Source organism: Panicum virgatum, chromosome 5K (genome assembly GCF_016808335.1).
Source record: "Panicum virgatum strain AP13 chromosome 5K, P.virgatum_v5, whole genome shotgun sequence".
Lineage (NCBI taxonomy): Eukaryota > Viridiplantae > Streptophyta > Magnoliopsida > Poales > Poaceae > Panicum > Panicum virgatum.
In genome coordinates this window covers 36,251,804-36,322,015 of record NC_053140.1, presented here as the reverse complement: position 1 = coordinate 36,322,015, position 70,212 = coordinate 36,251,804, and the positions used below count along the sequence as shown (strand labels likewise).

Sequence of the window (70,212 nt, the reverse complement as noted above, 5' to 3'; positions counted from 1 at the left end):
GGCTCACGAGTGATCAGCAGCTTGCTGCACCCAAGATGGTTTCTAATTCCTTTTCAGTCTTATAAACTTGTCATTTCTAGATCTGTTTGGTTTGTTTTATGATATAAAAGGGGTGTAAGGGTGGAGGATCTCCCAACATGTTTCTTGGATTTGTTAACAAATTCGTTAGCCACACTTATAGTAGCTCTTGAATTTCTAAGATTTTGGCTATGCTTATGCGCTGTAGTAACTAAACTGTTCTACATGGATTCCGGAGTTATCATTGTGAAATTGTCCAATCAAGAATGTTGCAAACTGCTCACGTAAAAGAGAGAGAGAATGTTGCAAACTCCTCACGAAAAAAAGAGAGAATGTTGCAAACTAATTTAATTGTAGAATTCGATAAAGATATGCTGAATAAACATTTACAGTAACAACCTTTTCAAATAAATTACATTGTCGTATTATTCAACCACAATTTCAGCTCCTAGCTCCTATAGCGATCTGGCACTTAATAAGGTGCCAAATGCATCATAGATCTGGTCCGGCATAGCAGCAAAGTGACACCCAGGCTTGTGTTTGCAGATATTTGTCTACAGTAATGATCTCAGATGGCTTCCCCCTTCTGTGTAGCATGAGTCTAAAAAGTGAAACCAGGGCCTCTGCTGTGTACAGAAGTTCAGTGCATCATTGCTGATCTGATGCTGTTCCTTAGCCTGAACTAGCGTAAACATGCTAACAATTAATTGACTAGCCTTTCATTCTTTATTGACAAAGTAAGCATATTACTTTATTTACAAACAAGAACTCAGAATCGGATGTTAGGAAAATGGCCAAATGTATTAATGTCGCTGAAATCTTTGTTGTTTTGCGAACTTCTGAAAAGCCTTACTTTAGATTTCTAGTACAAAGTTATCTACTTTGTTTATTTATTGTTACTTGTTCATATTTTTTCTCTAGATCAAGGAAATTGTAACTACTAGAAAAGGAAACTTTACGGTTGAGTTGATTCGATATTTGTAAGCTTTGGACTTATCTACAATATTTTCACGACTCCATTGAAAGGTATGAATTTTCATACCTATATGTTACTGGAATCTTGTATTACCATCTCATGCAAGATTGAGTGATCGAAAAATATGTATTTTTTGTCTTGCCGCCTTGTTATTTCCCTTCTCGTTCCATTTTGCTTGGCCTTAACTGAAATTGCATTTGTGTCGTGGCTATCGAGTCTGTATGCTGTCCTTAGAAGATTCAGCAAATTCACCTATAAGGCATATTCTGATATAGGTTGCATTACTGCATTTGTGAGGTATATCAGTATAGTTCTTCTATGTGCATTGTTGCCTGTGTTATCTTTTGTTGCTATGGAATAAGATAGTAGTGGTTATGAATCTATGAGCACTTGAGGTTTTGATTATAGGCTTGGCATTTTGCGATGAACAAGTAACCCCTCTATGATTTTTGCATATCTTATCTTGTAAATGGCATGAATTGCTTGTTGGGTGGTATGATATGCCATGAAGCTTTGCTATCTATTGTTACTGTTGTTTCCTGATACATAACTAGAAATTTGACGTGATGTTTTGGAGCATAACCGATTAGTTGAAGTGGATCTGCTTCTGAAGTACCATTTCCTGTTTTTTGTTGCAGCTTACTTTGTAGGTTTTCTACTATATTTTTTAGTGGTTCTGCCTTTCTTGACACAATGGTGAAGCTGACCATGATAGCGCGTGTCACTGATGGGCTTCCACTGGCAGAAGGGTTGGATGCTGGGCGAGATCAGAAGGATGCTGATTTCTACAAGCAGCAAGCTAAACTTATTTTTAAGAACTTGTCAAAAGGGCATCACGAAGCTTCCCGGATGTCAATTGAGACAGGGGCCTACTTTTTCCAGTATCCTTGTGCCATTTATAGTCCTCTTTGTATCTGGATCTAGGCTTGCTTCTGCATGCCCATGCAAGCCATATGATTTATATGATGCACATCAAGCCATTGCATATTACATTTATATAGCTTTGATGAGTTATGACCTATTTACCAGAGAATAGAACTGGAAATTTTGCTGCCTTTAAACATTAAAAAAAACTTATGTCAAAGGGATCTATGTGATTTCCCGGCAACTGCTCCAGAAATGGCTATAATAACAAGGCTACTTGCCTAAACCAATTTCCTCTTTAGTGACTTGTTGGAGCTTCTACTTTCATTTTTTATTGTTTGTGAAGCTTAATAGGAAGACACCTATCAATACCCTGGTAATCATGTTTATCAAGTTCTAGTGTTTTGTGAAAGTCTTGGTGCCCCTTAATTCAAATGTACAGCTACATCATTGAAGGCCGAGTATGTTATCTGACTATGTGTGACCGGTCTTATCCAAAGAAACTTGCATTCCAGTACCTAGAAGATCTGAAAAATGAATTTGAGAGGGTCAATGGCAATCAAATAGAAACTGCTGCAAGGCCATATGCGTTTATCAAGTTTGGTATGGTTCTTGAGTTCACTTGCCAGCATTGTTTTTTCATTCTTACTTCAGATTGCTTGATAGCATGTTTTTTGTCTGTGTAGATACATTCATCCAGAAGACTAAGAAACTATATTTGGATACAAGAACTCAAAGGAACCTTGCAAAACTGAATGATGAGCTCTATGAGGTGCATCAAATTATGACCCGCAATGTTCAAGAGGTTCTTGGTGTTGGTGAAAAGCTAGACCGTAAGAACCCTATCATTTCTTGCAAATGTTTCATTAGTTGCGTGTTAGACTGGTAGCTGTCTGTAACCTGAATCCAAAATTTACAAGTCTTACTAAGGTGTTTTTTTCTTTAAATTGACCTTTGCCTCCTTTTCTTTTTTGTAAAGTATGTTCCCTTTATTAGTCTTTCTAAAGGCATTAGCCTTCCTTTTTGTTTTCTTATTAGACTGAATGAATTATTGCATTTTGGACTGCTGTTTTCTGATGGTTCCTACTTGTTCCCACCTTTTCATTGCATTACATAAGGTTGGCTGTGTTATTAATAACAAATTTACATTATGTGCAGAGGTCAGTGAAATGTCAAGTAGATTGACATCTGACACAAGAATATACGCAGATAAGGCAAAGGACCTCAATCGACAGGTAATTGATATTTGCTGCGCACAATTCATGGCTTGTACACTTGCCTGTTGAGCTGAGTTGAGCATTCTCCATCTGATCAGTGTAGCGCTTGTTGAATTTTTATTGAACAGCACCTGACATAATTTTACATCATGAATCAGGTTGTTTGCATAGAAGTATTGCACTAATCTTATTTTACTCTTACTAAAATTGTTTGTGGCATACTGTTATTTAACATTGGATTAGTTTACTGGTTGCAGCCTATTGCTAGTAACATGGGGTCTGTTCAGTTTTTCACCAGTGTTGTTCATTATTAGTGGAGTAACAGAACTAGAAGTCTGTTTTGAAAGTTCCATTTCTTTGACGTGCAATGTTTCAAATACCAGGCCTTGATCCGGAAGTATGCTCCGGTTGCGATTGTGATTGGGGTAGTCTTCATTCTCTTTTGGCTGAAGAACAAGATATGGTGAATGTAACATACTACAAAGGAAGCCGTGCCCCATTTGACTGGAGAAGGACGGATGAAATTCTGGTTGGTCGATTCTGGATCAAGAGATGCTTCTGGTGACTTGTATCCCGTATCTGCCCATTCAAGCGAGTACTTTAGCTTCCTTTTGCTCCTACCTTACAAGCTATTCAGGTGAATTCGTTGTAGTACAGACCTTACTCATGAGGAACTCGAATTTTGTGGATCCGTGGAATTGGTAAATACAAGGGGTCTGTAGAGGTGATTTTACGGCATCGGCATCGGGATTGTAATTTTTTCTGGTAAAACTATTAGTAAGGATTCAGGCTGATGAACTGTACTCGTGCACACTTCGCTACTATATGGATTTACGCAATTTTAATCTGGCATTTGCTGCGGATTAAGTTGCTTCGTAATTTCTGATGACGTGCCTGTACGAATTGAGCAACTAAGCACTAGCCTTTTGTATTGTCGTCGGCATCTTGCCATGACGTTTGAAGCCAAAAAGGGCAGTGAGATTTGTAGGCGCGCGTGCATTATTACAACTGTACAGAAATGCAGCAGCGCAGCCCGTGCCCCGCCAACGTCTTGAGGCCGCGAACTGCAGCCTTCGCGCGGCGCTGGAGCCGAGCGCATCAGCGCCGAGATGCCGCTGCACCTGCACGGCCAACGCGAGTCGCTTGGACAGGTAGAATCGGAGCTTGGCGCGCTTGGGCGGCGTCTCGGTCTCGGGCTCTCGGCATCGGCAACGACGGGCAAGAGGCAGAGCGGCACAAGGCTTTTCAAGCTCGGGATTCCTCGAAAGGAACACCAGGATGCTGATCTCGGACTCGGGGAGCAGCCATGGGAGGTCAGCCCATCGTCTTCCCTCCGTAGGGGCCTTGCTTGTTCCTTTTAGGAATTCTAGAACACGCATCCCGAAAAAAAATTTACATGCATGGAGTACTAAATGAAGTCTAGTTGCAAAACTTCTTCAAGGATAGGTGTAATTTTTCGTGACAAATCTAATGACGGTAATTAATCGATGATTGGCTATAGTGATGCTACAATAACCATCCTCTAATCATGCAATTAAAGGCCTCATTAAATTCGTCAGGGTTTCTAGTGCGGAGTTCTGAAGTTAATTTTGTAAATTGCTTTTATTTAATATAGTAATTAACGGTCAAAGTGTTGATTTTCTAGAATTCTAGGAAACCAAACGGGGCAGGATGAGGAAGTTCGTCTGCAATTTCTTGTGGAGTTACTGCAGAGAATCACACTCTAGACAGGACGCATTTTTGGATTGTGTTGCGCGTGCCGCCCAATTTTTGGCAGGCGGACAACATCAGGTAGTGCGCTGAGCCAGTGAGACTGTCGTCACCTCGAAAATATAATTTAATGCACATAAGAGTAACTCCAAGAGACTATATCTTTCCTCATTGTTAGGAATGTAGTTATCCAACAGCTTCTTTAAGTCGCTATCCAAATATAGGCATCATTCATTCCACATTTCTTGTTAGCCAAAGACAGATAATGAAAATAGCTTTTAAAAGTGCACACAAGGTATAGAAAAGTTGTTGTAGAGTGAAAGTATATAGAAAACGAATTTTATGCACAAGACTCTTCGAATGATAATTTGGAGAGTGAAATTTAGAAAAACTGTCGGAGATCCTCTAAGAGATTGAGATAAAACCATCAGGTTTCAACCTTTAAAAAAAACCATCTGGTTTCTCCAGGTTTCAGTTTCCGTAATATATCCCTGCTTGTTCAAACCAGGTTGTGGAATGCAAGCGGATACCTGCCATCATTTGTTTTTGGTTGCTCAGCGAAAGAACCTACACAATTATAGAATGGGTTAGAAGCAACTGTTGTATCGGTATGAGTTACCCGCGACAGTGTGGAAACCGAAACGCGAAACCTGGACACGGTTTGCATTTTGAGGCTGCCCTGTGTTCACCAAATCAAACGACAAAGGCACCCTGTGGCAATCATATTTGAAGGCTTCCCCTAGACGGCTAGGCCGAATCTCAGCACAATTCAGATCCAGATATATCGGAGCAGCTGATGCAATCGACAGATTTCACAAATTAAATCAGGCAGGACACAGAACCCTTTATAACACTTGTTTCTTTTGCACCCTACAAGCTCAAATATACATTGCCAGATACATGGACGCCCAGCTTGACAAAAAGAATACAGGGCAACGAAGTAAGAAGAATGGAAAATAGGACCATCACCGCGACCAGGAAACATAAACCCTGATGGTCGCAATCTGTACCATATACGTGGGATACAGCCCTTGGCAGCCCAGATGGCTTTAAAAAGAACTGAGAAAAAAAAAGAACTGGGCTAAGTAATGTACTACTGATAGCGGACTAAAACTGACGAATTTGGATTCTCCAAATCTATAGGTTCCTAACAACTTGTCGCTGCAGTTGTTCATCGAGCCATCCTGGGTTAGGTTTTGCTCTTGAACTTACGATGTGCTTTCAGGTCAACCACAACAACGGTGATGTTGTCTTTGCTCCCCTTCTGAAGAGCAAGCTTCGACAAGCATTCAGCGGCCGCTTGAGCCGCTGGGTCTGCGGAATCACCGAGCCGTGGGGCTGATGATGAGCTTGTGCCATTCTTCTTGTGCCACAGAAGTATCCGCTTGCGGGCAACATCACATACCTCTTCATTTGACATTACGTCCCAGAGGCCATCGCTGGCAAGAACAAGACATTCATCATCCTTCGCCCGAGGTACTATTGTTACCTCTGGGACTGGAATTATCCATGGCTTCAGATATCTGTCACCTGCAACACATAAAGGCCATTGAAGTTCAGATTATATGACACATGTTTCTGTATCTTGGATTTTTTTAAAGTAAAAAAATTATAGTAATAAAACAACAAAAGTATTCATTTGTTCTACAAGCATATTTGAAAATACTTGACACAAGGCCCGAGAATAGTCCACTTAGTGCACATGCGGTCCATCGCTAATGAACAGAAGAAACCTAGCAACATGCATGCTCATTGTCATGAACTCATGATAAGCCAACGGTGAAGACCTATATACATCTTGTACAAGTTCATAAAAAACTAAAACAGCAAATAGTGACCAGGCCATATACTGACAAGCATCAAAACATTGGAAAACTACATTCCCAAGCAATGGATGTTCCCGAAAAATGCCCAGAAATCAATGTACTCGAGGATGTTCCCAAGCAACCCAATAACTTGCCCAAACTCCAATAGTATGAATGCATCATACTATCGATATGATGGCTTCATAAGGGAAAGCAGAAGTAATGTCAGTTCCAAATATGCCTGGGACATTAGGCATTGAACCATTCGTTTGAATTTGCTTCTCGATACAACAACAACAACATAGCCTTTTTTCCCAAGCAAGTTGGGTAGGCTAGAGATGAAACCCGAAAGAAAAAGTTCAAGGTTCAGGCACATTGATAACTAGTCTCCAAGCGCTCCTATCCAAAGCTATCTCTTTAGAGATATTCCAATCCTTAAGGTCTCTCTTAACCAACTCATCCCACGTCAGTTTAGGTCTACCTCTACCCCTCTTTACATTATCGACCCGCTCAAGAACCCCATTACACACAGGCGCCTCAGGAGGCCTTCGTTGGACATGTCCAAACCATCTCAGCCGATGCTGAGTAAGTTTCTCCTCAATTGGTGCCACCCCGACCCTATCCCGAATAACTTCGTTCCGGACTCTATCCCTCCTTGTGTGCCCGCAAAACCACCGCAACATCCGCATCTCTGCTACACTCAGTTGCTGCACATGTCGCCTTTTCGTAGGCCAACATTCAGCACCGTATAACATCGCCGGACGAATTGCTGTCCTATAGAATTTTCCTTTTAGCTTTTGTGGCACCCTCTTGTCACAAAGGATGCCAGAAGCTTGCCGCCATTTCAACCAGCCAGCTGAAATTCTATGCCTAACATCTTCATCAATGTCGCCATCCTTTTGTATCACCGATCCTAAATACCGAAAAGTATCCTTCTGGACCACCACTTGCCCATCTAGACTAACGTCTCCCCCCTCATGCCTAGTCGCGCTGAAATCGCACATCATGTACTCGGTCTTGGTCCTACTAAGTCTGAACCCTTTCGACTCTAACGTGCGTCTCCACAGCTCTAACTTCCTATTAACCCCTGCCCTACTCTCGTCAACTAGCACCACATCATCAGCAAAGAGCATACACCAAGGGATCTCATCTTGTATATCCCTTGTGACCTCATCCATCACTAAAGCAAATAAATAAGGGCTCAATGCTGACCCCTGGTGTAGGCCTATGTTGATAGGAAAGTCAGTGGTGTTGCCATCACATGTCCGGACAAACGTCGTCGCATCCTTGTACATATCCTTAATGAGGGTAATGTACTTAGATGGGACTTTGTGCTTCTCCAAAGCCCACCACATGACATTTCTCGGTACTTTGTCATATGCCTTCTCAAGGTCAATGAAGACCATGTGCAAGTCCTTCTTCTGCTCCCTATATCTCTCCATCAATTGTCGTATTAAGAAAATCGCCTCCATGGTTGACCTTCCAGGCATGAACCCAAATTGGTTTTGGGTCACACTTGTCACTCTTCTTAGGCGATGCTCGATAACTCTCTCCCAAAGCTTCATCGTATGGCTCATCAGCTTAATCCCACGGTAGTTAGTACAACTTTGAACATCGCCCTTGTTTTTGAAGATAGGTACTAATATACTTCTCCTCCATTCTTCCGGCATCTTGTTTGACCGAAAAATGAGATTAAAAAACTTAGTTAACCATACTATTGCTCTATCTCCTAGGCATCTCCACACATCAATGGGAATACCATCAGGGCCCAGTGCTTTACCTCTCTTCATTCTCTTCAAAGTCTCCCCGATCTCTACCTCCTGAATTCTCCTCACAAAACGTCTGTTGGTATCGTCAAAAGAGTCATCTAACTCAAGTGTAGGGCTCTCACTCTCCCCATTAAACAACTTGTCGAAGTATTCTCTCCATCTATCCATGATCTCCTCATCCTTCACTAGCAGTCGATCTGTCCCATCCTTAATGCATTTGATTTGGTTGATGTCCCTTGTCTTCCGCTCGCGGATCCTAGCCATCCTATAAATGTCCTTCTCCCCTTCTTTCGTGCCTAGCCGCTGATACAGGTCATCATACGCCTTACCCTTTGCTACACTCACAGCTCGCTTTGCAACCCTCTTCGCTAAATTATAGCCCTCGATGTTGGCTGCACTCTTGTCAAGGTGGAGGCGCTTGAAACACTCCTTCTCCTTAATAGCCCTCTGCACCTCGTCGTTCCACCACCAGGTGTCTTTCCCCTCCTGTTTGCCTCCCCTACTCACGCCAAACACCTCTGAGGCCACCTTCCGAACACATGCTGCCATCTTTAGCCACATGTCATCTGCGTCTTCTCCTTCTTCCCAAGGCCCCTCACCTAGCATCCTTTCCTTAAACGCTTGTGCCGCTTCCCCTCTAAGCTTCCACCACTTTGTTCTCGCAATCTTGGCACATTTTTCCCAGTGGACACGTACCCGAAGACGAAAGTCCGCCACCACAAGCTTGTGTTGAGGGACAACACACTCCCCAGGTATCACCTTACAATCTAAGCAATCACGTCTATCCTCCCTCCTAGTAAGGATAAAGTCGATTTGCTTCTCGATATTGACAAATTTAATGATCCATCAAAAAAATCATATATTGGATTTTGAGGATAAGGATACCAGACTCAAAATCCTAATTTTGCCCAAATTATTCATATATAGCTACCACTTGAATATATATTCACATGCAAAGGGACTGACTTTAGCAAGCAAAAAAACAAGAAACAATTGTATGTGCAACATCATATCTTGACTTTTCTGTCGTATATGAGCATAAAGCACTACTCAGGAACAACTGTATGATTGCTGCTTTACTGGAGCCTCATTAGGAGTTCGTTTACAATTCTAAATGAATGTGCGAACCAGTTAGAGCAGTTGAACTCAGGGAATTGTTGAAACTCCCAGCTCTGCCCAGGTTCGAAGCACGGCACACATGATCGAGTTCGAGTTTTTTAAAATTTTCAAATGAAAAGGAAAGAAAACACCCAATCAAGCATCCATTGGCATACCTATGAAAATTCCCCAACTCTAAATCGAGCATGTATGCTCAGTAGTACTGTTACATTTAACAACCTAAAAGGTATCAGTAAATTGTTCTTTCTCCCAATACAAACATTTCAGGCATGAGAAAGACTGTCCTTTTAGAATATAGAACATTCTAGTATTTCCATCACCCCTACTTCACCATTTAGTATAGAAAAGAGACTTATCTCGGAAAAGAAGTGGGGACCATTCATGGCCATGACCTAGCTGCCTAATTTCCCAGGTTCGCAAACCAAGCAATGGTTTGTGCATAGACTTTTTTTTGTAGGGGTTTTGTTGTTTGCGTTTTTTTTTTTGCGTGTAGACATGACTACATGAGAACAAGAGTATAAAACAGACATATCACCTATCTATTCAAAAGTTGAGCATACGAAAGGGCATGACCAAACTATACAACAATACCAGGCCTCGGTGACTTACACAATCATGCATGGAACAAACTGAGGATCACGAGAAATGGGTGCTATCACGATTTAGGATAGGTAGGGTTTTTTTTCTAGTGCTAGGACCCTGATCTTTATTGGCTAATAGAAACTAGAGACAGAATCAAATGAGTGGAGTCAGAATCAGAATTTTAAAGGCATAAGCTACTTTGCAGACAGGACTTCCATAACAAGATCCAATCTTTGGATGCTCAAGGCATGATGACTATTTCAACAGAATCTGAATTCAGCACCATGTCAAATGGCACAATCCACTTGCATGGCTTCCTTGGATTTAACAATTCTAGAGAGACAATCAGTGCATGGAACTGACAAAGACAAAGCACAACGCATAAGAGCATTGGAAGTATCGAGTACACAATTTTGAGTAACACTAACTAAAGTGAATAAAATTGTGCCTTGCTACTTAGAAAACACAGATGGTGGCACACTTGAAAACTGGAAATATTTGTCAACAAATAACTAAAATAAATCAGATCTCATATAACCTTCGTGTTTCGCCAGAAAACTTATGACTTTAGGCAGCTAGTTTGTCCAAATGGGTATTGTCAAGACAATAGAGTAGCATCTACAATTAGCATGGATACCTTTTAGGCAATGGTCCTTCAATACATTATCATGCATTTGTGGACCATGCACTACACAAGTGTTGTAAAATCACCAGGTAACAAAATTCATAATAAGCAGCACCTTCCCCTCTCACCAAAACTTGGGGTACAAATCCTTTGTTGATCTAGTAGTACTTCGTGAACAGAAATTTATTGAACTTTCCATATTAAAAATCTTCCAATGCATGGTAAACCAAGGTGACTTCTACTATATCAGGAAGGCAGTGTGCTGAACAGGCATACCAATTGATCGTGACATCGCAAGAACACCTAAAACTCGATAACCATTCCATTGGATGACCTTGCCACCCTCTGCCTCAATCCTTGCATACTCATCCTCCCTGTTAGGCTAAAGCATAAACAGAGAGCAAATCAGTCAACATCCAGTTAACATGTGAATAAAAGGTCATGAAAAAAAGAGACTAGCAGGAGATCTTACTTTATGATCTACTGAGAGGGGCACGGGTTGCTTGCCACGGCAAAGGACAGCCCTTGAATCACCGCAATTGCTGACAATGATATGTGAGGAGCAGATGACAGCGACCACTGCCGTCGAACCCACGGTCTCAGGTGCCACAGGTTCTGGCACAATTGCCGCAGCAGCATCACTTGTGCCTGTGCCATCACCTCCCCCCGTGGTCACCTTGCCCCCAACCTCATCATCCACTCTAGCGAAACAATCCACAAAGGCTTTTTCCCACTGTTTCTTGAACTCTACATCCCCAAAGTTAGCTGCACACACGGTCCCCTGTATCCTGCCCAGCTGCTCCACTAGCGCCACATGAAGGCGTTCCCGACAGTAATTTGCAACCTAGAATGAATTGGGAGGACAAAATGCACTCAATGAATGTGTACTGATAACAAACTGTTCGATTTGTACACACAGTTCCAAGTTGGGAAACCAAAATTAGGCACTTATAGAAAGTCATTTATGAAAGGTGAGCACACCTGTGCACCCCCGTGGCCGTCATACACACCGAAGAAATGTGCGGGTAGGCGGAACGTCATGGGGTCGAACCCATCGATGACGGCATTGCCCGTGAACATCCACAGCGGCACGTCGAAGAATCGCGGCGCCGTGGCGACGGCGTCCTCCATCTCCGGCCTGCGGCCGCATATGGACGTGTACCCCCACAGCGGGACGCAGTCGACGGCGAAGACGCTCCTACCGGCCGCCGCGACCCTGGCCTCGGCCTCGACCGTGGCTGCCGACGCGGCCGCGTCCTCGAGCACCACGGGGACGCCGGCCTCCACCGCGGCAAAGAAGCCCAGCCCGACCCCTTCGAAGTCGGCGCTCGCGACGCTGCTAGAGTCGCTGGCGACCGAGCACGGGCTCCCCGCCACCGACGCCTCCCCGCCCCCCTCCCCATCCGGCGCCAGCAGCACGTCGTCCTCCGCCGCCGACGCCGTCCGGACCGGGGGCACGGAGACCCCCTCCACGGCCGCCGCCGCCGCCGCCGCCGCGATCGGGTCCGCGGCCGCGGCGGCGATCAGCGTGACGGCGGAGCTAAACGCCGGCGCGGCGAGCGGGGCCGCGACCGCCACCGCCACGGCGGCGTCCTCCATCCCTCCTCCAGCCTCCCCCTCCGCCGCCACCTCCTCCTCCAGGATCACCTTCCCACGCCGGCTCAAGTCGCCCTCCTCCGCAGCAGCAGCACCGCATCGCTCCCGCTACCCCTCCGCCGCCGCCTCCTCATGCGCCTCCAGATCTGCGCCGCGCCGATCCGCCCCCCAAAATCCGTCCCCCGCGCGCAGCGCAGCTCTCGAGGAGAGGCAGCCACGCGCGGATCCCAGTCCAAGTCCTCCGAATCGCCAAGCCAAGCACACACAAGCACGCAGGTTGATGGGATGATGGAGGGCACTCGCGGAGGAGACTCTGGCGGCGGCGGCACCACCACCCCCGAGCGCGTCGTAGCTAGCAAGGCAGCTGGCGAGCACCACGCGCACCCGACCGACCTCGGGAGCGGGGGGAGATTTGGCAGCAGTTTTACCGGCAGAAAGGAGGGAGAGGCGAGGGGCGAGACGGGCGGGCGGGGAGGAGGGAAAGCTACGTGCACTTGGTTCCCGTGCGTGGGGGACTGGGGGCGACAGGTGTCGAGGCCGCCGGGCGGGGATGGCCCGCGCCGCGGGGATCGGGTGCGCCGCCGCGAACAGCCGGCAGCAGCGGGGCTCGGGGAGGGGGGCGCGTGTTGAGGCGCCGGGAGGGGCGGCGGACCCCGCCCCGCGGGTGGGAGGACCCACTAGAGCCTTGTTTGATTTGGTCTGTAGCACAAATTTTAATTAATAATTAAGAGTACTTAAATGAAAGTAGTTTGTAGAACTAACTCCACAATCTCTGTACTACTTCGCGAGACAAATCTAATAAGTTTTTTGACCGCACGATTAGAGGATGGTTACTTTAGTATTACTGTAGTTAATCGCGGATTTTTTTCTCATTAGATTCGTCGTAAAGGTGCATCTATTTTTGAAAAGATTTTTAAATAAACTTCGTTTAGGTCACTGTTCATAACACTGGCTGTAACTGGTGCGGCCGTGCTGAGCCGAGGGCGTACGGCCTGGGCCGCCTGGCTGTCACCGCCTTGCGTGTCAGGTTCGGCCTGCCGCTGCTGCTCAACGATGGTGCGTGCGTTGGCCACCTGTCCTGATCTCGTCGATGCTGTCGCCTCGCCGGCCCTCTCGACCGGCCAAAATGTTGCTGTCCGATCAATCTATCTATTATATAAATATTTGAGTGTTAGATGATTTTTGTGAGAGAAAAGTAATGCTAGTTGTCTGGTGCTGGTGGCTGGTGTTGGTTTTGTGTGAGAGATAAATACTGTTGGCTGGATACAGCGAAGATGAAGCGAACATAGTGTTAGAAGAAACCACCACATTCGTCGAGAGAGTATAGAAATTACTACATTAATCTAAAAAAGAGAAAAACTTGGACCGATTTTATGTAGACCTAATGGATTAGATTAATCAAAGAGTCCATGCCAAATACAATTAAAGATATTTAGTTATTGTAAAAAATAGTATGCATATATTAAATATAGAAAATTAAAAGAATATAACAGTAATAAGATCAATATATCTCTTTACTAATTTTTCATCCGTTCTTTCCAACAAAAAAAAGAGAAACAACAACCAGTCGTACTAATAAAAATAGAAAATTAGGGATTTATTTTTTTCTTTTTATAAAAAAATAGTAGAGAGACAAACGTCCCACCTTTAACTAATTCTATTGGCCGAATTGACCAGATCAAAACTACAACAAATTTATAGAGGGTGCAAATCATAAAAAGTAGAAGGGAAGGGACAGAGGTTAAAGCTATCTAATTTCATGCACTAGGTTTAATTTGAACATCAATCCAAAATCATGTTTCTTGGAGTGTGCAATCGATCTCACAAATATGACATAAATGACAACAAACTCTACTCGGCAGAATATTAGTTTTGAAAGAAAAAATGAGGACAATTATATATGCATGTGTGAATCAAGCCAACCATACAGCGCTCTAAAATTTGTTTTGGATCATCATCATCTCCCTTTGCCTCGCATGTTGATCTTCAGTCTGTTTGCTTGATTCTTAATTACAAAGCGTCCTTGGTGAGAATGGCTCAAGGAGCAAGAGTCGAACTAGACATGTGGATATCGATTATCACATATTTGAGATTTTTTAGTGAATCATCATCCCTATTCGGCTCGCGGTTTCCAATATATTTGCTTGATTCTTTATTGTGAAAGCGCCCTCGGTGAGATTGGCTCGAGGAGCCAAAGTTGAACTAGATAGATGGAGATCGATACATCATAAATCCAAGGCAATGAGATGCATGTCACCAATAGCATAACCATCAAGAGGGACAAAAAAAGTGTGGCACTCATCATGTTACCGCTGAAAGAACAAGCAAGGGAGCGTTAAAAGAAGCCACCACATTGACCAAGAGTATCTAGAAATTTCCACGTTAATTTTAAAAAGAGATACCGTATGTCATGAAGATCGAACGGTTTAAACTAGCCTAAAGAGTCCATGTTTAAAACTATTCCAAAGAGTCCATATTAAATACGTTCATCAAGAGGGACTATAAATTCACACATTAATCTAAAAAGAATATACACCATTGGATTTAATGAACATCTAACAGTTAAAATTAATCCAAAAAGTCTATATCAAATATAATTAATAAATATCTAATTTTAGAATAAAAAATAGGATATGACCGATCGAGATCGGCTGGATGTTACTCAGGTGCTCTAACAACTAGGCTAGATTCTCTTTCACTTAATATTATTCAAAATATTGCACAAATCAAAGTTCAATATCTAAGTTACAAATTGTTGGCTTCAACATCACTAACACATACATATAAATATATTAAGTACCTACATATAAAAACTTTGTAAAAAGATAAATATGTATCCAAGTTGATCCCATCTTGCGAATCATCAAACTTAAATATTATGTGCTACAATATGCGTCCATATTCAAGGTTACCTAATATTATTCTATCTTCATATTTAGATTTTGTAAGGTAAAATATAATAAATATAGAAATGTGATATATAATAAAGCAATTTAAAATCTGATGATTTAATATAAATCTATAGGAAGCTGCAAGTAGTATTCAACGAGAGAGAACGAGAGGTACAGTAAATAAAATACCAACTAGACTATTTTGTTAACATAAAAAATTTAAGAAAATAAATAAAAAAACTAGCTACCCGCGCTATTAGCACGGGCCACCATGAAAAAAAATATGATTTAACCATTAAAGTCAAAACTAAAGAAGTTTTAGGAGGAGATGAGGTCCAACCAAATAAATTGTTAATGTGGCCATGGAGAAGTATAATTTAATAGCATTGTTTAAAAAACTATGAGTAGAAAAAAGTGAATACGAGTGAGACTTTGAGAGGATGATGACGACCGTTGCCGGTTATAATAATAAATTTATAGAGCCCATAAACAACACGTAATAGAGAAAATATACTGTGACCATAAAACAAAATAAATGTATATATGTATAAATTTTAAGAAATTGCAGATGGAAGAATAAAAAAAACTAGCCATCCGCGCTATTTGCACGGTCACCTTGCTAGTTATTAGTACTGAAACGAATATTGCCGATTCTTTCTATTGTAAATGTATGTGCTTATGACGTTTATGAACCGTTAAAAAGATTTCAAACTTTTTCTTCCAAATAAAGATTCCAAAACTTGTGTCTTCTCGCAAAAAGAAAACACAGCACTGTACACGTAAAATATCAACGTCGTTCAATTAATCACTGTCAGGAACTCAGGATGTACTAACTCGATCGAATGGTAAAAACAGTGCTGCCCAATTTACACCTGAAATCTTGGGGCCCCGACGCGGAGCTTTGCCGCCTGCTTGCGTGAGCGACGCGAACATCTTTTCAGGGAAAGGGGGAGCGAAAAAGAAACCCCGAAAATGACACGCCAGCTATCGGCGGCGCCACGTGGTGCGCCCGAACCTGGCAAAGGGCTGCATTTGTGCTCCTAAGGGGTTGTTCAGATTTTTACTCGTAAACGGAAAAAAAACATCACATCGAATGTTGGGATAAATACATAGAGTACTAAATGAAGTCTATTTACAACTCATGATTTGCAACATTGATGTTACAGTAATCATCCGCTAAATTATTAATTAACCATGGATTAATTAGCATCATTAGATTCGTCTCGCGATTTACAACCCATCTGTGCAAAATATTTTGGAAATAGACTTCATTTAGTATTTCAAATTAGCAAAAATTCCATCGTATATTTTTTTTGCAAAACATCTAAACGAAACGGGCTGCATCTGTTTTAGCTGGGCGTTTTTTTTACTGGAGCCCACGCCCGACGCAGCATTGCGTCTCCAAGTTAGGCTATCCACAATGGCAAGAGCAAATTTGCTCCTCCTCCTCCTCGTTTCCCACGTCTCCTCACATATTTACTGTTTACAATACATCTACAGTGCCAAACAATATATTTACTCCTTCATTTGTTCTCTCCACCGTGGACGGTGGAGCCACCCACCGCATGGAGCACCCCCCAACTCCCCAGCGCAATAATGATTTGTTGTGAGGCTGTTCAGTACTGTAGTTGTGAGGCTGCTCAGTACTTTAATAGAAATATTATAATTTGTTTTTCATGTGTAATACTTAATTTCACATATTGTTCATAGGCCAATAGTAACAGAAACCAAACAAATTTTATACTATCTGTGCTACGTGTGCTAGCCCTATGCTAGCTGTGCTACCCCCCTGACGAGCGGGCAACAGTGCGACACGAGCCCGTGTTGGCCCCCCCGGACCCCGCGTCCCCGCGGCAGCTGCTGCAGTGCCAGTGAGGGCGACCATCCCATCCCTGCACAATTTTTTTTTACTGCGGTAACTGCGACAGGCAGGGCCGAACAGGAAACACCGCGCCGCGCGCCCATGTGCGCCACGTGCGCCCAGCGCCCCCCCCCCCCGCCCGCCGGGGGGACAGAGCTCGCGGTCACGACCGTCCATCGGGGCACGTGCTTTTCTCTGGTCCGTCAAATAATAAAATCGCAGGCGACGCGGGCGAGGACCCCGGATGCCGCGCGACGCGACGGGGTGGACGATCCAAGTCGCCTCCCGCCCGACGCGTGGACCGAAAAGCCATCGGGTCACCATCGAATGGATGCAAACGAACTGATGTACTGTTAGAAATATGTGTTTAAATCTACCAAATTTTAATTTAAAATAAATTACACAAAACAATGCTACTAATATGTATTTCCGATTTAGTACAAGACTGATTAAAAAATCCATCACTCTTACATATCAGCGCTAAGCCCAACGCAGTGCCGATCATAATTAAGGCCAGTTTTATTGGGAGTGACATCGACACAGTTACCTAAATTGAAATATGAGTAAAATGCACTGGGGGTTCTTAAACTAGTGAGGGTGTGTCAAGTAGGTCCACGAACTCCGAAAATACAGATTCGGCCCCCTAATCTATATAAGTGTGTCACTGGAGGTCCAAAACCCCTTTGACCGGGTCTGACTGCCTACGTGGACTGCCACGTCGGATCCAACGTGGCCGTTGGCCCACGCTGGCGCGGAGCGGAGGAGCTACACCTGTGAAACGTCGCCCCCCTCTCTTTCCTCCCTTTCCTCTGGTGCCCAAGCCCCGACCCACCTGGACGGCGGCGACGCTGCCCGTGAGCGCCGCCGTCCCTCCTCCCTCCTCGCCACGCCGAGCTCGCCCCTCCTCCCTCTCCTCGGCCGGCTACGGCGGATCCCCTGTCCCCTCCATGCGGCGTCAGCAGAGTCTGGACAAGTCAGTACACCGGTTAAACCGACGTGTTTGAATTTAACGTCGGTGCATTAGTCCAGAGTTGGTTTTTCCAGAGTATTTCAAGTTCTATACACTGGTTAAACCGACGCTGTTTGAAATGAGACGTCGGTGCAATTGACCAGTGAGATGGTTTTTCCAGGGATTTCAAAAGTTGTACTCACCGGTTAAACCGACGATAGGTTTGAGTTAACGTCGGTGCAGTTGTCCTGAGACTTGGTTTTTCAGTTGATCAGTGGACAACTACACTCACTGGTTAAACCGATGATACGTCGGTTAATCTGCCCAAGTTGTAACGGCTAGTTTTCAGAATGGGCAGTTTACATTCATCGGTTAAACCGACGCTGACTATTGGAGGTACGTCGGATTAACCGGCGCTACGCAGTTTTCTGGCAGCTTTTTCTCCAACGGCTCTATCCGTGTGAGCTGCCTATATATATACTCCTCCAATGGGTCATTTTGCTACTCTCGACACCAGGCAACATCCATACACTCATAATATAGTCAAGAGCCACCTTGAGCTTTATCTTCCATCAAAGTGATCATTCAATCATTCAAGAAGCAAGGCTAAGGACTTGAGTAGAGAGAAACTTGTGTGCATCTGTTCTTGGTGATCGGTTCTTGCTCAAGTGAAGGCCCTAGCTTGTTACTCTTGGTGATTGGCATCACCTAGGCGATCTTGATGATCGAGGTGTTTCTCGCGGAGCTTGCCAAGGATTGTGGGAGCCCGGAGAAGAAGATTGTACGTGGCTTGATCTCCACCACGCCGGGATGGTGAACGGAGACTCTTAGTGAGCGCCCTCGTCTCGGTGACTTGGGAGGTGACAAGACTCTTAGTGAGTGTCACAATGTGGATTAGGGGTGTGTGCCAACACATCGACACCACGGGAAAAAATCTGGTCGTCTCTTGTCCACTCTCTTTATTCAAGCATTTTCTTTCATGCAATTTATTCATGTGCTTGACTTAGAGATCATAACTTAGCTCTACCTTGCTAGGCTTTACTTCTCGTTTTATTTCTCATAGCTTGTGTAGGTAGCTTAGTTATCCGGTTGGTGAATTGGTGCCTTACTAGCTTTGCATAGGTTAAGGTTGGTTAATTGTGTTTTAGAATTTGAAAAAGGCCCAATTCACCCCCTCTTGGTCCATCGATCCTTTCAATTGGTATCAGAGCCTCGTTGCTCATTTGGATCATTAGGCTTCACCGCCTAGCGCTATGGCCATGATGAGTGGTTCGCCTCCTCACTTCGAGGGCAAGAACTTTGCTTATTGGAAAGTTCGCATGGCCGCATACCTTGATGCGATTGCCCCCGAAGTGTGGTTGGCAACAAAGACCGGGTTCACCGGAACTCCCACCTCGGAACAATTAAAATGGAATGCCAAGGCTAGAAATGCAATTTTCGAAGCCATTAGTGAGGAAGTCTTTGCTAGAGTTAATGGCATGGACTTAGCAAGTGATATTTGGAAGGAGCTCATTGAAATTCATGAAGGCTCCACTAAAGTTCGTGAGCAAAAATATCACTTGTTTAGAGCTAAGTATGATTCATTTAAAATGCTAGCTCATGAAAATTGCAATGATATGTATTCTCGCTTGAATGTCATTGTCAAGGACATTAATGCACTTGAAATATCCAAAATTGACAGTGGCTCCATCAATCGCAAGATTCTCATGCTCCTCCCGAAGCCCAAGTACAACATCATCAATGCAATGCTTCAAAAGGAGAATCTTGACTCAATGGAAGTGGAGAACTTGTGGGCGAAATTCGCGCTCATGAAATGGGTATCCTTGGTATGTCCGAAGAGCCAACTTCAAGCAAATCAATTGCTCTAAAGACCAAGGCAAACAAATCCCGCAAGCTCAAGATGATCAAGCAAGAATCAAGCTCAAGCAATGAATAAGATGATCATCATGAAAGCTCATCGGATGTTGAAGATGATGGAGAACTTGTTCTCATGATGAGAAAGTTCACACGCTTAAATGACAAGATCAATAAGAAGGTCTTCAACTTTGACTCTAAAAGAAGAATGTTCCGGCCAATGGATGTCAAGAATAAAATTTGCTACAATTATGGAGAAAAAGGTCACATTCGTCCAAATTGCCCCAAGCCGGACAAAAGAGACAAAGGATAACAAGAGCAAGCATCGCCATGATTCAAGCAATGAAGAAGAAGAAGAAAGGAAGAACAAAAATAAGAAACTTGGGAAGAAAAAGAGCCATGACAAGAAGACCAAGCTCTTCCCAAAGAAAAAGAGCAACACCAAGAGAAGTTTCTTGGTAGAAAAACAAGAATGGGTGACCGATGTCTCATCAAGCAAAGAGTCAAGCGATGAGGAAGAAGATATCGTCACCATCGCCCTCACAAATGAAGAACCATCGCTACCTCCACCTCCAATGTGCCTCATGGCCAAAGGTAACTCTAAGGTATGTGAGAGTGAAGATGATAGTGATGATGAGCTTGACCCTAATGAGTTTGCTAACCTCATTAATGAGTATACCTCCATTATCAAGTGGGAAAATGACAAAGTCAAGGTTCTTGAGAGCACTCGTGCCAAGTTAGAGCTTGCCCACTCCGATTTGCTTGGCAAGTACAATGACTTGCTCAAAAAGCACAATGAGTCACTTGTACTTGCTAAGCAAGTTGAAGAGAGCCACAAAAAACTTAAACAAGAGCATAGGGAGTTGGCTCATAAGTATCAAGAACTTGAATTTGCCTATGAAGCAATTGACCTAAGTCTTGAGAACTTTGCTCATGAAACTATTGAGAAGGTCAATGCTTTTACTTCATGTGATGACCTACTCATTAATGCAAATGCTACTAATGTTTTGCCCAAGCTTGTACCTTCTAGGGAAAAGGAATTGATGGATCAAGTGGCAAGCCTCAAGAGTAGTGTGGAGAAGCTCTCAAGAGGAGAATACCTCCACAAGGAGATTCTCTTCAACAATGCCCGTGACTATGGCAAGAGAGATCTTGGTTCATTTCCGGAGCCAAACATAGCTACTACTCCTTCTCCGGAGATCAAGACTAGCTTCATCAAGGAAGTTGGTTCATATTGTCAACATTGCCAAGTCACCGGGCACCACACTAGGGAGTGCACTTTACCATCACGTCCTCTTCCTAATTTACCCAAGAATTACTCATCAATGTTTCAAAATAACCATTTTCTCTTGAGTAAAGTGAAGGGCAAGGTGAAGGCTAAATTCATTGGCAAACTCACTAAGGAGTCAAAGAAGAAGCTCCCCAAGCAACTTTGGGTTCCCAAAAGTCTTGTCATACATGTGCAAGGCCCAAAGCTTGCTTGGGTTCCAAAAACTCAACAATGATTCTCCTGTGTGTAGGTGAACTACAAAGCCGGTGGAAAACATTGGGTACTTGATAGCGGTTGCTCTCAACACATGACCGGCAATGATAGCATGTTCACCACTCTTGAAGATCTCGGAGATCATGAACATGTCACCTATGGTGATAATTCAAGGGGAAAAGTTTTAGGTTTGGGTAGAATAGCAATTTCTAAAGATTTATCTATTTCTAATGTCTTGTTTGTAGAAGCACTTAGTTTTTAATCTAATTTTTATTGCTCAATTGTGTGATCTTGGATTAACGTGTACCTTTGACAAGAATGGTGTTGTAGTAACTCATGAAAAAGACAAGTCATTGGTATTCACGGGGTTTAGGCATGGCAACATTTACTTGGTGGATTTCTCTTCAAAGCAAACAAGCACCATGACATGCCTCTTCACCAAGTCGTCTCTTGGGTGGCTTTGGCATAGAAGAATTGCTCATATTGGCATGAACAACCTCAAGAAGGCCCACAAGAGAGGGATGATCACCGGCTTGAAGGACGTTACCTTTGACAAAAACAAGTTATGCAAAGCATGTCAAGCCGAGAAGCAAGTTGCAACACATCATCCCATCAAGGCGATGTTGTCTACCTCCAAGCCGCTCGAGCTACTTCATATGGATCGCTTTGGTCCAACTACATACAAGAGCATTGGTGGTAACCTCTATTGCCTAGTAATCGTTGATGATTTTTCACGTTACACTTGGGTCATGTTTCTAGGCGATTAAGGTGAAACTCCGGAAATCTTCAAGACTTTTGCAAGAAGAGCTCAAAGGGAGTACAACTCCCCAATTGTGAAGATCCGGAGTGACAACGGCACCGAGTTCAAGAATATGAAGATTGAAGAATGGTGCGATGAAGAGGGCATCAAGCATGAGTTCTCCACCACCTACACGCCTCAACAAAATGGAGTTGTGGAAAGAAAGAACAAGACACTCATCACCCTAGCAAGAGCAATGTTGGATGATTATGGCACGTCCGAGAAGTTTTGGGCAGAAGCAATCAACACGGTGTGTCATGCATCCAACCGAGAGTATCCTCACCGACTCCTCAAGAAAACTCCATATGAGCTCATCACCGGGAAGAAACCAAATATATCCTACTTTCGAGTCTTTGGTTGCAAATGCTTCATCTATAAGAAGAAAAGGATCGGTAAGTTTGAAAGTAGATGTGATGAGGGTTTCTTTCTTGGTTATGCATCAAACTCCAAAGCATATAGAGTATTCAATCAAACCTCCGGGTTAGTTGAAGAAACATGTGATGTGGAGTTTGATGAATCTAATGGCTCCCAAGAGGAGGTTGTTGGCTATGACAATGTAGGTGATGAGGAAATTGAAGAAGCTTTAAAGAATATGTCCATTGGGGATATCAAGCCGGAAGAGGTGCATGAAGGCAATGATCAAGGGGGAGGACCTTCCTCATCTACACCAAGCACCTCTACGGCACCCCAAGTGGATGAAGATCAAGAAAAAGATGATCCACAACCTCAAGAAAATGTGCCAACACCAACACCCCAAGTCCAAGAACAAGAAGAGCAAAGTGTTCCACCACAAGCACAAGTCATCCATGATCCACCCCAACAAGCATCCATGCAAGTACCGCTAGTGAAGCATGGTCACATCTCCAAGGATCATCCAATTGGTCAAATCATTGGTAGTCCTTCCAAAGGAGTAAGAACTCGCTCTAAGCATGCTTCGTTTTGCGAATATTACTCGTTTGTCTCTTGTTTTGAACCCACTAGCATAGAGGAAGCACTTGAGGACTCGGATTGGGTGATAGCCATGCAAGAAGAATTGAACAACTTCACCCGCAATGAAGTTTGGGTCCTCGAAGCTCCTCCGAAAGATAAGAATATCATCGGCACCAAGTGGGTCTTTGGAAACAAGCAAGATGAACATGGGGTGGTGATACACAACAAAGCAAGACTTGTGGCAAAAGGGTTTTCTCAAGTTGAAGGTTTGGATTTTGGTGAAACTTTTGCTACGGTCGCAAGACTTGAAGCTATCCGCATCCTTCTTGCTTACTCTTCACATCATAATATTAAGTTATATCAAATGGATGTGAAAAGTGCATTCTTAAATGGCGTAATTAACAAACTTGTTTATGTTGAGCAACCTCCCGGGTTTGAAGATCCGAGGAATCCTAATCACGTTTATAGGTTGCACAAGGCACTCTATGGACTCAAACAAGCTCCAAGGGCTTGGTATGAGAGGCTTCGTGACTTCCTAATCATGCAAGGCTTCAAGATCGGGAGGGTGGACACCACTTTGTTCACAAAAGACGTCAACGGGGATTTTTTCATTTGTCAAATTTATGTTGACGATATTATCTTTGGCTCAACTAACGATTCACTAAGCCATGACTTTGCTACCATGATGTCTAGGGAATTCGAGATGTCCATGATTGGAGAATTGACATTCTTCCTTGGTTTTCAAGTCAAAAAAATGAAGGAAGGGACATTCATCCATCAAGAAAAGTATACTAAAGATATCTTGAAAAAGTTAAAGATGGATGAGTGCAAGTCAATCAAGACACCCATGGCTACCAATGGGCATCTCGACTTGGATGTGGATGGTAAACCGGTTGATCAATCCCTCTATCGTTCTATGATAGGGTCTTTGCTTTACCTTACCGCATCTAGGCCCGATATAATGTTTAGTGTGTGCTTGTGTGCCCGCTTTCTAGCTAATCCAAAGGAATCACACCTTTCGGCTGTGAATAGGATGCTTCGGTATCTCAAGCACACCCCTATCATAGGCTTGTGGTACCCCAAAGGTGCTAGCTTAGATCTCTTGGGATACTCGGATTCGGATTTTGCCGGAAGCCATGTGGATCGCAAGAGTACCTCCGGGGGTTGCCACTTGCTTGGGCGTTCTCTAGTTTCTTGGTCGAATAAGAAGCAAAATTCCGTGGCTTTGTCCACCGCGGAAGCGGAATATATAGCGGCTGGTGCATGTTGTGCCCAAATCCTATATATGAAGCAAACCCTTTTGGACTTTGGCGTGAAACTAGATAGGATCCCACTCCTTTGTGACAATGAAAGTGCCGTAAAAATTGCCAAAAACCCGGTTCAACACTCTCGCACAAAGCACATTGATATTCTCCATCACTTCTTGCGTGATCACGAAGCCAAAGGAGACATATCTCTTCAAGGTGTGAGATCCGAGGAGCAATTGGCGGATATTTTCACAAAACCATTAGACGAGAGTACTTTTGTAAGGCTAAGGAATGAGCTTAATGTGTTAGATGCGGCAAACGTCATGTAAGTTGCTATGTCATATAGAAAAATGCATACATATAGGACACTTGTCTAACCATGGTAAGATAGTGATGAGCAAGGGTTTAGCTAGAGGTGGTGGTCCACTTGTTTTCCTCTAGGCTTGTAGAAAGGCTCATTATGAAGAAGCTTCCCGTGGGTTCAAACTTGACAAGTAGATCTTAATTTCTTGTTATGTATTTCTTGTCATATAGATGTGCACTTCATGTTTACTTTACTTTCGCATGTGGTTGTAGTTTGCATTATCATTGCATGCGTAAGGGTCACAAAGGAGATCACTTGATGAAAATAAGACTTGTTTCATATACAAGATCTTAATTCATGAAAAGTGAAAAGAGCAAAGTGTTAGGTGCGTTATTGCCTAGTGAGCAATGTCATGATGAGTTTGAAGCTTTCTATCTTCAATATTCCTATGACATGGCTCATACATTTTTTTTGGCGCTTTGTCTCGCTTTGCGGCTTTTCCTTGTATTCAAAAAGAAAATTATTTAAGCTAGTGTGCTATCCTAAGTATTTTGAGGGGTAAAGTCGCCTATGCAAGTCCATTAACTTGAGTTTAGTTGAATTTTATGAGTTTTGGACTCAGCATAGAAGTGTGAGCTGAGTGAAGGGTTTTTGGGTTCACCGGTTAAACCGACGTTCAATAGATCTATACCCATCGATTTAACCGGCGTTACTAAGTTGTGTCTCAGCTCAGTCAGTTTCAGGCGTTCAACCGGCGTATACAAAAGTGACATCATCGGATCAACCGGTGAACGTAACACAGTTTTGACCTGTCAATCAACCGGTGTTAGCAGCAATCAACCGGCGAGTTCAGTTTGCATATCGTCGGTTCAACCGGCGTTCAGATGGATTTCTGCAGGAGTCTCGGGTGAACTAAACCGACGCAATCAACCGGCGTTCAAACCCTATGCGTCGGATCGACCGGCATTAGGGAAAACGTGGGGCCCACCTGTCATATATACCTCTCGCCCGTGTTTTCTCGCTTTCTCTGTTCTCCTTTCACGCCGCTGCCCGACTCGATCCGCTACGCCGCTGCCGCTCGTCGACCTTGCAGCCGCCGCTTCGCACCCTCACTCCACGCGCCACACGCCATACTCGCCGCCGGCCAAGGGCGCCGCCGCCCGAGCGCCTCTGCGCCGCCACCATTGCTACTCCACGCCGTTGTCGCGTTCTGAGCCGCCGCTCCCGCACGCCGTGCCGCCCACGCAGCCGCGCCTCCACGCCATTCACGCCGCAGCCGCAGCCGATCAGTGCTCGCCAAGTGTTCGATAGTTTGTCTAATCGAGATGGGTCGCAAAAAGAGGAAGGGGAAGGAGGTAGTTGTGGAGAAGCCTTTCTGCAAGCGGACTCACGCAGAGAGAGAGGCCGAGAGGGCCGAGATGGTGGCCAAGGCCGCCGAGGAGCAGGCGTCAGGCCGTGCTCGCCCGTTCGCGATCAGGGATCCGCCAGCCAGGGGCAGGGGCAGAGGCCGAGGTATGGGCTGAGTCAGAGGTGCCAGGGCCACCAGAGCCACGACTGAGGCAGCAGTAGCAGAGTCAGATCGTTCAGATTCAGCTGCAGAGTCAGAGGCAGATTCAGAGGCAGAGCAGTCTGAGCAGTCGCAGGGGCAGGGCACACAGGAGTCATCGACTCTACGACGGTCTGGCCGCACTCGGCAGACGTCCCCAGCAGCAGAGACTTCGCCAGCGATCGAGCGTCGCACTGGACCGAGGACGCGAGGAGGTCACCAGCCACAGGAGCCTCGCAGGTCCGCAGCAGCAGCAGCAGCTCGTAGAGCCGAGGCCCTAGAGGCCGAGCGCGCAGTGTTCCGTATGGACACTGTTGTGCGTCTGGAGCCAGGTGTGCTACTCCAGAACTTGACCAAGGCCAATGCGGCGAAGGTCAAGAGGCTCAGGTGGAGTGTTCAGGAGGAGGACTGGTTCCCCGTGACCCATGACAGCAGGGTCGACCGTAGGTTCTGGACGCTTCTTCAGGTCAGTTTCTACGAGACCTACCAGAGGCGGGGCCACAGGATCTTCCCACACAGAGTGCTTGACTGGGTGTCACTGAGGACAGCCGCAGGGGGAGCAGACGTCAGAGAGCACTTCGCTCACTTCAGGGGCCTGCCCAGGTTACTCCAGATAGAGCAGAACAGATATATCGAGGACTGGGTCAGAGTTTTCTATGCCACTGCCTGGATAGCTCCCGAGCGTAGAGCCGTACACTTTGTTTTTGGAGGCCAGGTCTTTGGTCTGTCGAGGGCGACGATTGCAGGGATTCTCGGAGTTGACTTGGTTGACGTCTCCCTGCACGAGATGGTATATGGAGATGCAGATCCATCGCGCAGAGCTATGATTGGCGGGATTGCACCTTCACACGAGGCAATCTCTCAGTGCTTCCGCTAGCCGTTTCCAGCATCGTATGCCAGAGTTCCTAGCCTGTTGACCCCAGAGGCGTATGCAGTACACATGGCCCTCCGGAGGACTCTGTTACCGAGAAGTGGCTACCCAGAGGGGTTTACTGGTATGCAGCGGTTACTGCTTCTACACATCCTCACTCACGAGCCATTTGGCATAGTAGATTTTATTCGGCTGAGATAGAGGATGTGATCACTGATGGGATGGGTGTTGTGCGACAGTTTCCATATGCACACTAGATTAGCTATATATGTTCTATGATTGTGCCAGCAGAGTCACCCATCAGTGCTCCCTACCGTCACGACGAGGCTCCCCGGTAGTTTACCGTCCGACAGCACCACAGGACCGGAGGAGAGGCAAACAGGCAGAGAGAGCTGCCATGGGACAGCTATCACCAGAGGCACAGGCCCGAGTGGCACAGGAGGATGAGGCACTGCTAGCTGCCGAGGCCCAGCTTCCCGGAGGATATGATGAGATACACTGGTCTGAGCTTGAGTCAGACTCCTCCGAGGACGTCGAGTACTTCCCTACAGTAGCTCCAGCTAGTCACGACCACGAGGCAGGGGGGTCCAGAGAGCCAGCCCCAGAGTCAGCCGCTGCTGCTACAGTCTCTGAGTCCCAGGTGTCTCAGCCGTCCGAGCTCACCGCACCTCTACAGCAGCTCGTGACTCAGCAGAGAGAGGACCGGCTTGCACAGGAGGAGGCCAGGAGAGCCCATGAGGCTCAGCTTGCTGCTATACAGAGGGAGGCCGCCCGAGAGCGGGCTGCAACCGAGGAGCGTTTTGTCGGGCTTATTGATAGAGTCTCTCAGAGGACAGACGCTCAGTTCCAGCAGATGCAGCAGGGCATGATGGCGATGTTCGGGATGATCTCACAGCTTTACTCTCACACCGGACTCGCCCCGCAGCAGCCAGGACTTCAGGGTGTTGCAGCATCTCAGCTTGCAGTCACACCAGCTCCTCCTCCGGCTACTACTGCAGCTCCAGCCTTCTCGACGACACCGGAGACCACGTTCTCGATGTCCGCACTACTTGGGTCTGCCGGTCGTCCACTCTTCTCACCACTACCAGCGACTTCACTCTTCCAGGAGTCTCCTTCAGCAGTCCAGTCAGTCGCCCTCCCCGTCGTACCACAGACACTACCTTCAGGAGAAGGAGGAGCGGGTTCTTTGCTTCAGCAGTCGACACAGCCGGCAGCTTCAGCACTTACTACTTTAGATGTTGACACATCTTCTGCTGAGCCGGTTACCACGTCTACGGACCCTCTTCCAGGCTGTGCCAGCACGAGAGCCTCGACGACAGCTACACCCCCAGTCAGTTTAGATCCAGCAGGCAGTACTGAACAGCAGCTCCCGTCTGTCACCGAGGGTTCACCGTCTGACGACGACGATGACGACCCGTACCGCTTCCTTGCCGTGCCACGACAGCCGGATCAATAGCTCGCCTTTTTGGTACTTTGATGCCAAAGGGGGAGAGAGTCAGGGGGAGGGTAGAGTTAGAGAGAGCTCATAGTTATCAGGACCTTGATGTTTTGTATCACATTTGGTGTTAGTTCATGGATATGTACATTTGACGCTTGAGTTTGCTGTGGTTTGAGACATATCTATGGATTTCGTTTGAGCCGTTGATCTCTTTGGTCCTTTTTCGAGTTTGCTTGAGTCCGCAAAGCATTAGAGGACCGCCGAGGACGCGGGCTAGGGTAGCTCCCGGGCCCCCGGCCCTCGTGGGACCCCCGGAGTAGCCGCGCCGCCACCACCACCGCCGGGAGATGCCTCCCCCCGGCAGCAACAGCAGCAGCATTAGCCACGGGTTGCGCTTCCACCGCCGCCATGGGAGCAGCAACAGCAGCAGCAGCGAGGTGCGCCTTCGCCGCCGCCTCGGGAGCAGCAGCAGCCACAAGGTGCGGCTCCGCTGCCGCATTGGGAGCAACAGCAGCAGCAAGGTGCACCTCCGCCGCCGCCACGGGAGCAGCAGCAGCAGCAGAAGCAGTCGCCGAGCCTCCATGGACGCTGGGACCCGGCGCTCCAGGGTAAGTGTTCTTCCGTTCACTCCCCTTATTCTCGGTGCTTTGCTTTTTGTTGAAGGTTTCTTCTCTTTATTTGCCAGGGCCTCTTGCCCAGGCAGCTCTTCCACCACCGCTGGCTCGGCAGCGGGGGTCCAGGCGACCGGGGCCTCGGCGGCAACGGCGGGAGAAACGGCGGGTGCGGGGAGCTCGGGTGCGGCGGCTTCCGCTAAACCGATGGCGCCCAACGCGGCGGCGGCGGATCTGCCAGTGCAAGGCGCAGCAACGCCCGACGCGGCGGCGGCGGATGCGCCAGTGCCTGGCGCAGCTATACCCGACGCGGTGGCCCCCGAGGCCCCGGCTACGGCGGCAGTCGCGGCGACACCGGGCTTGGCGACGGCGAGCACAGCGGCAGCGGGCGCAGCCTCGGTGAGCACCTCGGTACCCGAGGTCCCGACGTCTGTGCCGGACGTCCCCACCCCCAGCTCCGAACTTGCAGCAGAGGAAGAGTTGGAGGTGGTCTCTGGTAGGCGGCTCCTGCAGGGTACCCCAGAGGAGGACGCGGTTCCCCTCCCCCAGGAGCTGGTCCGGGTCCGGCAGACGATAGAGGAGGCGACCTCTACCGCCGAGGCGGTGTAAACATCTAGGCCCTCAAGGTATGTTTCGGTGATTAATGACAACCATTATTGTGACTAATGAGTTTGTGCAGCTTAATAGATCATTATCGCTCATTTGGTCACATGTCAAAAGAGGCCCCTCAATTTCATTATTCAAAAAGGCGATCTCGGTTTTCAACTCAATTATATGTCAAGACTAAGGATCTTTCTAGTTCTAAGTGTCATAAGGTTGAGAAGGACACTTAGGTTAGTATAGGTTTTATAGTTTTGTAGTGATCGCACTATTAAGAGGGGTTAAGGCCAAGTAACTTGAGCATGGATATGGTCAATCAAAAATGGATGCACACTATAGTCACTCAGGTTCCTAGAAGTTCGAATAAGTGGCTTTCAACTTATATCTCAAGAATATTTGGATTTCATTCAAGACTCAAATCAGAAAAGACAAAATCAGAAATAGTCTTTAACACCGGTTTAACCGACGCTTACAAATTTCTATACGTCGGTTAAACGAAGTCAGCAGAGTCTGGACAAGTCAGTACACCGGTTAAACCGACGTGTTTGAATTTAACGTCGGTGCATTAGTCCAGAGTTGGTTTTTCCAGAGTATTTCAAGTTCTATACACTGGTTAAACCGACACTGTTTGAAATGAGACGTCGGTGCAATTGACCAGTGAGATGGTTTTTCCAGGGATTTCAAAAGTTGTACTCACCGGTTAAACCGACGATAGGTTTGAGTTAACGTCGGTGCAGTTGTCCAGAGACTTGGTTTTTCAGTTGATCAGTGGACAACTACACTCACCGGTTAAACCGATGATACGTCGGTTAATCTGCCCAAGTTGTAACGGCTAGTTTTCTGAATGGGCATTTTACATTCATCGGTTAAACCGATGCTGACTATTGGAGGTACGTCGGATTAACCGGCGCTACGCAGTTTTCTGGCAGCTTTTTCTCCAACGGCTCTATCCGTGTGAGTTGCCTATATATATACTCCTCCAATGGGTCATTTTGCTACTCTCGACACCAGGCAACATCCATACACTCATAATATAGTCAAGAGCCACCTTGAGCTTCATCTTCCATCAAAGTGATCATTCAACCATTCAAGAAGCAAGGCTAAGGACTTGAGTAGAGAGAAGCTTGTGTGCATCTGTTCTTGGTGATCGGTTCTTGCTCAAGTGAAGGCCCTAGCTTGTTACTCTTGGTGATTGGCATCACCTAGGTGATCTTGGTGATCGAGGTGTTTCTCGCGGAGCTTGCCAAGGATTGTGGGAGCCCGGAGAAGAAGATTGTACGTGGCTTGATCTCCATCACGCCGGGATGGTGAACGGAGACTCTTAGTGAGCGCCCTCGTCTCGGTGACTTGGGAGGTGACAAGACTCTTAGTGAGTGTCACAATGTGGATTAGGGGTGTGTGCCAACACATCGACACCACGGGAAAAAATCCGGTCGTCTCTTGTCCACTCTCTTTATTCAAGCATTTTCTTTCATGCAATTTATTCATGTGCTTGACTTAGAGATCATAACTTAGCTCTACCTTGCTAGGCTTTACTTCTCGTTTTATCTCTCATAGCTTGTGTAGGTAGCTTAGTTATCCGGTTGGTGAATTGGTGCCTTACTAGCTTTGCATAGGTTAAGGTTACTTAATTGTGTTTTAGAATTTGAAAAAGGCCCAATTCACCCCCGCTTGGTCCATCGATCCTTTCAGGCGGCCTTCCGGCGGGAGTGGGCTGCTCTAGAGAGCGAGCGTCTGCGCCTCGGCGATTGACATATCCGCCTGGAGGAGCGCACGAAGGCCGAAGCCTCCCGTGCCACCGCCGCCCGGTCAGAGCTTGAGGCCGACCTGGAGTCCTGCAGGAAGGGGCTCCGGAAGGTGTTCGACCGGGAGTTTGCGGTGGCGACACGGGAAAAAGCCGTGGCGCTGCTGGAGGAGGCTATTGCCAAGGAGGAGGCCAGCCTCGCGGCTCAGCGGTCCGAGTTCGAGTCTCGCAGCCAGGGACTCGAGGTCCGCAAGCTGGAGCTCGACATGCTCTCCGAGTCCCTGCACCAATGGCGCCAGGAGCTGCAGGCGACCGCCAACAAGCAGGCTATTACTGAGATGGAGCTCGAGGAGGATAGGAAGTCCCTTGCAAAGCGGGAATCCCACGCCACCAACATGAAGCTCCAGCTTGCGCGCCAGCGCGAGGCCCTCAAGTCCCCGAAGGAGTCGGCGCCGAAGAAGGAGGCCAAGCTCGAGGAGAGGACCCGCCAGGTGGAGGTGGCCCAGGCAGCACTGGATGCCCGGGTACAAGAGGCGGTCCAGAAGCTGCAGGAGGACCAGCTAAGGGGGGCCCAGTGGATCGTCGACTGGTTGAGCGAAGTGAGCTCAGCGCTGGTGCCACTTGGAATGAGTCCAATCCAAGTGGCGGAGCCGCCATCTTCGATTGCTGATGCCCTCCCAGTGCTGAACTCTGCTTCTGATAGACTCCGGCGCCTGGAGCCGATCCTTGCCGGTCATCTTGAAGCCGAGGGCCGCGAGCTGTGCTGGATGGTGGCGGAGTACATTCTGACCTGCCTCCGGAGCCACGACCCAGCCATCTCGCTAGCCCCCGTGGTCGATGGTCCAGTGGCGGAGACGGAGGCCTCTACTTGAGAAAGCGTGCGGGACGTCGTCGACTTCGTCGCTGCTTACTTCAAGCGGGAGCCTGCAGATCCCTGAGCTGGACCATCACAGTAAGCGATCTTTTGTTTTTTGTGTTATGTAAAAAACATTGTACTTGTTGAAACTTAATAGAAGAAAATTTCAACTTAGCTATTTGTCAGTTGTTCTGGTTTGCGGTATAAAGCACCCCGGCGCCCTGGTCCCTTGGTAGATAGGTTCGGTTGTTAGGACCTATTTGCCATCAGAGCCGAAGAAGACACTCTAGACCCCCGTATGAGGTTGAGCAAGCATCCTTGGGCATAGGTGTAGCATAGATTGTAATTCGAACGAGCGACTTATTCCCTGTATAGCAGAAAAAACCACAGAGAGGAAAATCAATCTCGCTTGTATGGTAGTAGTGATACTGCAACTTAGCTGTTTGACGCATGCAGAATCGATCCGTGATGTCTGGCTCAAAGCGAACACTCCGGGCCCCCTGGGAGACAGGCTCAGTTGTTTTGAGTCTGTCTACCACACAGACTGGACCTCGATCTGCATGAAGCCTTAAAGCGGATGCCGGGACCACTGGTAGGTAGGCTCAATGGTTTGAGGCTAGCTACCACTAGTTAAGGCCTAACCTGCATACCACTCAAAGTCAAAGCTTAGCAGCAGGTCCGCGAGACTTATTCTGGACCAGCGCCTAGGCTAGTACGAGGTCCGGAGCAACGGATACGCAGGTCCAGGCAGTTCAATGCTTGTTACAGAGTGGTGGAGTATGTAGGCTTAGGGTGCGGAACCAGGCTAAGGCGCTACACAGGGCTCCGGACCACTCCAGGAAACAAACACGACTTTACCGGACCTGGCTCCGACGTTCCAGACCCCTCCTAACAGTGGGTGAGGTCATTCTGTCGTACTCGATCCTTTGAGATATGGAGCTGGACCTGCCGTGTAGGACTTAGGAAGCCAACCCTTGAGCTAGAACGAGGTCCGGGCCCCTAATTACCCAGCTCCGAGTACTAGATCACTTGTTATAGGGTGGTGGAGTGTGTAGGCTTTGGGTACAGAACCGGCTAAGTGAAGCGCCCCGACCCCAAAGATCGAGGCTAAACCATGTATTAATAACCGAAGCAAGTCTCCGGTACAATACATGTTACATCAAGTGGAGTCCAAAGTCATACAGAGCTTTATTCAACCCGTACACGAGGAGTGAAGTGACAACACAAAGCTACCGCAAATAACCATAGGATAACGAGTACCATAACGACATGCAAGACTAGCTCTTCGTCCATCGCAGCTCCACTCGATCAGCTTGGGTGCGGACACGACTTACTCGTAATCTTCAGGAACAAAGTCAGGATCCTCTAAAAAAAATTAATCAACAAGGGTTGAGTACGAAAGTACTCAGCAAGTCCCACCTCACCCTTACGGGGAGGGAGCTACAGATTAATATGCAAAGGTCCATTAATCGACTAGAATAAATAACAAATGTAATATTAAAGGTAAACCAAACAATCATCCATCTCAGGGGCTAGGTGGCTCAGCTAGTTGAGATGTCCACACCGTAACCTGTCCAAACCGAGGACACGGACCATTCGAATGGATTGTACACTATGTAGAGGTTGTACGCTTTGCCCACACGCACCTCACCGTCCAGAGACGGCTCCGTCATAGCCGACACCCAGCCGTGGCTCAACCCCGACTAGTCGCCCACAAACCCCCGGGGTCTTGACCAATCCAGGTATCACCCCGAAATATATCCACCCCGGACGACTACCAGGTTAGCCAGTGGGATTAGACTAAGGTTTGCCCATACAAACTCATGTGGTTGTACTGAAAGTAGGTTAGGTGAGATGGCACCACAACACACGGTCCTTAAGGTTCATCAGGGTAGCCAACAACCATAACCAACCAAACCCGAGATGTCACCACGACAGAGCTCGATCGGAATTCTACCACCATGGTAGCGCATGCACCAACACATTCCACACTGCCCTGGTCTCATTCCCATTCCAGTTTCATCAATTAACAAGGTCTGATAATAAGCCAGTCCGACATGCAACATGGCTTCAGTCAATGGTTTCTCTCAATCCCTCAGTGTATTGTCTCATGAAATCCTTAAGTCTAGCAAATTTTATATTTAACCTTACTTGGGATCAATCATAGTCGACGTAAGGGATCGATGAGACTTGCCTTCGCTTTCGTACGCGGCGGCGGTGGCAGTCTCCTGATCTCCCGGCTCCTCTGGTTTCTCTTCTGGAATCGGTTCTACTTCGTCATACGCGGCGGAAACATCACAACTGACAAACAACATAAGCAAACATAAACATAAAATAAAATGAGCTCGAATTGGAAACAATTTAAGATATGGGGATAGGAATAATATTTTTTTTGGAAATTCTCTAATGGCATGGCCAAAACTTTGTTAGAAACGGCGTGATAAAGTTTCAGGTTGATCGGAGATTGTTTGGCGCATTAAATGATAGGCCGAAGAGGGGTTAAGGATTAACTAAGGATCCAGGGCTCACTTGTAAATAGTTTTGTAATATAAAAGAACTTAGTTGTAATTTCTAGAATTATTTGGGGCATACTATAAAGGTGTAGGGGTTCATTTGATATTAAGTTTATATGGTGGAGGCTAGTTCCTTGAATAAATAAAAGTGGAAGGGTCTTTATACGAAAGTGACATATAGGGGGGGGCTCTTTAGGAAATAGAGGGAAGGCGGGGGGGTCTTTGGGCAAAAATGCCCTTCTCCTTCCTCTCCGCCGCGCAGAATAGAGGAGAGGGGTGGGGGGGGGGCGCTCGGCGCCGGCGTCGATCCCGGCGCCCTGGGGGACCGTGGCGGCCGGGGATGGGGCCAGAGAGAGAGGGGACCGAGGGGGTTCGACTCTCCCTCTTACCTCGGGCTGGGGTGGAGCATGGAGGGCGGGCCATGAGGACCGGCGGCGGCGGCGTTAGGTGGCTCTGGCGGCGGCGCTAGGGGCAGGGAGGCGCTGGGCTGGGCGGCTCTGCGGGTTGTGGTGGTGGTTGCGGAGCTCGGAGGCGAGGCAGGGCCTCTTTATGGCCGAGGGAAGGCGGTAGAGCGGCGGGGCGCCGGTGGTGGCCGGCCGGCGGCCATTAATGGCGCTCAGGGCATCGTGAAGCGGCGTGACGCGTGATTCGCGGCTGACCAGGGCGAAGTGAAGGCTCGGGCAAGCGCGGCGAGTACTGCAGGCGTGCTAATCGGGCACAGGGAGGTGGCAGCGGCGGTGGCGTGCTTGTGCGGCGAGCTTGCTCCGCATGGCGGGGCCGGGCGCAAGCGGCGAGGCGCGGCGCTGCCGGCGAACTCGTGCGCGTGCATGCGCTGGTGCTTGCCAGGGAGCAGGGCAGGGCTGCGACGAGCGGCGCGGGGCAGGCTCGAGGGTGTGCGCGCGGGCGAGCGGGTGCGGTGTGCGTGGCTCGGCGCGTCGGGGTGCGGCGAGCGCGAGCCGAGGGAGGCTGCGGCGTCGCATGCGCGGGGCAGGCGGCTGGGCTGGGCAGGCGGCCGCGGCGTGGCGCGGCATCGTGGTTCGGTGCGCCGAGCGCCGCGTGCGTTCATGCGTGTGTGCGTGCGTGCGCGCACGGGCAGGCCAGGGGCGGCGCGGCGAGCGGGCCACTCTGCAGCGCGCGGGAGAGGAGAGGGGGAGCCGGGCCGGGCTGCGCGTGCGGGGCTGTTGGCGCTCCTTAAGTACCAATTTTATCCCTTGTTTATCCTTGATAATGGCATGAATTTAATATCAAAATCACTAACAGTCCTAACCCCGGCCTAATTATTGGTCATTTTCACGTTTGCACATATATTTTGGAGGAACTTCGTTTTTGCAGGTTTTTGGCCTATTTTAGAGCATGAAATGACTAGGCCCGTGATCGAGCGCCAACACGGAGAAAGACGAAGGCCAAAGCCCAAAGGAAGGACCAAAGCCTATGTTGATTCGAAGCCCATCTATCCTCCAAGAGAGCCCAAAGGACCAAGCCCACGAAGATGAGATTAAGATACTTCGGGGTTAAGCAAAGCAAATGAAGATTTAAGGAAGGATTCCCTATCCCATCCTTTCTTCGAAGATATCTCCAAGATAACGACGTCCAAAGGGGTGCAATCGTGAAGGACGTAAACTCTAGAAGATGCGAGGAGTCTACACGCGAAAGATGAGACCGAGGCGGGCCCGAAAGAGGGTAGGCCGGCCGGCCTAGGCCCATTGGGCCGGCCGGCCTAGCCCGTTTCCGAGGCGGTTCGGCCTCCCCTTCGACCGGTGGCTTCCTCGGCTTATAAATAGCTCGCACCTTATTCAACTCGGGGCATCCATCCACCCAGAACTCGACGAAAACCTAGGGCTAAGACCGGAGGGAGACGACGGCCGCCACAAGTCTTCGAAGTTGTCTAGAAGATGGCTTAGGCCACCCCTAGCTGCCATGGCCTCCCTGCGTGGTTGTGCCATGGTGGAGTTCATGAGCTAGTTGGAGTCGTCAATGGTGTATACGCGGTGGTGACGATCCAAACGAATCTATTATGTGAGTAATGTCTTCATGTCATCCGATCTATTCAGCGATCTTGTCTCCCCTCTTTGATTTCGTTCTTGCCTTGGGTGCGCTTATTCCTAGATCTATTTTCGAGATAGATTGCATGGGGTGTTCTTGTAGCTATGGTGGCTAGGAGTTCATACGGGATCTACCCAAGGGGGTTCGACACTAGCGTGCTTCTGGGTGCCCTTGTCCAAAGGGAGTGTCGTGACATGGCGTGGCCTGAGTAGGGGGGTTCCCGAGGGGTCGGATTGGAGGTTTTGTTTTAAAGAGGCTTTGGATGAGATACATATTGTGCTTACTCGTTTAGCTAGAACTACAACTAGAATGCATGTGATAGGTTTAGTCATGACTTCGGTCATGCTTTATCCTTACCGATGTTCATGGATGAGATCAACCTTTGTACATCACTCATATCTATCAAAGGTTTACCCTTTATATGCAATCAATGCTTCACGTTAGGATAGATCCGTTAGATTAGATGGAAAACCTTAGGTAGTTCATTGTCGATCCACGGATTGATAAACCTTGGGGGAATACTCTAAGGGAAAAGCTACCACGATCCGTGCGCTTGCGGTATATAAATTGGGGCGCTAAGGAGCATCAACAGGGGCAGAGCAGTAGGAGGGAGAAGGAGAGTGAGGGCGAGAGAGAAGGAAAATGGGAAAAGGAAAAGAAAAAGAAAAAAGAAGAAATGGAGAAAAAGAAAAAGAAAAAGAAAAAGGGAAAGGGAGAGAGAGAGAGAGCTGGCGGGGAATCCGGCAGCGATCGCGACGGGCGGTTGCGCGTGGGCGACCGGCAGCTGTGCGACGTGGGATGGGGCGGCGGCGAGGAAAAAGAGGGAGGGTACGGTCGGCGGAAAAGATGGGACAATGATTGAAATCGGACATCAGGACGGTGGAAACTCTGGGAGGGGATTAGGGTTAACTGGGCTCAACGATGAAAAGAAAAGAAATATTTTAGCGCGTGATTTGATTTGGTAAATTTTTGGGATGTTACACTAAGCTGTTACACAGGACTCCGGACCACCCCAGGAAACAAGCACCCCCTCTCTAGAGCAGGTCCCTAGGGGTCCGGACCCCTCTCCAGCAGCAAAGGGGGTCCGGACCTGTACGGCAGTGTAGCAACTCAATACAAATCTTAGCTGTAGCGACTAGAGTGGAAGTCCGTGCGGGGGTTAGAAAGGTAAAAACTCGAGAATCAAAATGCGAAATAAAATTTTGACACAAAGACAGAAACGGGGGCAAATCTTTCCTTTGCAACTTGATATACATGGCTTGCGCGATGGATGCCAGAGGCCGGATTTGTTGAGGGCGGACCTCTACCGCTCTGGGCCGCGCGTTAATGCTAGCCGATGGTGCGATGGGTGCCAGAGGCTGGGTTTACGAGGACGGACCCCACCGCTCTGGGCCGCACGCTAATTCTATCTTATTACAAAGGAAAAATTCATTTTCCTGCTCTGTCTAAGTGTAAAACTTACGCAGATGTTCTATATTCCATAGGTTGGGAAGCGGCACCCCTTCTTCTGTGGAAAGGTGAACGCATCCGGGCCGGCATACTTCTGTAACCTTGAAGGGCCCCTCCCAGCTGGGGGAGAGTTTGTGGAGCCCTGCTCGGCTCAGGATCCGCCTCAGGACGAGGTCGCCAGCCCGGAGCTCCCTACTATGCACGAACCGTTGATGATAGCGCCTGAGCGCCTGGTTGTAGCGTGCATTTCGGATTGCTGCTCTCCACCTTCGTTCGTCAACGAAGTCCACATCGTCACGCCGCAGTTGTTCCTGCATGGATTCGTCAAAAGCCTGGACCCGTGGTGAGCCCAGGTGAATTTCCGGGGGAAGGCATGCTTCAGCCCCGTAGACCAAGAAGAACGGGGTCTCCCCAGTGGCTCGGCTGGGTGTGTTTCGGTTGCCCCATAGTACGCACGAAAGCTCATCAACCCAATTGGCACCAAGCTTCTTCAAGCAGTTGTAGGTGTGGGTCTTGAGTCCCCTGAGGATCTCTGCATTCGCTCTCTCGACCTGTCCATTGCTGCGGGGATGTGCCACGGACGCGAAGCATAGCTGGATGCCGATGTCCTCGCAGTACTCTTGGAAGAGTCTGCTTTTGAATTGGGTCCCGTTGTCCGCGATGATGCGGTTTGGGATGCCAAATCTGCATACAATGGACTTGAGGATTGCGACTGCTGATTTTTTGGTGATGTCCACCACAGGGGTAAGCTCCGGCCATTTTGTGAATTTGTCAATGGCGACGTAGAGGAACCGGTACCCGCCGACGGCCCGGGGGAACGGCCCTAGGATATCCACGCCCCATACGGCGAAGGGCCATGAGGGCGGGATCATTTGCAGAGCTTGAGCCGGTGTGTGTATTTGCTTTGCATGGATCTGGCATGCTTTGCAGGACTTTACCAGCTCAGCCGCATCCTAGAGTGCTGTCGGCCAGTAGAAGCCATGCCGAAAGGCCTTACCAATAAGCGTGCGAGATGAGGAATGACTTCCACACTCGCCTCCATGGATCTCCGCGAGCAACTCGCGGCCCTCTCCCTGGGAAATGCACCACATGAGGATACCATTGGCGCCACGGCGGTAGAGATCCCCCTCAACCACCTCGTAGCGTTTAGCCAATCGTACTATGCGCTCAGCGGACGCATCATCATCAGGAAGGATATTGTCTTTCAGGTAGTCCCGAATCTCGGAGATCCATGCATCGGGAGCTCCCTGAGCAGGTGGGAGTGGCTCTACGAGTGGCACACAACCCAGGGCGGGCACCACAGGTGGAATGCCGCCGGGACCGCTAGCTTGATCCCCTTCACCCAGTTCGGCAGGCTGGGCGGTAGGTCTCAGCAGCCGTCTTTCGAAGACGCCCTCGGGCATGGATGCCCAGGTAGATGCTCTCGCAGAGAGATCATCTGCTGCTGAGTTGAGTTCGCGGGGAACATGTTGCAGTTCCAAGGCGTCGAAGTCCTTCTCGAGCTTCCTCACGTGGATGAGGTATGCCGCGAGCTAGGGATTGTTGCATCTGTAATCCCCACGTACCTGCTTGATGATTAGCTGAGAATCTCCCTTCACCAGAAGCTGCCGGACCCCCAGAGACAAGGCTTGTGTCAGGCCAAAGATCAGAGCTTCGTACTCTGCCATGTTGTTGGTGGCCTTGAACTCAAGGTGCACCATGTACTTCAGCTGATCTCCGTTTGGGTCGATGAGGACCACACCAGCTCCAGCCCACTGCTTGCGGACGGACCCGTCGAAAAAGAGTGTCCAGTGGGGCTCGGTGAAGACTGGTGTCCTGAATTCCGGCTCCGGGGGTCCGGTGTTGAGGTCCGGACCCCCAGAGTTCTTGGTGAAGGAGTCCATTCTGCTATGAAATCAGCCAGGATTTGGCTCTTGACTGCATGGCGGGGCTGGAAGTCCAGCTGGAACTCAGCCAACTCTGCTACCCACTTGGCGATGTTGCCCGTAGTGTTGGAGTTGTGCAGGATCGTTCTCAGCGGTTAAGAGGTCACTACGACAACTCTGTGTGCCTGAAAGTAGTGGCGCAGTTTCTTGGATGCAATAAGTATGGCATAGATAAGTTTATGCGTCTCAAGATACCTAGCCTTTGCCTCATGGAGGACTTCGCTGACGTAGTAGACTGGCTTCTGGATGGTCCGGACCCTGGCGACCGGGTCTGGCTCGCCCTTATCCACCACGTCAGGTCCTTGGGCCCCCAGCGGTTCTGGGTTCCCACTAGGACGAGGCTCCTCCGGACACCCTTGTCCGGGGTCCGGACCTTCAGACAGAGGAGTGGCTGCCGGGCCCCCGTGTTCGGGGTCCGGCTCACCATCCTTGGCCGGGGAAACCCTGTTGTCCCCCTGGTGAGCTTGCTCCGTCCTCTCGGTGACCATCACCATGCTGACCGCCCCTGCAGACGCAGTAAGATACAAAAACAACATCTCACCTGGCTCTAGAGTCACCATTACTGGCAATGAGGTGAGGTGCTGCTTCAGTTCCTGGAAGGCTTGTTCAGCCTCTTCAGTCCAAGAGAATGGACCGGACCTCCTCAATAGCTTGAAGAAGGGTAGGGCCCTCTCAGCCAGCCTCGAAATGAAGCGGCTAAGAGCGGCCAGAGATCCAGTAAGCTTCTGGACGTCCTTGATGCGGCCAGAAGGCCTCATCACCTCGATCGCCTTGATCTTGGCTGGGTTTGCCTCGATGCCTCGATGTGAGACCAGGAAACCCTGCAGCTTCCCTGACGAGACGCCGAAAATGCACTTCTCGGGATTCAGCTTCGTGCGTGTGGCGCGCAGTCGGTCGAAGACTAGGGACAGGTCCTCAACTAGTGTTGACCCTACCTTAGTCTTGACCACAATTTCATCAACATATACCTCAACAATATCTCTAATTAGATTACAGAAAGTTTTGTTCATAGCTCGTACAAACGTGGGTAAGGCATTCCGCAGACCATATGGCATGACAATATAGCAATAAAGTCCATCCACTGTTACAAAAGCAGTATGCTTCCTATCCTCTCTAGACATCTGAATCTGGTGGAAACCAGAGTATGCATCTAGGATAGACAAAAGGTCACACCCGGAGGTGGAGTCCACGATCTGATCGATACGTGGAAGAGGATAGGGGTCTCTAGAACATGCCTTGTTGAGGCTGGTGTAGTCGATGCACATCCAAAGCTTCCCGTTGGCCTTTGGGACGACGACCGGGTTGGCTAACCACTCGGGGTGATAGACCTCCTCGATGAAGCCAGCGTGTAGCAGCTTGCGGACTTCTTCATGGATGAAGTTCTGCCGCTCCACGGACTACTTCCGAGGCTTCTTGCGCACCGGCGTGGCGTCGGGGTAGATCCTCAGATGGTGCTCGATCACTTCCCTGGGGATCCCGGGCATCTGTGACGGTTCGCAGGCGAACACGTCCACATTTGCCCGGAGGAAAGTGATGAGCGCGTCTTCCTATTTCTCCTCCACGTTTCCCGCGATGCGGGTGGTCCTGGAGGAGTCCGCTCCGATCTGCACCGTCTTCACGGGAACATCGTCCGGATCAGACGGCTGAACTCATCTGCAGCTGCTTGAACGCTGCATAGCTGATGACGCTGAGGCCGGCCCCACCGTCTATCAGCATGTGATAGAGCATGATGTTGGCTATGACAGGGGCGGTGACTAGAGGAAGTACACCAGCCCTGGCCATGTTCTCCGGGCAGTCAGATGGCCCAAAAGAGATGGTGGTGTTCATCCACCTGTGGTGCGGCGCCGCCTTCGGGACCCCCGGCTTCACCGAAAGGACCTCTCGGCGAAGGGTCTTCACGTCTCGCCGGGAGACAAGCTCCCAGCTTCCGCCGTACATTACATACAGCTTCTTGCGGCGCTCCTCGTTGTCGGAGTCGGAGTCGAAGTAAACGCCCTTCAGCTCCCTAGCGGGGGATTGGTACCCCAGCTCCTTCTCCCCGGCAGCGGTCTCACTATCGGAGGCTTTCTCCTTGCCAGACCGCTAGCGAGGAGGGGGTGAGCCGTCCTTGGAGGCCTCTTTACGCCGCCCACTGACCCGTTTCGTGAGTTTCTAGATCTCGCGACAGTCAGCGGCACTGTGGCGAGCAGTGGGATGCACTGGGCATGAACCTCCGCTGCCACCTTGCGGGTGCGGGCGTTTGCCATGCGCATTCTGGCCCCCAGCCGCTGCCGCAACAGCTAGTGCCGTTGCTGCAGCGACTGGACCGCCAGGATGTGGCTCCCCGCGCCTCCGGTTCTTGTTCTTCTTTTTCTTGCCACCGCCCTGGGTGGTAGCCTCGGAGCCACCAGCCTTGGCATCTCCATCTTGGGGGGCTGAGTGCCATGTGTGGCCCTCAGCGGCCCTGGCACACTTGTCAGCCAGGGAGAAAAGCGTGGTAACGCTTTCCATCTCGTGCGTCGGCAGTTTCTCGAGCATCTTCTCATCACATACCCCCTGGCGGAAAGCAGTGATAATAGATGCATCAGAGATACGAGGAATGATACCCCATACCTTGGTGAACCGCGAGAGTAATGCCCGGAGCGTCTCTCCGGGTTTCTGCCTCACGGCGTGGAGGTGAGCCTCCACACCATGTTGCTGGTACGCACTGGCGAAGTTCGCCGTGAACCTCGCACAGTGCTCCTCCCAGGACTGAATTGTCCCAGGAGTGAGGTTCATGAGCCAAGTCCGGGCTGGCCCAGTCAAGGCTACATGAAAGTAGCTTGCCAAGACGGCATCGTTACCACCAGCCGCTGTGATGGCGGTAACATACAACTGCAGGAATTCCGACGGGTTAGTGGTACCGTCGTACTTCTCCGGCAGGTGCGGGTGCAACTTGGACGGCCAAGCCACCGCGTGGAGGTGATCTGCCAGCGCAGCGCAGCCCACCCCAGCCACCGGGGTGCCCGCCTGTATCCGGGCATTTCCCGGAGGCTTGGGTGCCGCTACATCCAAGTCGGCGTTGAGTTTGCAGCCCTCAATGTTGAGGCGGCACTCTCGCGCCCTCTCCACGGAGATGTGGGCGTCCTCACCCGCACGCCTGCGGTTGAGCTCCGCCCGCGGGTCTTCTGTTCGTGCGCCCCTTGCGGTGGGGGAGCGCACGGACGCCGACGCACCGCCCTGGCGCCGGTGATAGGGTACCACCGCATTTCCAGGCGGAGGTCGTTGCCCAGTCGTTGCAGAACTGGGGGAGGCCTGAGCCAGATGGAGGAGACGGTCAACGTCGTCCCGCCACTGCCTCAGGGCATCTGGCGAGGCTGCAGCAGCCGAAGGGTTGCGAAGCAACTCCCGGCAGCTAGGGCTCAGCCGCTCGCAGCTTGTTTGGGGGCCCTTGACGGGCGCCCTGACTCTTGCCGATGAGCAGCGTGCGCTGCTGCCGACGGTGGCTGCTCCACGGGCACGGTTGCCCCTGGAGAAGGAAGGCGAGAGGCGTGTGGCGCGGATGACGCCACACCCTCCGTCATCTCCACGTCGTCATCGTGGTGGGAGTGCTCAGCCACCCGAACCATGGAGACGAGCAAGAGATGAACTGAAACTAGCTAAAGCTTGCCCCTACCTGGCGCGCCAAATGTCGTGGTGTGCGAACCCACAGCCGGGTGGCGTAATGCATCTGCCTAAGCCCAGAGGGTGAGTACTCGGGGGTTAGCTAGGACTAATTCTATCTCGCTGGAAGAACACGATGAACACAGCAGGTTTAGAGTGGTTCGGGCTGCCGGAGCATAATACCCTACGTCCACTGTGTGTTGTATTGCTTGTGTTTACTTAGCCTCAAGAGAGTCTGAGAGATCTAGTGCTGAGTCCAGCGTGAGTCTAAGAATCTGTAGCGAGCGCCTCCCTTTTATATCTCAAGGGAGGCGCGTACATGCCCGTTGGGTCCCCGACAGGTGGGCCCAATCGATGTAGTATAAAATAACGTACTGTTCATACATTATGGCATTGCAGGCGAAGGAGATCTCATTCCTGGATTTCCTTGCTCTGCCCGCGGGAATCCTCCGTCCAGCATATCCATGCCCTGTCTTGTCGTGCATAAAGGCATCTCTGTTTTGCCACAATATTATACAAATTCAAAGGCCAAAGGTTTAGTGGTAAACAACTGTATTCAGGCTTATGCTTAAGCACAATTCTAAGAGATGGTGTGTTAACATGGTTAAACAGATTTTATGTCCCCCATTTCCAGTAATATTCGTCAAGACCAAAAAGATTTTCAGCATTTATTTCATTGTTATCGCCGTGGAAATTATAAGTATTGACAAAAAAACTGAATAAATCAAGTATATGTGTATCAATACACTTATGCAAAAGCTTCCACAAATCTAGGAAATATATAGTACTTCTTCAGTCTGATGCCAACATTTAACTTTGTCAATGGAGATGTCATGTAACAATTAATATAGTTCAGTTTCGTCAACTTAGTGTACTAGTGGTGCAAAGAACATCAAACCTGAGGTCGTATCCAAGGCTCCATTCACGAACCAGAAATGAAAAAAAAAACTACCAGGCTTTCAGCTAGTATAACATATTTGAATTCACTAAATGGCAATTGTGATAAGAAGTAACAGACATTTGCTACATTGGTACACTATTTCTTTTTTTAAAAAAATATCCTCAGCAGCAGAATCAGTGGCATTACAACAGGATAAACAAATCAACTTTCGCAAACAGAGGATTGGTATCTTTTAACAATTGCGGTTATTGCACCAAAGGAGCCATCCTAAAATGAGAAAAAGCTTCTATGTCAATAGAGTGCTTCACAAGCTAAGCTGACATTTCTGATCGGTAGCAAAAGATTTTAAATCCAACACAAGCTAACGAACTGTGAACAACATCTTCCAAACTAAAACACAGCTATACAATGCAAATTAGTAGTATACACGTCGAAGCAACTTGAACTACATGGTGACTCTTAAGGTGATGAGCCTAAAAGGAGGCTAGCTAGCAAGAGCACAAGCTTGGACCCGCCCAAATTTTCCAGGAGCAAGACCTATTCCGCAGGCACCCAAGCCACACGACCGCCTGGAGGCTAAATCCAACGCGGCTACCCAGCAGCTATCAGGATCTACATACACTTGGCAGTGGCACATAACCTCAGCACCCAATCTCCTCGCCAGCCTAATCAATCAAGGAGAAAAAACCAGCGTCTGCCCCCAAATCCCTCCTCTCCACACGGGAAGCAGATTAGGGGTGGGGGAATCAAGTGTTCCCCGACAGCTCGGGGGGGGGGGGCAGAAATTCGAGCAACCAGTGGTACGATTCAGTTAGGCCCTCGAGGAGTCGCCGATTCCGCGATGAATCGAGTAGTAGAATCGAGGAATCGATCACGAATTAGCTAGGGGATCTAGGGTAGGAGGTGGGGGAGAGGTGAAGCGAAGAACTCACCTGACATGGTGTGCGTATGAGTTCCTCTCCATGCACGCCAAAGGAGGGGCGGCGTGGGAGGGGAGGGGCGGCGTGGGAGGGGAGGGGCGACGGGTGGGAGAGGACCGGTGGGAGAGGGCCGGTAGCCCCATGCCGAGCTGCTTGGCCCCGCTCCGCTCCGTGCAGCCCGCCCCACTCCACTCCGCCGCGCTTGCTCCGTGTCGTGCCGCACCAACCGTGCTGCTCCGCTTGTGTAGGGAAGATGGCCAGGGGGTGGGGGAGGAAGGGAGGCCATGGTGGAGGACGGGATAGGAGAGTAGGCAGTGGCGGGGAGGGGAGGGGAATCGCCGACGGGAGAGGAGTGGATGGGAGGTGTCGTTAAAAAGGAGATAAGATCGAGAGGAAGCGACAAGGGGAGATAAGATCGAGAGGAAGCGACAAGGGGAGATAAGGATGGGAGTCGGTGGGACTCGCTCACGAGCGCGCCGCGCATGGTCGCGGAAGCCGCGTGTGTGCCGTATGTTTGCGCTTCCGCGCGGCCGGCCGTTTCTAAGTCTTTACCTATTAACAAACCTGGTAATGCCCGCGGACGAGAGAACAAACCCGCAAAACCCGCAGCTCCATTTTTCTTCAGCTTGCCTCACGGAAGCCGCCGCCGTCGGTGTTCCCATCTCACTGCAATCGACGTCCGTGTCCTCATCCATCTTCTCCTCCTCGCACCGCACTACCGAAATCGCTCAACGGGGCCGACATCGATGCACCTGACCTTCGGTTCTTCATGTCTGCATCTCAGGTGACTGTAGTGCTCCCACACCCGCCGCGTCCACCTGCAGCCGTCGCCGGCTCGCCGCCCGCCCGCCCGCCCGCCGCGCCTTGGTCCTCCCACTCGAAGCGCGAGGGAGGAGCGCCTACGCGCGCGCAGCATACTTAAGCCACGCGCTGCTGCATCGGCGGCGTGATGCCGGCGGGGACGGGGCTGCAGCGCAGGCCGCTTCAGCGGCGACAACAACAAGGTCGGGAGTCGATACTCAGTTGCTTCGCGAGCACGAGCGAGCGGAAGCCACGGGCTCTGCGGCCGGTGACAGCGGCCGCGCGGGCGGGAGCTCTGCTGCCGCGCGGGCAAGCGAGTTTGGTGGGAGCTCGCGGACGGGAGCTCCGCCGCAGGCGCGTGTGCGTGCAGGTGCTCCGCGGGCAAGCAAACTAGCTGCATGTCCGAGAGCTAAGTACCGGGCAAGCTAGCTGCCGAGCAAGAGAGCTATTTGTGTGTCCACGCGAGATTAGAATTTCTGCCGCAAAACCCGCAAACTGCTTGCTGCCCTTGTGTTGAACCTTGTGGGTAGCCTCAAACCCGCAAAAAAAAGTTAGCGACAAGCTCTGCGGGTTCGTGGCCGGCCGCAATCCGCCCCGCTGCATCCGGAGACTCTCGCGAGGAAAGGAACTGATGAGGTTGGAGGACTTGTACAGCCCGCCTAGTACAACCATTAACGCGCAATCAAGTGAGCAAGCAGGGACTCCGAAAAGAAAGATTGGACTTGGACAGGCCATCAACCGAGCAATTCAGCATAGGTCCAGTTTAGTTTCCAAAAAAATTTCTACAGCACCCGTTACATCGAATATTCAGACATATGCATGAAGTATTAAATGCAGTTAAATAAAATAACTAATTACATACTAATTAGTACGAGATAAATCTTTTAAGTCTAATTAATTCATAATTGAATATTATTTGTCGAGTAATAACGAAATGGGCTACAATATCAAAACTAACAACTTTTTACCAACTAAACAGAACATTAGGCTTGGGTACCGCTAGCAGATCATATGGAGTCATAATGTGAGAGAGAGAAAGACGAGGCGTCCAAACAACCACATTCGCACTGACCCGTCATCCTGCAACGGAGGCGCTATCAAATGGTTGGCGCCTTCGAGCCCATGCTGCTGAAATCAATCGCACAACACACAGTATCGCGAAAAATATCGCGAAATTTTTTTATAACTTTGACCACTAATTAGAGATTTAAATAAAGTCTAATTATGAAAGTATTTCGACAAGGATAGTTACTGTCGCATTACTATAGCTAATAAGACTTTTAACCGCATGATCGAAAAATGATTAGAGCATGGTTACTGTATCATTACTGTGATTAGATTAATTAGGCTCTTAAGATTCATCGCGCTAAACTGTACTCATCTATGGAAAGGTTTTGCAAATTGACTTCGTTAGTACTCCATGCATGCAAGATTCTCATGTGTGAAAAATATAGTGAAAAAACCAAACACGGCCAGGAAAATTGGAAATGCTCTTCAGTCTTTGACTCTTTTTTGTCTGAATTAAATTAAACTGTGTATATACGTATTGCAAAATATGAAAAATTTGGGGTAAAATCTGCCCAGATTTTTTACATCACATCCCTTAAATAAAGAGGTTAATTACAAGGCCTTTGTGTTGTAGCTGCTGCTAATTGCATCAATCCTACCAAAATCTTCTAGGCTCCCTACTAAAAAGAATGCATACGCATATATGGCTGGCTACCTATTGCACCAGTTGAATTAATTCTGTACTACCAAACGACTTGAACAAGAGAAACCCAGAGCAGGACATCAGTGGGAGAGAGAGAGGGGGGGGGGGGGGGGGGGGGGATTGAATCCGGCCGGTGAGATCAGAAGAAGGTGGTGCCGGCGAATCCGCGGTGGAGCAGGTTGTGCGCGATGGCGTCCCTGGCGCGCTTGGCGGCCTCGGAGCGCACGGGGTTCTCCGGCGTGGTCTCGTCGTCCACGAGCTCGCAGCGGATGGCCGGGTCCACCTCCTCGCCGTGGAGCTCGCAGATGTTGTGGAGCACGCAGCAGGCGCCCAGCACCACTGGGAGGTCCTGCAGCTTCACCTCGGTGCGCTTCTGCAGGCACGCCCACCGCGCCTTGAGCCGCGCGAAGGCCTCGACGGCGACGCGCCGGAGGTCGCCCACCTTCTCGTTGAAGGCGTGCTGCGTCCACGTCAGGTTGGGGTGCGTGTACGGCACCAGCACCCAGTCGGTGAGCGGGTAGCTGGCGCCGCCCACCAGCCAGGACTCGCGCATCATCCCGGCCGCCGCGCGCTGGTGGAGCATCGACTTCTCCAGGACCTGGTCGTCGGGCATGGAGCCCGGCCAGCCGATGCAGACGTCCGTGAAGGCGCCGTCGGGGCCGACCACCCCCTGCAGCGTGATGGAGTAGGACGTCTTCTGGTTGCGCTCCGTGTGGCGGCGGTTGAAGTAGGCGGCGACGGAGATCTTGGGCGCGATGATGGGGATGTGGGTGGTGTACATGGCGCCGACGACCCCCGGCACGCCGGAGGCGCGCTCGAAGGCGGCCTTGAAGCGCGCGGCGGCGGCGGCGTCGGGCCACTGCAGGAAGCGGGGCATGAGCACCGACTTGATGGCGGCGCAGACCTCGAGGACGAGCTTGTGGCAGGTGGAGATGCCGAGGCCGAAGCGCTTGGAGACGAGGCGGAGCGGCTCCCCCGTGGCGAGGCGCCAGACGCAGACGGCGACGCGCTGCCGGACGGGGATGGCGGCGCGGAGCATGGTGTCCTCCTTGGCCACCGCGGCGCCCAGCGCGTCGCAGATCATGTCGAAGGTCTCGCGGCCCATCCGGAAGGCGCGCCGGAAGTCCTCCTCCGGGTAGTCCGGGCTGCTGCACTTGTCCCACCACGCGCGCGACCGGTCCTTGACCCAGAGCCGCCGCTGCTGGTGCCCGGCCTGCTGCTGCGGCTGCTGCCGCGCCGAGCCCGACGCCGCGGCCACCGAGTCCTCCGCCGCCATGACGGCGACCGCTGCGGCCGAGGCGGCGAGCCTGGAGCGCTTGGACCTGGCAGCGGCCTCGGAGTCGCCCTCCATCTTGGCGTAGTAGTCCATCATGGCCTGGGAGCGGGCGTCGGCGTTGGACTCGAGCAGCGCGAGCTCCCGCCCCCCGGACGCCTCGCCCGCGCGGTCCGCGTGCTCCTCCGCCTCCAGCGCCGCCAGCGAGGTGAGTATCCGGGCGATGGACCGCTTGTTCCCGTCCTTCTTCGCGGCGGCCGCGGCGCCCTCCTCGCCCCCCGCGTTGTCCGGCGGCCCGCGCGCCTTCCGGCGCCGGCCGTTGGTCATCGCGGCGGGGTCGTCGAGCGCGAACGGCGGCGGCGGCGCGTCCTCCTGGAGGAAGGAGTAGTACAAGGCCAAGTCGTCGTCGTCCCCTGCCGCTCCCCCAGCTGGAGCTGGAGCCGCACCGCCACCTCCCCCACCGCTGCTTGGTGGGCGGCCGTTGGATGGGGATCTCATATACGTCCCGGCCACCACCACACGCGCTGACGCGCCCGCAAAGCGCGATCGCGGAGCACGGTCGGGGGTTGCCCGGGGGTCGGTCTCGCGCGCTGGTGGTGGTGGGTGGGTGCGCGTCACGGAAGCGGCTGCAGATTTGGGGAGGTCGGAGCCCGGAGGTCGGGGGACGGGGGAAGACTGGTGTGAAAGGGGGCGATATAAATACCCTCGCTTTTGGCGGGGGTGCGGTGTGAACGCGGCGGGTTGCATTTTAGAAAGCGGAGGAGGAAGGGAAGGGGAGACCGGCCTGCGGCTGTGGCCCCTCTGGCCCTCTGACGGCACGCGTGGGGGTGCGTGCCGCGGCGCGCGGCGGCGACGCGGTTTGGGGGGCAGGTGGCCGCGGGTAGGCTGGCGCGGCACGACACCGCGTGGACCGAGCGGGGGCCACCGCCACCGGCGGTGCGGCGCGGTCAATGGGGTGGGGAAGCCGGGGCCGGCAGCCTCGGCATGGGCATGTTCCGCATGCCGAGACGACGAGAGCGCTGGCGTGGCGCGGCGTGGGCCGCCGGGTTGGGTTCGCGTCACCGCGTGCGCGGACGGGGACGCCGCCGTAACGGTGGCCAACGGTGGGCGCGGGCGGACACCGCAAGGCAAGTGGCGCCGGGGACCGAGGAGAGGTGGTGACGCGCCGCGGTGCGGCGGTGTCGCGTCGTGTCGCCGACATGCCCGCCTGGCCCGACCCGACCGCAGGCGTGGCGGGCGGTGGGTGGCGTTTCGAGGCCGGCGCCGGCGTCGCTGATCTGTTCGCCGCAGGCGGCGGCGACAAATGGTGCCCGAGCCCGACCTTCCGCAACGGCGGCGGCTCCCCGTGCGCGGGACCCGGAGAAAGATCGCCCTAGGCCAAGGTTTCAATGGTACGAGTACTAGCCCCCTACCGCTAAATGAACTAGTACTCCTAAGGCACAGTTCCAAAACATAAATGATTCTACGACATCTGCGTCGACCTTGTATATGTTCTGTATGGGCTAAGTACATTTAAATAGGATAATGTTAATTCAGGAATTAGTATATATATGATTGCAAGTGCAAAAATATTGATTGCAAAACACAAGATGACCTCGTCCATAAAGAATGAATTTTTCATTCAGACTAGCGGGGAAATTAAAGTCAAATGACTTGGGCACTCCTAATCGATTATAGGTTCACGTCATGCACTTTATTGGATGGAGCGACCGTGCGTGGATCAAATGACATGGCTCACATTGAGTTGGTCTAAAAGCAGCCACGATGGAATAGTTTGTGGGACCCCATTTGAATGTTACAATTGCAACCTTTTTGTGGGATGGTGGAACTACTTTTCTTCTTGTTGGGAGAGGGATCAGAGGAGAAAGATTCACACAATGGAAAATTTGAAAATTATAATCTCTTCAGACTGTTGAGCATATGCCCGAATTTCTCTGGAAATTCTATAGAACAAATTATTCCATAGGAGTTTCGACCTTGGCGTTCTTTGTCATTCGTGCGTAAGAAGGACACTCTCCAGGTTCTACTTATACCCATCAACTACTAGCAAATAATCAATGCTATAACTAAGAAACTGCACACACTACTGACGTTTTAAGAGCTTAGGCCTCGTTTGTTTTTTCCAGTTTAAGTCATAAATTCCGTCACATCGCATGTTTACACACCAATTAGAAGTAGTAATATAGATTTATTACAAAATTAATTTCATAAGTCATGACTTAATCACGAGATGAATCTATTAAGCCTAATTAGTCCATAATTTGACCACCAATAGCTACAGTAACCACTCGCTAATTGTGCATTAAATATACTTAATAGATTCGTCTAGATATCTAATTGCAACTTATGCAATTAGATTTATATTAAGTTGGTATCTGAACATTCGAATTGACATCTAAATAGTCAATGTGACAGCAACTTAAAAAAAATCAAACGAGGCCTTAACACCCAGTTTCTGCATCTCATTAGTGGAAGCTTGGACTATGGTTCAGTATTTGTGTGCCCGTTGCCATGCTTAGGCTCTTGTTCAATGATTCATAAGAAGAAAAAAAGAATACTTATAGGATCCAAATACTTTTAGAATTTCTATTTTCCATTGATCCAAAGAACTCCTTAAATCTTCCTTTATGGCCGTGTTTAGTTCCCACCCATAAACCCCGTAAACACAAAAAAAAACATCACATCAAATGTTTCGACACATGCATGGAGTACTAAATGAAGTCTATTTACAAAACTTTTTGCATGGATGGGCTGTAAATCGCGAGACGAATCTAATGAGCCTACTTAATCTATAATCTGCAACAGTGATGCTACAGTAACTATCCGCTAATTATGGATTAATCATAGATTAATTAGCATCATTAGATTCGTCTCGCGATTTACAACCCATCTGTATAAAAAGTTTTGTAAATAGACTTCATTTAGTACTTCAAATTAGCAAGATTTCAACGCAATAAGTTTTTGCGTTTCATCTAAACAGACCCATGTATGAACACATGTATAAAGTATTAAATGTGAATAAAATTAAATGTCAAAAACGTCACATGAATGTTTGGACACATGTATGAAGTATTAAATGTGAATAAAAAAATTAATTGCACAGTTCACGTGTAAATTGCGAGACGAATCTTTTGAGCCTAATTGCGCTATAATTTGACAATGCGGTGCTATAGTAAACATTTACTAATGGTGAATTAATTAGACTTAATGAATTCATCTTGAGTTTATAGACGAATCTGTAATTTATTTTGTTACTAATTTATATTTAATATTTTAAATGTGTGTCCGTATACATCAATAACTTTACACCCAAAGAACTAAAACACGTAGACAAACCATGTTCAAATCGGGCCCTGGTGGTTGGAACCCTGATAGAGTCGCAACGAAGATCCAGGAAAACAAAATTCCCTCAATGCCATTAAAATTTTAGCCAATCTTTTGATTGCCATTGACTCCACATGTCATAGACATAAAAAAATCGTTTCAATACCATTTAGTGACATTCAAGGGATTGGCGAAAATTTCAATGACATTCAGGGAATTAACTGAAACAAAAACGAGGCTGCCCACGGTGGGTAGGTAGAAGTACGACGACTCTTTTCTCTCCCCTTGAATCAGCCAAGACAGACACCGGGGACATGCGTACACAGCACACCACCTGCTGCTGTGCTGTCCACCGGATGTGACGTGGTCAAGGGAAGGATATCAGAGGATAGGATACGAGAGATGCTCGGTGCTCTCCTGGTCAAACCGTCGGGTTTGTTCTCACTTTCCGTGGCCCGTGTTTCTCCGCAAATGTCAAGTGTCATGCGGGTGGTATTCGTCACAGAAGGCCTAACAACAATTCATCGCTGGGGGGACGACCGGTGCCGCCGCCAGCTGGGGCGGGAGTCGAGGTGATGGTTAGGATTAGAGTTAGGATTCGGATTTCTGGGGTCGGGACTTTCATGGCCGGCAGCGATAGATAGGAGTCGAGGCCTCGAGGGGGGACGGGGTGAACGGTCGGCGACTGAGGCAATACGACACGAGAGCGCCAGCGCGCGGCTGAAATCCCGGTAGGCGACGGCAGGGACAAGAAAAAAGCCGAGGTGGCCGGTGGCGCGGCGATGGGTGGGCGGGTGGCGCGCCGGGAGCCACACTCTAGGGCTGCGGACGAGGGAGCGGAAGCGGGGTTGTCGGAGGAAAAAAGATAAGGAAAGGCGGGAGCTTCTATTCCCACCTACACGTACGGCGGTGTTTGGATGGCCCCTGAAAAAAAAAATTATAAAACATTTTCGGTGCTTTAAACACTAATTAGGCGTATTAAACAAAGTCTAATTACGAAACTAACTCCACAACTATAGCACTGTAGCAGTTACTATAGATAATGATGCATTTAATCGTACGATTAGATAATGATTAGGCGTGGTTACTGTAGCATCACTGTAACCAATCATGATGAAATTTGACTCATTAGATTTGTCTCGAAAAATTACACTCATTCGTGAAAAAATTTCGCAAATAAAGTTCGTTTAGTACTCCATGCATGTATTCGTCTTTTTTGAAAAAAAAATTCAGGGTCTCATCCAAACACGGGTAGGTCGGCGAAAGGGCAACAGTTGGAAAAATTCAATAAAGAAAAAAAAGGTGGGCAAAGGATTGGCCCACGGGCCATCCACGGTAGTTTCGGAGTATCCGAGGCTGGCTAGCTCTGGCTGTGGATCGATTGAATGGATCCTGCCAGGCGATCATTGGTTTCTCAGCGTGGCGCGGCGTGCGTGCGTTGCAGGTTCCTTGGGGTTTCTCGAGCGGTGCCGTGAACAAACGTGAGTCTGAATGTGTGATCAAAATTCGGCGCAGACGACCAAAATTTTAAATTTGTGCTTGGTCAGCCGCAGCCAAACTCGAACCGTTCCCTGCCTGATCGGCAAATCTGGAGCACAGCAGTAGGTAGTAGGTGCTGATTTGACGGCTTACCGGTCTGGAAAACGCCGCCGGCGACGCCGGGAAGCACGCTCCGGCCCGACGGCAGACGCCCCCTGCAGGCCATGTGCCCGCGGCCGCCGGACGTGCCCCTGCATCCACGTGCCGGGCCGGCAGCGTTGCGAGACGCGTCGCGGCGACGCCCGGGGCGCGTGCCCCGTCAGCATGACACGAGGCTGACGCGAGCGGGGGGCAGGTCGTCGCGCTAGCTAGGGCGGGGGTGGGTAGCGTCGCGATCGCCCGGAACCGGTTATGGTGACGCCGACGGCGACAGCAAATCCGGCCCGGAAGTATGCGTAGATGCTGAACCTATTTTAAAGTAATTGAGGCCGTGTTTAGTTCTTTACATGTAAAATTTTTGCGTTGGAATCTTACTAATTTGAAATATTAAATGAAGTCTATTTACAAAACTTTTTATATAGATGGGTTGTAAATCGCGAGACAAATCTAATGATGCTAATTAATTTATGATTAATCAATAATTAGCAGATGGTTATTATAGCATCACTGTTGCAAATCATGGATTAAGTAGGCTCATTAAATTCGTCTCGCGATTTACAGCTCATCTATGCAAAAAATTTATAAATAAACTTAATTTAGTACTCCATGCATGTGTCGAAACATTCGATGTGACGGTTTTTTTGTGTTTACGAGATTTATGTGGTGGGAACTAAACAGGACCGTAGTCTTGTGTAAAATACACACTTCTTGGACTAGCCACCATGTCATTCATGAGGACGGGCAAAATTTCTCGTGCATCTATATCAGAACAATTGCAAGAAATGTCATCACGCAAAAAAATTTTGGATTCGAAACAGTGTGATAGTGCCATCAGCCACACAAAAAGAGATCACTAAGGTTGCGTTTGGCAAAGCATCCGGAGCTCCGCCAAATATGTTTTTTTTAAAAAAAAATGATTATCTGAATTGAACACAAGGGTTGAGTGCTGAAAAAAGTAACTTCTTATTCATCTCTCACATAGAATTTTTTTTCATAAATTTTATTTTAAAGAATCATAAAAAATTACTTTTAGCCCCTGAATCACTTCACTCGGATAGTCATTATATAAAGAATCAGAAACACGTGAAGTTGTACGAACTAACCTAAACTTTTTCAGACCTCATAGAAAAGCCTAAAGAGCATAAACAAAAGAAAAGGTTTGAGCTACATCCGACATATTTAAAATAATTTTTAGAACCACATATAGATCCACAATCTAAACCCCCCCGCTAAATATGTCAGATGTCTAAAAATAACCCACCCGGATAAATATTAGTAGATCTAACTCTTTTGGTCGCGCCGGTCCGCGTGGCATGACAAAAATACGTTGTCGCGCCCCATGCATTGGCGTGACAAGACATGCCACGTTGGCACGCTTCGGAGCGCTCGGAAGAGGTCTGCTAACGCATATTTCACGTGTCAAGCTTGTCACGCCACCCGCATGAAGATTTCTCTACTATTATTGTGCCGAATTTCTTACAGTCTCTGACGTCGTTGGAAGTCCATATACAGATAAGCATACAAAATAATCAATAATTGTGTCATCGTGTCCCATGGCATGGTCATGGCCTAGCTGAATTGCATCAGCTGGGGCACGATCATGGATTGGTTGGTTGGTTCGTATGCTATTTTCTTACTTTGAGCCATCGTTTTACTTCCATCTATTAGGATCAATATGTTTTGATCCTCATTAGTCGTGCCCTAAGACGTGGTCTTAGTTGGGTGTGTAAGTCTAACTAATTTTTGTATTCATGGACTCTTTGATTATATTCTTTTTTTAATGTTTTAATTCCGAAAATAGATTTTTTAATCGTATTTGATATAGACTCTTTGAGTCAGTTTAGACCGTTAGATCTTCATAAAATCCAACGGTGTAAATCTTTTCACTTTTTTTATTATATCAATCATTATATAGAACTTAATTTGTACAACTATAATAAACATGTCAAGTTAGAGACGATCCGATAGATGTACAAGTGCTTAATATGCTGTCAAAAGCTTAAATCAATTATTCAAGCATCTGAATGACTTCAAATAAAAAACTCAAAACTACAAAGTTGTAGTTCTAATTGAGAACTATAATTTTCATATAAAAAATATCCATCCAAATTTGTATGAAAAATATATGATTTTTCTATGACTGGACCGTGTTGCGCCGGCTAGGTGGCGTGACAAGGGTGTGCTGTCACGCCGGTGGGAGTGGGGCGATAAGCTTGACACGTGGAATATGCGCTGACAGACCCTTTTCGAGCGCTCCGAAGCATGTCAGCGTGGCACATCTTATCACGCCAATGCATGTAGCGCGACAGCTTATTTTTGTCACGCCACGCAGACCGACGCGATCAAAATGGTTAGATCTGCAAATATTTATTTGTGTGGGTTATTTTTAAAATAAAATTAAAAAATAGGTTAAAAATAAAAAATATTCGAACTGGGTAGACTTGTCTTTTCCTATTTCTTTACTATTACACTGAATAAAATAGTAGGCGAAGTGTCTTCAACAAATCTATATCTATATCTATATCTATTACCAAAACAAGTTCACCCAAAATTTGGTTTGCTATGTTGGTTTGGTTCGCTTGTGTTATTGACAGGTGGACCTTAGTCCATCCCGTATGCGAGTTGGACCAACCCTCTCCGTCCACGACTCAATTACGTAGATCCCTATAAATTAATACATGAGTGCCAATACGTATCAGATATTTATACCAACTTTGTCCATTGCAACGCACGAGCATAATTGCCTATTTACCATAGAATTGCAGTGTTCTTTATAAAAATATATTTTAGTGGCTTACGACAAAAACCGTATTTTAACTGTGTCCACCAGCAAATTTTCCCCAATTCATCGTTTCCACGACACGTAAACAAGCCTCATCCCATTTGCTAAAAAAAAAACCCTCATCCCAAATCGAGATGCCCTGACCCAATCCGGCCCAGCCCAACCACGAACCGGACCGACTCCTAGGCTCTACCGAAAAAAGGAGGAGACCGACGGCCCGGCCGGACGGCGACCACGCGCGAGAGGTAGGGAGCGTCGCGGCGTAGGGCGGCGGCGCCCGGAGGCGACAGCGGCGAGGCAGGCAGGATGTCGTCGGTGTACGTGCTTGAGCCCCCGACGAAGGGCAAGGTGGTGGTGCAGACGACGGCTGGCCCGCTCGACATCGAGCTGTGGCCCAAGGAGGCCCCCAAGGCGGCGCGCAACTTCGTGCAGCTCTGCCTCGAGGGCTACTACGACGGCACCCTCTTCCACCGCGTCATCAAGAACTTCCTCGTCCAGGGCGGCGACCCCACTGGCTCCGGCACCGGTACGATCCCAATCGACTATCTCCCCACCCCACCATGAGCATACACCTAAACAACATATCTAGGGTTTCTGATTCCACATCTTAATGTTCATATGTACCGAATCGATCCAATGGTTTCTATTCAATTACAAATTAATGCTTCAAATTTGATGAATTCGTGCCCGAGTAACTTAGCTGATTGTTCTGGTATATAAGGTTCCGGCGTTATGTTATGGGTGTGAGGCTGTGAGTGGAGGGAGGGTTTGGTGTGCTTCGATTTGAAGCTGATGTCGTTTTTCTGGCTTCACTCCTGCAGGGGGTGATAGCATCTATGGTGCGCCATTTGCGGATGAGTACCACTCGCGGCTGAGGTTTAACCACAGGGGTTTAGTGGCGTGCGCCAATGCTGGCACGCCTCATTCGAACGGGAGCCAGTTCTTTATCACCCTTGACCGCTGCGATTGGCTTGACAAGAAGAACACCATCTTCGGGAAGGTACGGTGTCTTAATTCGGGAGCTCCTCGATGTGCGTTTCGTATGTTGTTCCTTTGGAGTCATCACGTTTTGCTATGTGTTGTGTGCAGGTTACTGGTGATTCTATTTTCAACCTTCTTGCCTTGGCTGATGTTGAGACAGATAAGGATGATCGACCTGTGTACCCACAGAAAATTCTTTCAGTAGAGGTGCCTTTTCTCTCCTGTAACATTTTGCTGTTATTAACATTCTGGTACTTACCTCTGTGTTTCATCAGGTGATAGATAATTTACCAAGTAGTTTTCCTAACCGTTGAATCCAAACTAGTTATTTATCCTTATGTTTCGTTTTTCTGTTTCTTAGGTTCTCTGGGACCCATTTGAGGATATTGTTCCAAGGCAACTTAAGAAGGCTGAGTCTGTTGCCAAGGCTGATGCTGAGGTGAAACCTAAGAAGAAGGCAGTTAAGTAAGTCATCTCCTCCAGGTAGTTCTTAGGATAACCGTACAGTGCCTGTTGGATCATTTCTGACCCAAACTGTTAATCTTTCAGGCAACTTAATGTGCTCTCTTTTGGAGATGAAGTAGAAGAGGAGGAGAATGAGGCAGCTTCCTCTGTTCCGGCCAAAATAAAAAGTATTCATGATGTCTTGGACGATCCCCGTTTCCTTAAAGGGGAACCAGATGATGTACAGCTGGTGAGTTTATCACTTGTAGTGAAAAAGAAAATGTTCACCATCATTTAATAAAACTTTTTCTAGTGAACGCGTTAGGCTGAAAATAACAGGATGATACCCTGTCCAGTTGGCAACAATGCCATCTAGACTCTGCCACATTGGTGTGCATATCATCTCATCTTTGCTGCCCCCCTCTGTTTGTACCTATAAGTCCTTGTTTGCTCTGCTCATAATTGAAACTCCTCCAGTATTGAATTGGTTTAGTCTATTGTACTCTTATCCGCTGGTGACTGGTGAGTTTGATCACTTGTGATCAGAAAATGTTCAACATATGAGCCGAAATGGGTGAACAGATCATGTTGAAACTGGCAGGATAATACCTTATCCAGTTGGCAGCTAGGCTATCCATAACTTGGCTGTATCTGCCATATTAGTGTGCCTACTAGCATTTTTCTTTTCTTTGTTTGTACTATAAGTCCTGTTTGCTGAATCTTTTTAATGGGTGGGTATCCTGTTATACACTGCTTGTTAATTGAATCCCTCTAGTGCTGAGTTTGCTTAGGGCATGATCTGTATCTTTTTCTGTGGCCAGTTTTTTGCATAGTGTTACCTGCTTCTGTAACTTCTTTTGCTCTGCTAAATTTAAATGGCATTGTGTGTGTTCCCACCTTGCAGTCCAAGGAGCAAGAGGAGAAGAAAAAAGACACTGTTTTATCTGTCAGGGATGCTTTGATCTCAAAGAAAGTTGACTCAAGAGAGCCAGAGCATGCTCCCGAATCTGATGATTATCCTGAAGACGAGAATGAAGAGGATTTTGACAATAGAATGCGCTCACAAATCCTTAAAAAACGTAGAGAACTTGGTGATGTTCCCCCTCGTGAAACCTCTAAAGCAGGTAGCTTATTTTGTTCAAGTTTCTATTAGAATTGTGGTTGTCCTGAAATTAGATGCAATTGTTTTGTACTCATGATCTTGATTGTGTCCTCATTGGTACAGCTAAACCACACCGGAAGGATAAGGAATTACCAGACCGCAGGTCCGATATTAAACACAGGTATGCTTTGCTCATGTACCTCATCTCCCAAAACATCATGGTTATCCTATTTGTAATGAGAGAAACACATTCATTTTGAAGTTGTTGGTAACCTAACACCCTGCATGCTTTTTCTATATGAGCCTTGACTCAAAAGTCTTGATCTCATTACATATCCAACGCTAAGTGGTCATCTTAATATAATTCATCGTTTAGATAAGAAATATACTCTGTTTAATCTTTGCTATCTTGTCACAATGAAAAGCGATTATATTTCTTCACATCGTGTGTTCAGTAATCATAATGCTTTTCATAAGCAGGGATACCAGGTACTGAATAGTGAATGTTAGCATGGACTGTATTATGCGTATCATGACAAGAATGAAGAAGAGTTCCTGTGTCTTTGCATATTTGAAATGATCTAAATTTTGACACGTATTCTATGGATAATTTAGTGTAGCAATTTTTCTAAAGTGATTCGTGGTTGTTGGTTTGCAGGAGGGACAATGATGACGATGATGATCAGGAACATGAGCTACAAAAGTCTAAAAAACTATCATTGAAGAAAAAGGGTATTGGCTCAGAAGCCAGTGCCGAGAGGATGTCCAGAACGGATGCTAATTTGCAACTTCTAAATCCAGCTGAACAAGAGAGACATTTACAAAAACAGAAAAAACGCCGGCTTCAAGGCCGTGAAGATGAGGTAACGATTTTACTTCATTCTGATAATTTTCACATTTCTCATGTCATGCCAAAATAGTTCATGCATGTTGATATGCCAGTTGGCATTTTAATTTGACCTGTCAAGCTTTGTGTTTCGCAAGTTTGCGGCCAATATTTCTTACATGTTATTTTTCTCTTTAGACTCTAACAAAGCTACAGAAGTTCAAGGCTTCTTTCCTCAGTAAGAATCCTGCTACAGATCATGTTAAAGAAAAGAATTCTGCTACTGATAAGGAAGAAAAGGAAGCTGAAGAGGACTACACAGGGTGGCACACAAACAGGCTGTCTTTCTTACCTGATTCGTCCAAGGTTGATTGCCAGGCCTTTCTTCCATTTCTCACACACGTGGGGAACTAGATGCATCTTTTAAAGATTGTAATGACATATAACTTGATGTTCACAGGATGGGATGGCTAGGAAAGATGATCCGGATGACTATGTGGTGGTAGATCCTCTTCTGGAGAAAGGAAAAGAAAAATTCAACAAGATGCAAGCGAAGCTTAAGCGGAGAGAGCGTGAATGGGCAGGCAGATCTCTCACCTGACCAGCAAGCTGCTTGATGTGTTGATGCTCCTTTCTTACCATTGATGGTACTGAATCACCTCCCCTGCATTTCCGGTTGCTCTTGTTAACTTGATACTACTGACTGTTTTTTCCCCTCGAACGTTGCAAAATGCATACACATCCTAACAGTTAACACATTGTAAATGCTGCAGTTTTGGCGTGGTGTGGAGGACCGTAAACAGCGGATATCTCATGCAGATCACGGAACTGATGGTGGCCCATCTGCAGACTGTTCTTTCACTTTTTGGTAATTGTATCATGATTGTTGAAGTTGTAATTGCCAAATGCTGCAGTTTTGGCGTGGTCTTGGGACCGTGAACTGCGGATATCGCACACAAGAGCCCGGAACTGATGGTAGAGCGCCCATCTGTAGACTACTGTTTTCCTTTTTGGTATTTGTATGTCTCATGATTGTCAAAGCTGTAAATGCAATTGTACAATAGATTGTTTTGATTTTATAGGGTCCATGAGGAAGCAACCATTTGTATCGTTAGCTACATGCTATCCGTCTTACGGAGTTCACAAAAGGAGCTAACACAAAAGTTTCTGAAATCATAATGCACGTGATTCTTGCTTTCTTTATCTCATTTTTCGGCTCATTGTGTTATGTGACAGAAAATTGGAGTGGCCTGGCGGCGAAGTTCGCAGTGGGGTAAAAGGATGCCTAGAGAACACTGAAAGAATCAGTCTCATCTTTTTTGAAAAAAAATGTCGCGTTGTAAATCGTTAGTTTGAGCTGTGGGTCGTTCGTTGATGGAGGACAGAAAATCGATGGGCTCACGTTTAGACAGATAGGCTCTGTCGATTTTTTGCGAGGCTGTCTTTTCCCGAACTTGTTGTTGGGCTCATTGCTGCCCAATGGTAACTTCACGCGGTCGCGCCTTTTTTATTTTTATATTTTTTTTAAAAAAATTTTACAGAAATATATTTTTGGATTTAGGTTTTACCGATCTAGACCCCTACCGCCCGGCAGGGGGCCTACCGCCCGGCAGGTGGGCGGTAGGGACCTATATGTAAATAAAAATAAAATTTTTTTGCGCAGAGGTCCTTGGAGGGAGCCTGCCGCCCCCCTGCCGGGCGGCAGGCCCCCTGCCGCCAACTGGTGGGCCTACACTCTGGCAAAAGGGCCACCGATTACATCCTCTCATATCACGATCATATGGAGCTCTCGTAGGACGAAACTTGTACCGTGGAAGAAACCAGACTGTCTGGCTTGTGTGGGGCGGGAAAGTACACATCCAGCCCTACAAAGCTCAATGGAAATCGAGACCGGAATAGCCGGAAACGGAACAGGCACAGGATACATGGGAAATTCCCATGTATTAGCCACAAAAGCCCGCAAAACCTTACAGCTGGGCCGCATTGAGCACAAATGCAACATTTGCGGGGCGGCTAGGCGGGCTCATTTAAGAACCCGCCTCGCCTGCAAGTTGAATTGGGAATACAATGGGAACGAGGCGGGAACCAGAAACTTACACTGGATTGCAATTTACAAGACACGAGAACATACCACGGCGGGAGTGTTCTGCCGATGCAAGGTTGGAGTTGGGGAATCGACGGTTGTATGTGCGGCATGAGGATGACCACCCCGTGGTGGAGTTTGAGTTGTCGCTCAGAATTGCAGCGGGTCGCGGCATTTGGCGTGGCACAACGTTAGTGACGACGGCGCATTTCGCGGTGGCGTACTTTCGACTACTCTCCCAGGTTGTGGTGGTGTAGTATTTTGTTATGTGCGTTTGTTTGCGTGTGTTGTCTTTGTGGTGGTGGTGATCGCTTCGGCGCGTGATGTATATTAGACGCAACTATATGGAGAGAGCTCTCCTTTTAGCGTTTCGTGGAGAGCACCTAAATCCGTCCAGATTCAGTGCATCCTGCTGCACGCCCCGACTCCCCTCATTCTCATTCGTTCGAGCATCGTCTTCCTCCTCCCATCTTCTTCACTCACCGCCGCCTCCAACCATGGCCGGGGCTCCCCCGCCGCCCACGTCCATCCCTCTAAAGCCGCCGGCCATGGAAGCTCCCCCAACCCGAATCCCCAAACCCTAACCCCGCCGGCCTCCGCCGCCACCCCGGCCGGCGGCGACCCCGCCGCCGACCGCCTCGCCCACAACCCGCCGGAGGAGTTGGTGTCCTCGCCGGAGTTGGAGAAGAAGAGAAGGAAGTAGCAAATCGAGGAAGTTAGTTTTAGGAAGGTAATAAAAGTGCTCTGGAGATATGCTTAAATGGAGAGGGCTCTCCGTTTAGCTTCTGCCATGTATATTTGCTTCTTCTTCTTAAATGACACAGCAGTGCTTCTGCTCTCTTTTTTTTTTAAAAAAAAACACCAGCAGCCCAGGCACCCAAATCCGCATGTGAGCACAGGCTAACAGGCGGCTAGATACTACGGTGCACATGCACTGCATCAAGCCTTCCAGCAAATAAGCAGGCAAGCAGCAGCTCGGGCTCGGGGTCGCATATAAGCTGACAGCCGGCGTCTCCTGGAACCACAGGTCCACGACCAGAAGTGCAGTGGTGGTTTCTGATTTGGGCACGGCGGCCGAGGACGAGGACGAGGACGACAGAGCAAGGAGCAGGCCACTGGCCAGGAGCACGGAGGCGATTTGGGAGCGGCGACCAGTCGCCGGCGGCCCGAGTAATTTAGCCCATTCGGTATTTTTAAATCGAAAGCGGGATGAATATGTGTTCATTCCCAGTGAAAAGTGGAATCCGGAAAATCCGAAAGGCTATGCATCGCCTGAAGCAGTGAGCCAAATTTTAGACTTGTCGTGTTTTTTTTTTAAATTATTTCCGCGCTTTCTCACATGCATGTGCGCAGGCGAAGACAAAATATATGATATCATCCACATGCGAGGGGATTCCATACTAAAAAACTATAAATCTTAAATTGTGCATCCAAATTTAATTCCGATTGCATCATTATTTTTTTCATGTCAAGGTCATTAAAATAAGATCACAATTGCTTATGTTTGCATAATATTTTTGAAAACTAAATTTTTTAATACTAAATAATTAATTTCGGCTACTGGGAATAAATGTTTTAACAACACGAACAAATTTTTGCGATGTTTAATATTTTGTTCATTGTACATTATTATTTGTTCATTATATTTAATTTTTTGTTCGTCAAATAATTATTTGTTCCCAAAATTTGAAATTAATTATTTAGTTTAATATATATATATATATTTTAAAAAAACACATGCAAACATAGGCAAGTGTGATCTTATTTTGAAGATCTTGTCATAAGAATGATAATGATACAATCCAAATTTGATAGTTATTACTTTTTAATTTCAGATTTGCATGCATGTGAGTGATGTGAGCACTTTTGTCTCTTCTGCATGTATGCAAAGATTCTATTCTATTTAACAGTCAATCTCTACTACTAATGGGCCGGTCCAATATAATTTGGGGTAAAAATCCATGTGCTTGAGGCAATGGTTTGCAAAATACGGCTGGGATACCCTCTCCCGTATCCTGTCCCGTTTCTAGATACCCTATCCCGTTTCCAAAGCTTTCTGTCCCGTTTCTGTTTAGCCAAAAATATAGAACAAATATAGAAATACGGACGGCAGGAAAACAAGTTTTTTTCCATCCGTTTTCACCCTACTATCAGGCATGCATAGCTGTATAGCTGAACAAATATACATGCAGCATGCAAAGCATGCCATATCTTCTTTCTTTATATTCATTTCCATCATGTTTATTTTTATTTCTAATCCTCTTGGTATGTATTTTGTCTTTCCTCTTATTTTCCTTTTATTATATTTTCCTTTTATATTTTTAATTCCACTTTTCTTATATAATCATGCGTATAATTTTTTTCATGTGTATTCATTTGTTCGCTTACAAGCTTATTTCTTTGTTTTTTAGTTGTTTTTCTTGCTTTGTAGATTAAAATTATTCATAAGTAATAATACACGATGTGCACTTGTCTATTCTCTATAAAAAGCAAATTGTTCGTTTTTGGAATCATTTTGTTCACTTTATAGGGTAATTTATTTGTACTTATTTGTTTGGGTTTGTAGACTAAATGTATTGACCATATGAACTCATTTGTTCGTAATCTTTAGTTTCTATTGGGTGCTATGCAATCAATGTTCTCGACGCCCTATTTTTTGTTCACAAAATTTTACTATTTTACTCTTGTAATCATTTGTTCGCAAATGACAATTGTTTATTCCTTTTGCTCAATTACTTATTCCTAGTAACTAAATTAATATTCCCTATTAAAAATTATTTTTTAAAAATTCATGCAAATATAATAGAGCAATTGAATTTTTATTTGAATGACCCGTTTAATAATTATAGTCTTTTGAGTTTTGAATGCATGTTGGTGATGTTATCACTTTTATCCTCATCTGCATGCATGTGCTGATTCTCGCTCCTCCAGATTTGAGTAACCTGTAATGCACAAGGTTTAATAAATAGGAAATATATATGTTGCCCATTAGATGACCTCAAGGATAGCTTGTGGTCCTAGGGTTGAGTCACTTGATTGGCCCCACTGGCGGATCTAGAGGGTGGACCAGGTGTGGGCCCTATCCCACCCTAAGATTCGGCCACAGAAGTTTCACCATCTCTTTTTTTATATTTAATCTTATTTATTTATTTTATAAAAATAGCTATTTTTTATTTTTTTGTATATAATATTTAATAACTAAATTTAGAAGGTGAAAAGGTAAGAACTTGTGTCTTTATAAAATAAGAATGACATATTCAGCAAAATATTTAACAATTTTGTTCTATTGGACCACCCTAACCTAAAATTCTAGATTTGCCACTCGTTGGCCCCTTCCTTGCCGCCACACCAAGTTTACTTAAGTACATTGTTGGCCGTGATTTTTTTCTTGCAAAAGGCAACAATACTGTCAAATGATTCCACGCCATGAAAGAATGCAAACACAAAAATGTAATTTCTTTAATAAATAGTTTTTTTGTTCAGGTGTGTATAGTTTGAACAACTTGCAAGTTATTTATAGAATATAAATTTTTTTCTAATATTTTTTATGGAAAAAATTTATTCTAAGAAATGGGAATACACAACTCTCAGATCTTGGCTCCACCACTAGCCAATAGTACATGATTGAGCATGAGGGCTAGGTGCGCTTTCTCTTCGAAAAGTATGGCCAGGACAACTAAAACTACAAAATGCCGGTAGGACCATGTCCGAGTAATCTTCACACTGAATGACATGTCCAGCGACAGCCTGACGATCGTGGACTGGGCCTACATGCCCGAGCTACGGGACAAGGCAATCTTTCAAGTCATGGACGGTGCTTGTTATGTGACCCCGACGAGCGATGGATGCGTACTTAGCAAGAAAGTCGTGTACTACTTCGACTGGCGGCACCTGGGGTTGGAGAATGAGGCCGAGGCCGACGGGGGTTGGGCATTCTTCTTGTGCAAGTGGGACATATGGTGGAGAGCGTTGACACCATCTGAAGCAGATCCCTAACCCTACACCCTAGCATAGGCGATCACTATAGGGTTCATGCCCTCCTCCAAGGCCTAGTTGCCTGGCCAAAGTGTTGGGCTATATATGCTCGAGTTGCACCAGGTTTCCATTATTAAACGCATATAGTTAGCCAATGTGTGGCTTTGATTTTGTCTTTTGCATTTAGGCTGTTTGAATTCCAAGTATCATGTTTGATTTCCCCAACTTTTAGTCAAGAATTTTATCGAATGCATCTTTGGTTTGTCCGACGTGTTGGTATGATGTTTGGATGAAGCACACCAATGATTACTCATGTACTTCTTTGCTAGACAAGTGTGAGAGCAGTACCTTTATAACACATGGTCAACATTTCACAAAAGGGAACCATTTCATAAGAGTTTCGAAAAGTGTTGTTCTAAGAGCATCTCCATGTGTTCCCAAAACACAAGTTCCAAAAAATCTAATTTTGGAAACCAACTCCAAAACACTCCTCCAACACTTGAATCTATATGGAGGTTTTCGATTTTCATAAGGGGAACTGGGCTTGATTAGTGATATATGAAATTATTTTCATCCTAAAAAAACACACTGGTATACAAAAACGATATGTTGGAAAGACTCATTTTTCCTAGGACGGGTCAAAAGGTAACCGACTCCTACAAAGGGAGCATTACTATTGTAGCAATTGGTATGCCTTTGGAAAAGCATTTAGCGGCAGCGGGATCCCAGGCGGGCACCTTCCAGTGGCGTGAGCATGGCTCGGGCGCACCAAGCGGGAGTCTCCATGGGCGCAAAGGCTGCTAGCAGCATGACATAGCTGCTGCTACGGCATCGAGCGGCATGGGTGGAGGTGGCTCGCCGTCGAGGGCGGTGCGGCCGGTGGAGCATGCCCATGCTGGCTCTTGCTTGCCCATCGAGGGGTGGAGTACACCCACGACGACGGAGTGACTGTCGGTGTTAAGAGAGAAGATAGAGAGTATATTGGTGGACCTTACATGTAGGCCTCAGTACCCAGTTAACAGCCATGTAATATAATTTAACACATAATTATGATTTGGACCTCGCATGAAACAATTAACAAGTTTGGGGAGGTGAATGTATATTTTGGAGTTTAGAAACTGGCCAGTGCATTTTACTCTAAAAAGTATGTTGCTGAATTTCTTAGAAATTGCCCCCTCCCCCTCGGGTCAGAATAAAATCGCACCTTTCTGACTAAAAAAAATCAACAGAGATATATAGGCTAAAAAAACAAGGCGACAGTTTTCATTTCTTGTGTTGAGCATTATTTTGAGTACCCGAGCTCCAACAGTTTATGCTAAAAAAAACAAGGCGTCAGTTTTCATTTCTTGTGTTGTCGCTAATAAACTTGTGGCAGGCTCAATTCATCCAAACTTGTGGCAAGGTGTTAGTCGGAGAGGCCGAAACCATTTCCATTTTTTTAACAATATAAGGTGTTTAGATAGGACATTTGCATATCCATCTAATGCAGAGGGCTGGAGAAGGCCAGCTGACTATATTTTGTTAAATATTCTGCTACTAAAAGTTAGATCATATTTGTTTGACTGTACAATTTATAGCGCGAAAATAGTAAAGATATGCACGGGTTTTTGTTACATTAGACCTAAGCATAGAATCCTAAATTTACTAGTCATCAAATTGCATTTAGTTTATTTTCATGAGGAGAGCAACAAAAGCACCTCCACTCAAACAATTTCGAAATTTAAATATAATAGCACAAAACCTAATTGCTGGCCATTAGAACTAGAATGGAAACGTGACTGCACAAGTTGGTTACTAGATTTTTGTAATATAATGTGATAATACAAAACCTAACTCCTATGATTCAATTCCGCTCCATTATTAGCTGTTGCAGCAACCATTTTTAGTATTGGAATTCCTCTTGCTTATCATCGTTGTCTGGTTTGTTTGCCACATTATCTAATATTTTTAGGGTTTCATTGTCCTAGGTAGGGTTTCATGGTCATCATGGTGGGTTTGCAGCAAGCTAAGTGCTCTTTTTATATCTACACATGATTTTACATGTTCATCCCCATCTATTATTCCACAGCCTTATGTATCTGGCTTTGTTCATGTTGTTGCCACGTTGAACATGTTGGCCAGATCTATGTGCCAAGAGAGAAATTTGCACAGCAAGTTTTTTTTCCGACCTTGCCTTCTTTTGAACCTGAGCATGCTAGAGGTCTGCTTCTTAATGCAAGTTCTGGGGAGGTTTTATGAATTTTTAGAAACAAACTAACATTTATATAAATCTGGCTGTACATAGCTAGACCAATATTTGACTCTTTTTTAAATTCGTTAACTATCTTTCCTGAACTTCCCCATCCTTGCACACTTCTCCAACAGTGGATTTGTAGCACACAATGGTCATTGGGCTTCACCTGTCCCAGCGAGGTGGAGAATAACTTGGGTGCAGGTGTAGGAGACTACCTTAGATTGATCCGCCTTTGTAGATACTTGTAACTATTCATTTCTTATCATTTTCTTAGTGAGCATATAGCATATAGCAAACATAGTGCATCCGGTTAGTCTTTGTAATATCTAAAGCATTTTTTATCTACATCTACTAATTGCCAAAAAAAATTAATGTACGTTTATCTATACCTATTTCTAAAGGAAGTAAGGTTTTCACCTAAATTTTTGATTTGGTCCGTCTTGTATCATTATTGACATGTGGACCTTATAGTCCATCCCATATGCGAGTCGGACAAGTCATCCATCCACGATTCGATCATGTAGATCTCTACAAATTTGAGCACCTATACGTATCCGATACTTATACAAACTTTATCCGTAGCAACGCACGAGGATAATACCCTAGTGTGTGTGTGTGTGGAGAATGTTTGTCCCGCGCTACTGTAGTGTCACACCTTAGTACAACGAATAAGGTTTTTGCACAAACGGGCTCCACAAAAATGTTTTTTCCTCTATGCCGTATTCGGGCTTGTTAATTTGGTAGAGCTCCATCTGAATCTGATTCTGATTCTCTATGAAAGCTTATTATATAAGAGCTATGTGGCTAAAACTCTTTGATCCTCTAACATAAACTCTCAAAATCAGGATGGAGAATCACTTCACAGAATCAGCAGATTCAATAAATAATCAGTTGTGGAAGCTCTGCCAAATGCACCCTACTTATAATGCGCTACAAGAGCACAAAAGGCTATGTGTATTCACCCATATTTTCCCCTCGTATGTAGTGCAATAATAATGTTTGTATGTATCATAATGCGAAAAAAAGCTTTCATAGAATTTGAGTATTATTATTGTAAAATCCATTTAAACTTCTTTTTAACAAAAATACATCTGAATACACTACAGTAGTACATACACAAATGAGGATAATAATAAAAATACAGTATTTTAACTGGACTCCGATGTAAATAACCAAACTAAGGAACACACTCAACGAAGTTCAAATTTTGGCAAAACTAATAAAAACAAATACACAGTTGTCTGCCAATGTTGGCGATTTCCTGAGAATTAAATGATTAGGAAACTAAGGAACACACTCAACGAAGTTCAAATTTTGGCAAAACTAATAAAAACAAATACACAGTTGTCTGCCAATGTTGGCGATTTCCTGAGAATTAAATGATTAGGCTATGGTAACGTTA

At 47.6% G+C, this 70,212-nt stretch overlaps 4 protein-coding genes and 1 long non-coding RNA gene across 7 annotated transcripts in view; 2 read left to right on the top strand and 3 right to left on the bottom strand.

The window, feature by feature from the left end:
* Positions 1–3,954, top strand: part of LOC120707200 (25.3 kDa vesicle transport protein-like) — a 4,396-nt gene extending 442 nt beyond the window's left edge. Inside the window, exons 2-7 of one of the 2 annotated variants that reach the window (XM_039992037.1) lie at positions 940–1,044; positions 1,633–1,875; positions 2,301–2,461; positions 2,545–2,691; positions 3,017–3,093; positions 3,459–3,954. In XM_039992037.1, the coding sequence (XP_039847971.1) occupies positions 1,688–1,875; positions 2,301–2,461; positions 2,545–2,691; positions 3,017–3,093; positions 3,459–3,542 (657 nt within the window). In that variant the 5' untranslated portion in view covers positions 940–1,044; positions 1,633–1,687 and the 3' untranslated portion in view covers positions 3,543–3,954. The remainder of the gene's footprint in view (positions 1–939; positions 1,045–1,632; positions 1,876–2,300; positions 2,462–2,544; positions 2,692–3,016; positions 3,094–3,458) is intronic. The other variant, XM_039992038.1, reaches the window with a different exon arrangement.
* Positions 3,955–5,595: 1,641 nt separating this feature from the next.
* On the bottom strand, positions 5,596–12,751 carry LOC120707198 (probable protein phosphatase 2C 6). Its single transcript, XM_039992035.1, has 4 exons — positions 11,667–12,751; positions 11,158–11,529; positions 10,962–11,067; positions 5,596–6,315 (listed from the first exon to the last, which is right to left on the bottom strand). The coding sequence occupies exons 1-4, from the start codon at positions 12,282–12,284 to the stop codon at positions 5,975–5,977; spliced, it is 1,437 nt and encodes a 478-aa protein (XP_039847969.1). The 5' UTR covers positions 12,285–12,751; the 3' UTR covers positions 5,596–5,974.
* A 31,215-nt stretch (positions 12,752–43,966) lies between these two features.
* LOC120707197 lies at positions 43,967–46,925 on the bottom strand. Its single transcript, XR_005688874.1, has 2 exons — positions 45,650–46,925; positions 43,967–44,311 (listed from the first exon to the last, which is right to left on the bottom strand). It is a non-coding gene; the product is annotated as an uncharacterized LOC120707197 (long non-coding RNA).
* A 1,021-nt stretch (positions 46,926–47,946) lies between these two features.
* Positions 47,947–49,920, bottom strand: LOC120707196 (protein ANTAGONIST OF LIKE HETEROCHROMATIN PROTEIN 1-like). The gene has a single exon (XM_039992034.1). It carries the CDS (start codon positions 49,918–49,920, stop codon positions 48,289–48,291), a length of 1,632 nt encoding a protein of 543 aa, XP_039847968.1. The 3' UTR covers positions 47,947–48,288.
* Positions 49,921–57,379: 7,459 nt separating this feature from the next.
* Positions 57,380–61,722, top strand: LOC120707195 (peptidyl-prolyl cis-trans isomerase CYP57-like). Of its 2 annotated transcripts, XR_005688873.1 has the most exons (12): positions 57,384–57,692; positions 57,988–58,166; positions 58,256–58,354; positions 58,509–58,612; positions 58,697–58,841; positions 59,496–59,715; positions 59,817–59,874; positions 60,352–60,556; positions 60,718–60,885; positions 60,980–61,166; positions 61,293–61,353; positions 61,434–61,722. XR_005688873.1 is itself a non-coding variant. In XM_039992033.1 (11 exons), exons 1-10 carry the CDS (start codon positions 57,473–57,475, stop codon positions 61,118–61,120), a joined length of 1,539 nt encoding a protein of 512 aa, XP_039847967.1. In that variant the 5' UTR covers positions 57,380–57,472; the 3' UTR covers positions 61,121–61,166; positions 61,293–61,722. The 2 variants fall into 2 exon arrangements, 1 of the variants encoding a protein (XP_039847967.1); XM_039992033.1 differs by having other exon boundaries at positions 57,380–57,692; positions 61,293–61,722.
* The last annotated feature ends 8,490 nt before the right edge of the window (positions 61,723–70,212 follow it).

Excerpts from the sequence above, each read along its gene's own strand:
- LOC120707196 (XM_039992034.1), bottom strand. The coding sequence starts at position 49,920 with ATGAGATCCCCATCCAACGGCCGCCCACCAAGCAGCGGTGGGGGAGGT.
- LOC120707195 (XM_039992033.1), top strand. The coding sequence starts at position 57,473 with ATGTCGTCGGTGTACGTGCTTGAGCCCCCGACGAAGGGCAAGGTGGTG. Across the intron at positions 58,613-58,696 it reads CCTAAGAAGAAGGCAGTTAA|GCAACTTAATGTGCTCTCTT; the intron begins GTAAGTCATCTC and ends TTAATCTTTCAG. Across the intron at positions 60,886-60,979 it reads TCTTACCTGATTCGTCCAAG|GATGGGATGGCTAGGAAAGA; the intron begins GTTGATTGCCAG and ends TGATGTTCACAG.
- LOC120707198 (XM_039992035.1), bottom strand. The coding sequence starts at position 12,284 with ATGGAGGACGCCGCCGTGGCGGTGGCGGTCGCGGCCCCGCTCGCCGCG. Across the intron at positions 11,530-11,666 it reads ACGGCCACGGGGGTGCACAG|GTTGCAAATTACTGTCGGGA; the intron begins GTGTGCTCACCT and ends AATTCATTCTAG. Across the intron at positions 6,316-10,961 it reads TGCGATGTCACGATCAATTG|GTGACAGATATCTGAAGCCA; the intron begins GTATGCCTGTTC and ends TATGTGTTGCAG.